Source organism: Homo sapiens, chromosome 16 (genome assembly GCF_000001405.40).
Source record: "Homo sapiens chromosome 16, GRCh38.p14 Primary Assembly".
Classification (NCBI taxonomy): domain Eukaryota; kingdom Metazoa; phylum Chordata; class Mammalia; order Primates; family Hominidae; genus Homo; species Homo sapiens.
The window spans coordinates 33,305,716-33,376,260 of record NC_000016.10 but is presented as its reverse complement, the minus strand read 5'-3'; the positions used below and the strand labels follow the sequence as shown (position 1 = coordinate 33,376,260).

The window sequence follows — 70,545 nt, the reverse complement described above, 5'->3', positions numbered from 1 at the left end:
AGAGGTGGGACTTTATGGTTGAGCTCCACCAGATCCGACCCATGCTAAAAAGTCCTGGCTCTGTGCCTGCTACAGCTCCATCTCCATCTACTCTCCAGGGAGATCTCCTTGCCAACTCACATGTCCATGGGGGTGTGGAGTTTCCTGCAGCCAGGATCCCAGTGGTCTGCAGCGAGAGTGAGCAGCCTCCCAGTCCCTTTACTCACTTCTTCCCCAGATGCCACTCAGGGCCAAAAAGCAGTCATAGCGTTCAGGCACCCCATAAGGGCACCCCAGCTTCCTTGCTCTTCAGTCTTAGAAAACGCACCTTTTCTCCATCCACACTATCCATTTTCTCTCCAAATATCTATTCAAACTATGTTGATGTAGTCAAAATTGTGGTCTTTCTCTTTGGGAGCAACACTTGCTGGCTGCATCCAGTAAGCCATCTTGGAAACTCTCTTAAAAGTACTAATGTGGCAATTTCTCCTAAAATTATCTATAAATGCAGTGCAATCCCAATCAAAAGCCCAATAACTTTTTTTAAATGGAAACAGAAACTAACATTCTAAAATTCAAGTGAAATCTCAAGGAACCAAGAATAGTCAAAACGATCGCAAAAAAAAGAGATAAAAATGTTCAGAGCTCTAATTTCATAATGAGAAATTTCCTAACGTCAAAAGTTACTCACAGTCATGTTACTCAAAACAGTGTGGTACTGGGATAGAGACTACAAACAAATGAAATAAAATAGTGTCTCTCAGAGGACACTATCAATAGAGTAACAGGACAACTCTGAATAATAGAACATACTCCATAACAATACTCTAATAATACATCTGGCAAGGTATTAATATAGGGAAAATACAAAGTAAAAAGGTTTGAAAATCTTCAACACTCCTCATGATAAAAACATTAAATAAACTGGAAATAGAAAAGATATTGTAAGACATCTATAAAAACCCCACAGCTAACATCATACTTGATGTTAAAAGACAAAATGCTTTCTACCTAAGATCAGAAATAAGACAAAGATGTCTGTTCTCACGACATCTATTCAACATGGTAAAAAAAAAGCTGTTAGCTAGGAAATTAGGCAAGAACATAAAAGTATTAGTGATTTTAAAGCAAATACACACATAGCACCCAGGCATAAATACAAAAGCAGACTTTTCACTGCACATAAAGGTGGATACACGCAGACAAAGACACGCAAGCTTGTTAACTGTCAGAGTTAGCAGCTGAAACACATAAATAAATGCTCAGAGAGACACCCAGTTTAGACCTCTGCTCTCTTTACCACACTCTCCTCCCACATTAGCAGTAACCACTATCTTACACATTGTTTATTTTACTTGTATTATATATTTATTTTTTCCTAGAATATCAGCTTCAAGTGGGCAGAATTATTTGTTTTGTTTTAGTCATTGCAGCACCTCCTAGAACATCTGCTACACAGGGCAAGATTAATACATAATAAATCACTGGGCTCAAATTCACACAACTATACACAGTGCTTTTCCATGAACCTCATCATAGGCCCATATAAACTTGATTTGCACAAAATGAGTTTTTCTTAACTCGATCTTATGTGGCAGGGTGGTGTCTTCTGAACTCCAAACAAATTCCTAAAGGTTAGCTTACTCAAATGAATTGAAAATGTAAGTCCACACAAAAACCTGCACAAAAAAGTTTACAGCAATATTAATTGTAGTTTTCACAAAACTTGGAAGCAACCAAGATCATGTATTCACCAAGGTCAGAGGTACAAAATTATTATACAAAAATCAATTCTACTTCTATACACTTGCAATGAAATATCTAATAATGCAGTTGAGGCAAAAACAAATCCATTTACAATAGCAATTAAATAATAAATCATAGAAATAAATTTTTAAAAATGTGAAAGGAACTTATAATCTGAAAACTACAAACCTTATCGAAAGAGGTTGAAGATCTAAATAAATGAGAAACCATTCCATGTTTATGAATCAGTAGGTTTAATACATTATGATGACAATAACTCCCCAAACAGTCTACATCCAGTACAATTAGATTCAGTACAATTAGAATTCAAGGTGACTACCATGTAAAAACTGAAGCATTGATGCTGAAATTCATATAAAATTAAAAGGGACTAAGAATATCTTTAAAAATCTTTAAAAAGATGCCAAATAAAAGGACTCACAAATTACAACTTCAAAATTTGCCTCAAAGCAACCTTAATCAAGATGGTGTAGTAACGACACAAGGAAAGTCATTTAGATCAATGAAATACAACTGAGAACCCAGAGAGAGTAAAATCAGCAAAATGTCAAGAATGTACAGCTCCAAACACCTGCTCCTCCACAGAAACAGGGAAAACCAAGCAGAACTGTCAGAAACGATGTTGTAAAACCTGTTGAAAACCATCAAGTTGTACAGCAACCATGTAACTACAAAATCAAGAAAAACAATGAAGAACAGGAGAAAAGCCTCGTGGACTTTTTACACGTCCTTGCCCAAATCCTTCCCTTACTTGATGGCAGTCTTAAAAACAACATCCTGAGTTGCCAGTATGGGCCTCTGCTCAGTGGTTCCAGAGGGAAAAGAGGAGGTCTTACTTGCAAAGTATTGTGTTGTTACATTAAAATCTGTATTAGGGCTATCCAGAGGTCTGAAACAAGGCTCTCTTTTTTCTCTAAGTCAGAAAAAAAAATCAGTTTAAAAAATTGGCACGAGTTACTTGGGAGTATTTTAAGGAAACTGAAAGCCAGCAGCCCCCTGGAGAACAGATTACAGACGACACATACAATAGGTCACATAAAGCCAAGAATAAAAAGCTAACGTGAGATTTTGTTTTGTTTTACAAATTAGGCTATTAAAAAGCACCCAGGTATGCTGGCAAATTGACAAAGCACTCTGTGCATAACCACGAAAAACACATTTTCTTAAAGACCCAAGAAGACCCTCATTTTCAGCACTGGCTGACCTTCAGGCTCAGCTCAGCAGAAAGTGAAGACTGAAGCAAAGTTTTCAACAGTCTGCACATGTGTTAAAGGAACGCCCCAGCCCAGAGCCATCCACAAAAACTGGAAGAATCCGTCAGTTTGTCTTTGTCTCAGTTTTGTCATATAGACCTTTGTGACACACAGATCTATATACAATGGAAACTACAAATTTCTAATGAAAGAGCCATGAAAGATCACAAAAGATCTTAATAAATAGAAAGACATTTAATGTGCATGATCATAAAATCTCAATATTGTCAAGATATAATTTCTCCCCAATTTGAGTTATAGGCAAGAGAGTCACATCATCTAGGTGATTGGCCAAACATATGTCACAATCCCTTCCATTGACAGCTCCCAAAAAAGGAGTTACATCACCTAGGTGCTCAGCTCTGAGATGTGTCACAACATTGCCCAATACAGGCAGGCCACAGGCGGGAGAGTCACATTTCCTGGGTGCTTGGCCCAGTGGTATGTCACATTTCCTTATGTAGGAAGGGCACACGTAGCAAGAGAGAGTCACATTACCTAGGTACTGTGCTAGAGCTATCAGTCTCTGTGTCGTTCAATGTGAGAGTTATGATCTCTTTAGACATCCATGTAACAGAGCCTCAACTCCTTCATCCTCAGATGTAAAGGCTAGTGAAGACCAAATAAGCCTTGAAAGGTAATTCCCCTAAAAAGGCAGAATGTCTTAGGCTTTGGCCTCTCCCCTTCAAGCACAATGAGATCATAACCTCTCTTTTGACTTCTCACTATGCCCAGCACTGGAACAAAGCTCCTGACTCCACACCCTCACCTTTCCACCCTTGTGCCTTCACTGGGCAGACAAGAGATGAGAAGACCTGAACTCTGGGACAGTCTGGGGAGAAAAGAATCCAAAAAGGGTTGAGGCGGCAAGGGCTGAGCTCCCACGGGTGCCCCGGCCCAAAGGTGCAGGTCCAGGCTGTTTTCCAGGTGGCATTCAGTGCAGGTTCTTCAATGCCACTGGAAGGCATGAAAAACCCACTGTAGCTGCTGCTGCTTCCTTTTCTTAAGCTGTGAAAATGCAAACACTTTTTCAAGGTTTTCAGATATGCCCAGGTACCCCCAACTGAAAAGGAGGATAATGGCATTGTTCATCATGGCTTATTGTCTTGCCCAGGCAGGAGCCAGCCCCTGACTCGCCAATCCAGCTGCCCCAGGCTGGAGGTGATCCTTTCGAGCCTCCTCCCTGCAACTCCACTCCTCTTTTTTCTCTTCCTCAACCACCGGCATACTTTTGGTCATCCTCCTTGTTGTCACAATGGGGGCGTGATGCCATAAAGACCTGGGAACCCCAATGATCTCAGGTCCCGCAGGGGTCAGGTGAGCATATAGGAAGTCCAGAAGGACAGTCATCTGCCACCTCCAGTTGAAAAAGAACAAAACCCTCGCACTCCAGAAATGAGTCAAGAACCCAGCGAAGGCCACAGGTCTAGCCCACAACCACCTAGGTATGTGGGGTCCTCCAAGGCTCACGCTTGTGTCCTGCAGGCTGGAGCCCATGCGAGGGTCTGCAGTCTTTGTTCCGGATGGGGAACTACTGCTTCAGCTGGTTACCCAGGTGTCCCCGATGGGGAAAGGAAGGAAATGGTGAGAATCTTCAGCACAACGGATCACATCACCCTGGCAGAGACCAGTCCGGCCTGTGCATGGCACCAGCAGCCGCAGGCTAGAGGCAGTCATGTCAGGCCTCCTCCATACAGCATCTCTCCTGCTTTTTTTTCAAACGGCCCTAATCACTTAATTTGGTCATCTTCCCTGTCACAATGGGGCACCTGGCGCTATAGACACTTGGGAAACACACAGATCTGGGGTCCTACAGTGTCCAGGTGAAGACGCCGGGAGTCAGAGAGGAAAGTCTTTTGAAGCCTCCAAAAGGAATGCACAGGACCCCACTTGAAGAGGTGGAGTGCCCAGTGGCGGATACAGGCCCCACACATCGCAGCAGTAAACAGGTAAGGCGCTCCCTGGCCCATGCCTGTTTCCTGGAAACTGAAGCCATGCCCAGGCTGGGAGTCACCATTCCAGAAACAGAATAAGCTGTTGGGCTGGCTACCTCACCCAGCACCCGGCCACGCCAGAGAGAATCTTGGATGCTGCTTTCCCACAGGCTGTAGTGCCTTCCAAGTTAGGCCACCCTAATAACAGTTCTCCCACAGGGACTCCACGGTGTCCAGCTCTCCAGCCTGGGGTTTCTCATCACCCAGTGATTCCAAAAGAAACGATCTACAATGGCATGACTAAGTTCCAGAAACAAATAAACAAAATACTGAGGGAAGCCCGTTGGTCACTTTGATTCTTCAAAGGTGACAATTGTCCCTCCCTGAAATCTTGTGAGTGCATGAACAGGCTATTCTAATGTAAATGAAATTCACACTAAAACTGATTGAAAGATGATTCTGTTTCCAAGGTACTTTGTATTCTCAAATTGCACCTGCTTACCCTGGCCCCCTCAAAATGGAAGAGTGATGACTATTTGTCTTCGTAGCACTGTGGGGACACAGAGCCTTAAATGGAAGAGTGTCAAAAGCAACATTCCATAAAGGGCTGTCACTTCCAATTTTCAAGCAAGGTTGGAAACCAACCATGATGTATGAAACACTGTTGGCCAAAGTGCACAATTAGTAATACAAAATGAATAATATAAACTATTGTAAATATGTGTGGACATCGTGGCAATTTGGACATCAAAAAACACTGCCAAATTCAGAAAGAGGAAGCTGTAAACTCATGGCTGTTAGGAAGCTTAACTTCTGTGTACTAGAACCTATCAAAATTAAATTTCTCCATGTCAATCCGTCCAAACAAACATTGAGATGTTTATTTCTATATAATTCCTATTGAATCCTACTGGGCAGGACCCTTCTGGCCCCATCCTCACAGCACTGGTGCAGTGAAACTGCACTTGCTCCTGCTTCCCCCTATATTGTTAGGAGTGGAAATATTTAGTAACAGGGTGGATTGGGAGGCTACTGAGGCCTCCTGCGTGGGTGGGTCAGGTCTCCTGCAGCCCAAACCTTTTTACAATAAATAAGTTATAGGTAAAATTAGAAAAAAATTAAAAAATGGAACTCATTCTGTTTCTTTGCTCACCACAAAGAGAAACACAGCATCTAGAGATGTCTGTTGGAGCCAGGCTTGTCCTGGGAAAGTAAGAAGTGCTGAGCAGGAGCCCTGGGGATGGAGGGCAGGTGAGATGGGGCTCCCAGGAAGATGCAGCCAAGCCTGGCTCACTCAGGCTGGCAGGGGCCCTCTGAAGTCCAGGAAAGTTGGTCCAGGACACTGAAACTCAAGTGACTCATCTGGGCCAAAGATCTGACCAGGTCGCACTGAATCTCATCAGCCCTGCCAACTGGAGGTCTGATCAGCCTTGAAGATCTTGCTCACTGGAGGCAGACAGCTGGTGGATGGGTCAGGAGAGCTGCCTACTGCCAATGTAGGAGTGCACTCAGTGTAGGCCCGCTGCCCCACTCAGTGGCCTGGATAACCTGCTGAGGCTGCAGCTTCTTCCAGTTTTTGAGCAATAGGGGCATGCACCATTTCCGAAGGTTTTCAGGCAATCCCTGGTGACCTCTGGCAGGGGGTGGTTATCTTGGCAATCTCCAGCAGGGCCTATGGACTTGCTCCCAGGCAAAACCCAGCAATCCCTGTGCCTACCCAGGCACTAAGCATTTGTGGTGGGGCTTTCTGGAAGCTCGCCTTCTCCTGCTGGCTCTTCGTTTTCCCCACCCCGGTACTTCTGGCCATTCTCCCTGTCATCATCACAATGAGACAGCTGGGTGCTGGAGACTCAGAAACTGCCATGCAGACCTTGAGTCCTTCCCAGGCCCAGCCAACAGGGCAGAGAATCCAGGAGAAAAGTCATTTTCACCTCCTGAAGGACCAGAGCTGACCAGGCACCTAGAAGCTGTGCCCCACTGCAGGCTGCCGGTGGAGCTCATGACAAGGCCGGAACAAGGCCGGAACGTGAAGCACTCCCTTGTCTGTCCTTTTTTCCTGAAGGCTGGGGCTTGCCCGGCCAATGTCACCCTTCAGGACAGGGAATCAGAGCTTTGCATGGCTGCCTTACCCCACCAGGGCAACGCCACAGAGAATCATGGCTGAGGCTTTCCTGTGGGCTGCAGTGCCTGACCCTTTAGGGTCCCCACAAAAACACCTTTCCTGCAAATAATCCACCGTGTCCTGCTTGCCAGCCTAGGCTTCCTCATCAGTTGGTGATTTCAATGAAAACAAACTACAGTGGAATGAACAAGTTCTAAATCAGGAACACACAAAGAATCTGTGGAAAGTCCATTTGTCATCTAGATTTTTAAAAGATACACATTTTCCCTTCTTGTTATATTCAGTAGTGCATGAAGCCAATATTATAATAGATGTGCAACTCACACTAAAGCTGACTAAAGGGTGAATTCTTATTCTAAGGTACTTTGTGGTCTCAAATTTATCTGTTCCCACCCCCAGGACCCCATTAAAACTGAATAATTGTCATTGAGAGCAGATGTAGAAAGAAACTAGCTAGGCAGATAGAGCAAAGAGTTCTCAACAGAACGTCCCTTCTAACAGAAAGCAACCCAGGAATTCACTTCTCTTTAACAAAGAGCAGCCTGGAAAATTGGGCTGCAATCATACAAAAGGAAGCTGGAAGCTTGTGTGGGCAGGGATGCCTGCAGCTGCATGGGTAGAAATGACCACCTTGGGCCAGACATATCCAACATGGGGGGCCCCACCCCTCTTTGTAGCATATGCACAGTAGAAAAGAGATAAGCAACTTGGAGTAGCTCAGGCTGAGAATCTGCCTGCATAATAAAAGGTTGGGGTGTGAGCTGCCAGAGATTCATGCTCTAAGCAGATGACACACCTGGTCCTAACCACTTTTTCATGCCCTATGTGGATAACATACCCCCTCCCACTAGCTCATCTATAAAAACACTTGTATTTCACTGCAGAATGGCAACTCTTTTTTTCTGGATCCCTCTCTGCAGCAGAGAGCTGTTCTCTTTTTCTCACCCATTAAACTTTTGCTCTAACCTCACCTTTGGCATATCTGTGTCCTTGGTTTCCTCGGTCCTGACACCAAGAAGTTCAGGTGTAACCCCAGAAGACACGGCCAGTTTATCATGACTTGTCTCATTGCCTCTTGGGACATAGAAACGTCAATGAAAATGTGTCCAAAAGGACATTTCATAAAGTGCTCTCTCTTCCAATCTTCAAGCAATGTGGGACTATCCATCATGTATAAAAAACTTGTGGCTGAAATGCACAATTTCTAATACAAAAATGAATGCTATAAATTACTCTATGTATGTGTATTATGGCCATTCAGACATCGTCACACATTGCCACATTTAGATAGAAGAACCTGTGAACTTGTGGCTGTTAGGAAGCTTAACTTGTGCATACTGTCACCTATGAAAGTTAGTTTTCCCTGCGTTTCTTGAAACCAACCTTGAAATGTCCATCTTGTACACAATTTCTATTTATCCCCAGTGAGGTTCACCCATCTGGCCCCGCCCTTACAGCCCTGGTACCAATGGAATTGCACTTGCTTATGCTTCTTCAAATTTTCTTGAGGTCATAAACATTTAGTGACAGAGTGGAATGAGAAGGTACTGAAGCAAGGGCTGATGCCTTCTGGGTAGATGGGTAGAGATCTCCTGCAGCCTGGACATCTTCAAAATAAGTAGGTTATAGGTCAATTTAGAGAAAAAAATAATACTCTTTCTTTGAACACCACAAAGAGAAAAGCGCTGGATCTAGATGTGTCTGTGAAGCCAGGCTTGTCCTGGGAAAGTGAGAAGAGCTGAGCAGGAGCCCTGGCAATGGAGGGTGGGTGAGATGTGGTCCCCACGGAGAGACCGCTAGGGTCAGGGCTTGGTACAGTGAGGCTGGCAGGGACCTTCGGAAGGCAAGGGAAGATGGCCAAGGACACAAGGCTGAAGCAACCCATCTGAGCCAAAGATCTGTTTAGGTCCTTCTGAATCTCAGCAGCCTTGCCAAGGAAGGCATGATTACCCATGGGTATCAGAGACACTGGAGGCTGGCAGCTGGCGGGTGGGCCAGGAGGCCTGACTACTGCACAGGTGTGATTTCACTGGCAGGCCAACTGCAGGGAGTGGATAAAGAGAGAGCTCTGTGTGGGAATCTCTCTCGGTGGATCATCGAAGAGGTGAAGTCTTCTTCATAGCCTCAAACCCAATTTGTGGGATAGCAATTCCAGTGAAGCTGGGACAAGCTGGCACTGCTCAACCAGGCCTCCCAAGATACCAGGTTTCTTTCCACCACAGCTGGGCCTGGATTGGGATGTGAACATCTATCCCAGAGTCCAGAGGATGGGACCCTGGTCAGTGATGGTGCTGGTGTGTGGTGTGAAGCCAGGTAGGGCAGACTCTTCAGGTGGGAGGAGAAGACAGCCTCTCCTGTGGGCTCCTGGGCAAGTCAACACCCTCTTTGGGCCTGTCTCCTCAACTGGAAAATGCAGAAAGCCTGTTGTGCAGGCCTCACAGGGTCATGATAAGGGGCAAAGGATGAAGGAAACTTCAGAATTCTTGTGCCCACCTCTTCCTGAGAGGGATGATGGTGAGAACAATGGTGATAGCCACATGCAACTGAGTCCTCAGGAGGTACTGTGAGGAAGGTGTTGTTCTCATCACACTTCCTAGATGAAAAAACAGTTTCAGGAAGGCCTGGCTGCATGCCCAAGGTTACACACACAGTGAGTGTTAAAGCTGGGAGTAAATCTAGAATCAGGACTCACTGGAGCTGGTGGGAGCATTACACCGGCTGACTCAGGCAGTTATCCAAGATCTGAGGTCGCTGGGGCTGGAGTGTAACTGTGAGACAGGCACAGTCTCACTGACCCTGTTTCTGACTCTACTAGGTAGGAACCTTTTTAAAGAGTCCAGATGGGGCTGCAGCAGCAGGTGAATTGGCCTATGGTAGGGAGGGGCTCCAGAGAGTCAAGGACAGGGCTCCTCCCTCCCAGCTGGAGTTCTCCACATCAAGAGACCTGGGTGTCTTCCTCCTCCAGCCCTGCCCTCCTGTGGCCACAATGCTTGGAATGCCTTCATTAGAGAGACTAGAGAAAGGGCCTGGGAGAGCTAGGCTCAGAGTAGATTAGACGAAGAGTGAGGGTGGGGACGATCTGACTTTGTGATTTATTAAAATCACACCATAGAGGTAACTAAGAAGTGCTTAGCGTCTTTGGAGGTCAGCTGTGGAAAGAGGAGGGAAAGATTTTGGGCAAGGAGGTGAAAGGTCCTTGGATGCTCTGAGTGAGAGACTTGGGTACGGGGGTCAAGGAGAAATAGGTTGGTGAGAGTTCAAAGGAGAGGTCTTGTGCAGTTAGCTGAGAATTGGTGCTCATCACTGCTACCACCTTGATAACACAGGCTGCTGTGCCCCCACTCCCCTCCCCCCCACCCCCCACCCCGGGCACACTTCTCAACAACCTGCAGATGCTGGAAATTGCCATAGAGGATTATAGAGATGTGAGTGAGACTGGGGCAGGCAGGCAGGGTGGGGACCAGGATCCTGAAGCTTGCGAGGACAGAGTCCTGGACTGAATCCTGAGACTGCAGCACTCAGCAAACCCCTTTCCTGAGAGCCTACCAGATGCCCCTGTAAATGGCAGTGTCAGTTCCGTCTTATCTATGAGTGACGGAGCCTCCAGCAAAGACACCATTTCCTGTTCCTTGAGTAGTAAAGCTGCAGAGCTAAGTCTCAGCCTCTGCCTTAGCTGGTACCCATTGCAGAAGAGAGAAATTGGGCCCCTCCTAAGACAGGCAGGTCCTAAATTGTTGAGTAACTTCTTTGTTTCCAAGGCCTTTGTCTCCCTATCATCACAGAGAATCAGGGAGAAAGGTCACTGAGCCTCAGTGTCCCTTCTGTGGAGCCCAGAACCTGATGCAGGTCTAAGTCCTGTTTTATGCACATGCTCTGACCCTGGTGGCCCTGGTGGTGGTGCAGCATAGGAAGTATAAGGGATGAGGTCTAGTCCTGTGTCAGGAAGCCTTTCTCATGAATCTTGGCTGTCTACCTCCTAAGAACATATAATCAACACTAATAAAGGAAGAAGGTGAGCAGCTGGCGCTGTCGCTTTGAGGGAGGGTGGGGATGTGAAAGTCAGACACCACCCTGAGGAAGACACTCCTTGGCTCCATCCTCTGCATCTTAGATTTATTGGGAAGGTTTGATACACAGAGAAGCAGGAGCCCCATCCCAATGGAGGGTTTGATTAGGGGAATAGAATCAATGATAAACTCCTAGAGGAGGGACTGTTTATATCCAACTCTTGAGAACAGGTTGGGGCTACATGGGATTGGAGGGGAGGGTAGGACCCCTTAAAAGAAAGGCCCTAGAAATTGTCCCTACCCCTTCACACCCCCACAAGTTCCCTTTGTCATCTTCCACCCAGGACCTGTCAGAATCCTGCCCTTCCTTCTGTCTCCAGATCAAAGTCCTCCAGGAAATGCAGCTGCTTCAGTGACAAGAGATAATCGTCATCTTCTGACTGAGGAGGAATTTGGGGTTTGGTTCCAGTGCATGAAGCTGCACAGTCAGAATAAAAGATGAGGGCCTAGCAGATTAGCAAAGACTAGGAGAAGACTCTATCTTGTGGCCAGCTTCAGAGAACCTGGGGCCATAGCTCCCTGGTCAACATTAGGCCTGCTGCATGGGGACCCTGGGCAGGCAGTGGGAAGCCTGAGGTGTGGCTCCTGGTAGCCTCACAGCTGCCACTATTTTCTGAAGCTCCTCCTACTTGTTTTGTCAGACGGGCCCCTATTCCAGCAGGCCAGCAACACCCTCAAGACCAAGAACAGGCCATGGTGAATCTCAGGGCCATTGAGTGCCTGGGCTGGCAGGGGCAGAGTGCCTCAGGGCTCAGTGACATTTGGCCTGAGTGTTGGCTTTGGGAGTCAGACAGCTGCACTGGGCTCCCAGCTTCACCATGACCAGTAATGTGTCTGGGGCCGGGGCCTCACTGCTCTAAAACTTGAGACACCATAGTGATAAATTTTACACACCCTTCTAACTGCTTTTTCTTTTTTATCTGTCTTTCTCTATAATCACCATGTACTACTGATCTCTGTTTATTTAAATTAATAAGCATGTTATACAGTGTGTATTATTCTTCCTCGTGACTTCTTTACTACATTGTATGATTCCACTCATATGAGGTACTTACAGTAGTTCCATTCATAGAAACTCAAAGTAGAAGAGTAGTTCCTAGAGGCCAAAAGGAAGGTAACGGGAACAGAGTTTGAGTTTTGCAAAATGAACAAATTTCCCTATGAATGTGGATGATGGTTGTAGAACAATGTGAGTATGATTAATTCCTCTGTCCTGCACTTTTAAAAATTGTTAAAATGGTTAATTTTATGTATATTTTACCACAATGTAAAAAAGGACTTTTTTAAATGAACAAACTGTAGATATCTGTAACAGCATAAATATCACAAATATAATATTGCATTAAAAAATTGATGTAAAAGTATCCATACTGTGTAATTTTTTATATTACACTCAAAAATCAAAACTGAGGTTCTGGCTTCCACTAATGATGAAGTAGCTAACTGAACTAACACTCTCACACAGAAAAATGATGAATCCTGGGTAAATTATTATATATCATTATAGAAACATTTCTATATACAATACATACATGAAATATGTGTATATAAAAACTGAATGCATATTTTGGCTATGACTTCCATAGGAGAGATAAGTATTGAAGATAGAATCCAGCCCATTTAACACCATCTTTTAAAAACAACACTCTTCACAGGGACAAAACAGAATCCAGTCTTTTTAATCCAGTCTTGTATACAGTCTCCAGGGCACAATTTCCAATTCAAGGGATGCGTGAAGACACGTGAAAATGTAATAAATACACAAGATAAAAAGCAGGCAGTAGCCATCTCCAAGATGTCCAAGATGTAAACGGCAGACAAGAATTTGAAGGCAGCTATTATAAACACGCTCATGAGGGCAAAGGAAAATATTCTCATAAATGAATAGATGTGAAACATCAGCAGAGAAAAAATAGCCATATAAAAAATGAGAAATAAAAATAATAATTTTGAGCTTTTCTATAGTTCAGAAACAGAGACATAGCAATATAATTTATCCAATCTGAGGAGAGGAAAAAAAAAAGAAGTTTAAAGAAAATGAACAGAGCCTTACAGACCTGTGGGATGACTGAGTCTGAGAAAAGGTGAGAGATAGAAAAAATCAAATGGAGTATAAAAGTAAATCAACAAAATTTAAAGAAAATAAACACAGCCTTAGAGACCCATGGAATTATTGAGCCTGAGGAGAGGAGAGAGACAGAAGAATTAGATGGGTTGGAAAAATAAATCAATAACTAACAGCTGCAAACTTGCAAAAATTGTTCAAAAACCTATTTTTTTTTTTTTAATCTAAAGATCCACGAATCCCCCACAAAAGTACAAATAAAACCATACCAAGGCCATATTGCAATTTAGGAAAGCAGCAGGCAGGACTTTCAATTGACTTGATATGATTTATCATTTTTACTATTTGTAAGAATGGAAATAAGTTCTTAGAGTTTTGGTCTTGGAGAAAGTCTGACGTTAAGGACAAACGACAGTTATTAAAGGCAGATGACTTTCCAGACTTGTCTTAAATGTTCCATTCTTCACCTTAGAACTTATTTAAATTTGTTTCTTCCAAATACTGCAGTAATATTGATGCTCCAGAGAGATGTCCCACGGAGATTCTGCTCTTGTGCGTCTGCCCTGCACGGAGCTGAGGCAGTGTCTATCAGTTTCAGAAGCGAGTAGTCGTGCAGTACTTAACCTGAAAAACTTAATGGAAACATGAATTAAGAGAATGATCACTGTTTAGTTCTATCAGAAAACTATTAAAAGTGGTCCAAGGGGGTATTTAAAAAGAGATATTAAAGTATTTTCCAAGGGAGCCCTATTCAGGGTAGAAGCGCAGACACTATCCCTGACCTCACCACACAAACTACCCTCATGTGTTGGGAGGGACCAAGGGGCGCTCTGGTCCTGCTGACCTGCATTAATCACGGCCCGGAGGTCCACACTAAGACCCTGAGGCCTGGGAAGCAGCCTGGGTGGGGTCAGAGAAGCGGTGGATGAGGCTCCACAGCAGCTCCCAGGGTCCCATCCCCGTAGCTGTTTCCTTAGTGGATGCAGCAGGGTCAGGCCCTTCCGCTGTGACGTTTTCTCCTCTTTATTACACTGGTGGGAAAGTCTCCGTGAGAGGCCCGACCTAGATATGGACCACGCAGCGAGCCCGGGGGTCCAAGCGGCGCTCCTGGGGTGCAGAGGATTTGTGACAGCCTAGAGAACAGAGGAAATGGTTTTGAAAAGGCAAATGGCAGGTGACTAGGGACACGATGTTTTCACTTCTGGCAGTCAAGTGACAGTTTCAGACACTCATGAACGGGCTTCTCGAGGGGATCCCAAGGAGCCTCCAGGTCGGCCGCCATTACCCTACACCTAGGGACGGGCTGCACTGCGCATTTCCGAAAGGGCAGGCCCCTTAGCCCCACCCCTAGGAATGGGTGCACTGCGCATGTGTGAAAGGGCAGGACTTTTATCCCGCCGCTAGGGACGGGCTACACTACCCATGTCTGAACGGGTGTGACAAGAGGGAGGAGCGAGAAGGGACGGGGCGGAGCGGGAGATGGGCAAGAATAGGGGCGCGGTGCGGCCAACGTCCGGCGGAGGATCGTTACCACGGCAACGCTGCTGTGGAGGCCATGAAAGGCGAACGGCCCTTTGTTGGCTGACAGGAAATCGAGACACTCGTGAGGGGGCTTCTTGAGGCGATCCCAAGAGGCCTGAGAACTGCCACATCCGCGGCCCTTAACCCAGCCCTAGGGACGGGCCGCACTGCGCATGTCTGAAAGGGAGTGACAAGAGGAGGAGCGAAGGAGGGTGGGGCTGAGGAGGAGGCGGGGTGAGAAAAGGGGCGGGTCGCGCCCCACCCTTGTCTGAGGAGCGTTACCTTGACAACCCTGCCGCGGAGGCAGTGAGAGGCCACCGGCCCTTTGTTGATCTGCAAGGTATCAAACTTCGAACATGACAAGCATAAAAGCCTGCAGCTCGAGGAGACAGGGTGTCACAATTACCAGGTGAAACTAGCCGCCCTAGCTCCAATGTCTCTTCAGCAGGAGAGATTTGGAAACAGCAAGGCTCCTCTCCGCAGGGCGAAACTGCTGGGCTGCGAAAGGCGGGACAGGGAGCGGAACCGTCTTCAACCGTTCCGGGAGTTCTGGTGTCTGGTCCGCTCCCGGCTGTTGGTCGCAGGGCAGAGGGTCTAGGATGCCAGCTGGCTGCGGGCTGGGAGATGCAGGGTGAGGCGCGCATCGCGGTGCATACTGGGAGTTGTAGTCTCTCCACCGTTCCCCACGGTGGATGGTGGGGCTACAGGAGGACAATCCCAGATTGAGACAGGAGCGGAGGCGGGGCGCGGCCGTGCAGGGAGGGGGAGGGCGGTGTAGGCGGCTTCGTTTACCAAGCTTGCTGGCCATTGATTTCATGCCAAACCCTCGCCAAGGGGATTAAATCAGGAGAGGAACTTGAAGGGCAGGCCTGGTCTCGCCAGTGAGGAGGATGTGTTGTTGGGAAGTGCACCCCGCCTTTGCCTAAATCGAGAGTGTCTGGTCCTCACTCACGCGACTTCGACTTCCAGCTGCTCAGCTCGATTTTCTTTCCCACTCGCACCCGAGTTCTTTCCAGAGCGTCCCACCTCCTCCAGCCCATGGAGCCGTCTGCTTTCATAAGTGGCTGTGGAAACTGGTCTGAGGTCCCAGACGCTGTCACTGTGCTGCTGCCCTCCGCTCTCTCCAAGCAAAGCACAAGCTGAGCCGCCTTGGAAAGACAACCACGGCCTGGCCTGGGAATGCGCAAGTTCAGAGCTTTGCAGGGAGTGACCATGGGCTGTGGCTTCGTGAAAATGTCACGTTCACCAGTACCCTTTTTGCGGATGTGGCCGTGGAGCCATGAGGGGGGTAATCACTGGGTTACAAAGGTGCTGCTAAGAGCGGAGGAGAAAAACCCAATTCCCAGCCATGTGTCTGGTATGACATTTCACCAACCCATTTAAGTGTGCAGGCCTCCAAATATCTACCTAAAGATTATGATAGATTAGGCATTTTACACTAAAAATCTGTGGCTTCGTGTCCACTAAAGCCTGACTGGCCAGTGCCTAAAAGAAACAGACGATAACCTGATCCCTCAGGAACAGATGGTGTTCTAGCTTTGTGGAAGTGAATTTCAAGGTATGGAGCACTTGAGGGGTCTTTGAAACCTGCCAGGTCTCACATCTCTGCTTTTGGTGAAAAGCTCATCAACTAACAGTAGTCAGGAATGTGCCTTTACTTCCTGGGGCTGGTCTGTTGAAATTTTGTGTGTGGACAATGGAAACATCCAGGAGCATTTCTGCTTTCCTATAGCCTCTTAATAATTGATGCCCTAAAGTCCTATATCCTTTGATTCCTGGATGGTACAGATTTCATGCTGTTAAATCTAATCTGCAAAAACCTGAGCGTTAATCTCCATGAATAGAAGAACTTGTTGTTTCTTATTTAAATGCTCTTTTTTCTCTTGTCTTAGATTCTGAGCAGGATTTCCAATACGGTGTTGAAAGAAGTAGTGAGAGTGGGCATCTTTTTCTTATAATAAATCTTAAAAACAATTCCAAAATTTCACCATTGACAATAATGTTAACCATGGGATTGTCCTATAGCTTATAAAGAACATATCTCTTTATTTTGAGGTATATTCTTTCTATACCTAATTTGTTATAGATTTTATTTGGAATGGATTTTAAATTTTGTCAAAATAATTTTAGGCATGCATAAAAAAGTCATGATTTTTAATCTTTTTGTTGTGTAAATAAGGAGTATGGCATTTATTGATTTCCACATATTAAAATATTATTGCATCCCAGGAATAAATCCAACTTGATCATAATAAATGATCCTTTTAAAGTGCTTTTGAATTTCATTTGCAACTACGTTGCGGATGATTTTTCATCTATGTTCATCAGGGATATTGGCCTGTAATTGTTTTTCTTGTAATGTCCATCTCTGGTTTTTGTATCAGTGTAATGCTGGCTTCATAAAATGAGTTTGGAAGTATTCCTCCTCCTTCAATTTTTTCAAAGATTTGGTTCTTTTTAAATGTTTAGTAAAATTCAGCAACAAAGTCATCAGATCTAAACTCCTTACCCATTACTGATCTATTCATATTTTCTATTTCTTTATGCTTCAGTCTTGGTGGGTGGTACTTGTCTAGAAATGTATTCATGTCTTCTCCCTTATCCCATTTGGTGGGATATCATTGTACATAGGAGTCTGTGTACATAGCAGTCTTATGACCTTTTTTTATTTCTGTTTTACCAGTTGTAATGTATTCCCTTTAATTCTGATTTTATTTATTTAAGCATTTATTTCTTAGTCTAGCTAAAGATATGCCAACTTCATGTTTTCATAAAACAAGCTCTTACAATTTTTCTACATTTTCTATTGTTTTTCTAATCTTCAGTGTATTCATTTCTGCTCCGATTTTTTTTACTAATTTTATTATCTGGGAACGTTGGGATAAGTTCTTCCTCCTCTAGTTTCTTGAGTTGTGTCATTATTTGTTTATTTGTGATCTGTTTTCTCTTTGGTTGAAGGTGTTTACTGCCACTCCATTTCACTGGGATTAGCACCCATATGCATTGTGGTCTTTTTGTTTGAGTTCATCAAACTTCTGATCCTAAGTCTGCACCTTTAGCATACTGGTAAGCAGCAGTGCTAAAAGCCTACACGATGAGTAGGGGATTTAGGATGAGAGAATTACCCAGTAAGTTTTGGGAGGGACTAATATTAAGTTATCTTTCTCTTTTTTATTTCTCATCAGTGCCTGAACCATAAGGCACAAGGAATGAGCCCCTCATCGTGAGAGTGCATGTGACAGGAGCAAAGGAAGCGGCAGCTCAGGAAACACAAGGTCACTGTTCTTGCTCCCATGACGGTAGCACTTGTTAGAGCAACTGAGTGACGTGCATAATTCTCTCCAAAGTAAAAGTCCTTTTTGTTTTTTGCAATTTTACAAAAAACCGTCCCTGGGCCTTTCCTGAGAGTGTGCAATAATAAGCAATGTTCATATGACTACCCGGGCATTTAGTAATGGTAAGCAGACCAGATGAAGTGACCACAGGGATATAGCCTGACTCTTGGTAATCAGGACTGAAGTACTCACTGATTAAGGTTCTGTGTTTTCACTGCCTTGAAAGGCAAGTGTCTTGCAAGCTGCATGCCAAACAAAGGCTAAATATGATGACACATCAGGCTGCAGCAGAGTCAACTGACCATATATGTCTAGGTGATGAGTGTGCTTTAATGTGGTCAGGGAAGGCAACTCATGATAAAGGCCACAAATGGCTATTTAGACCAAAGCAAAAGCCCACCAGAAACTGGTGGCTCTGACTGAGGTGACTTTTAATGTATCATGAAATCAGTAGGCCAAAAGCAGTTAAAGTTGAGCCGATGTCCTTAGTCATAGTTGGTTAATCCAGTTTGTATTGTGAATTGTTTGATTAGCCTCCCCTTTACCCCATTGGTGAGGGATAAATTACCACCCTTGTACTACTGGAACAGTTAAAACCATGGCACCAATCATTGGACAAATGAGATTGACAGCAGTTATTCGTTACATATAATCATGGAAGAAGGAAATTATATAAGGTATACAGACCCACACAGGGATTGCACTTGGGAGCAGAGAGAACAAACAGGGGGTGTTGGGGAAGGCTTTGTAGTATCAAGAGGGTGAGATGCACCTGGTTCCCACAGGAAGTTGTTATTGGTTGGTCTGGATAATTCTGTGACCTTGGGAGAAACTGAAACACATTATACTACCAATTGCTAAGACTACAATAACATACTATAATAGTGTAATGCTATAATGTACCATATACTGTAATACTAATGACAGTATGTTCTCCCTTTTTTGATAGATTCTCAGAAACTGTGACTTTAAGTAAAACAATGTACTATATAATAAAACCAATTTTACCATTGGCTAATTGATATAAACAAGAGTTAATTTTCCATGGCATATAGTATTTTGTTTCACTTAAAGTCAGTTTCCAGGGACCTATCAATGATGTTAAGTGAGCACTTACTGAACATGTATTTTAGTGATGTGTAATAGAAAGTAGCTATAAAAAATATACTATTCATGTACAAAACTACATGTGGCACACATTACAGTCATGAACCACATAACAATGTTTGAGAAATTGACAGACTATATATATGAGGGTGTTTTCTTGTGAGTATATATATATATATATAAACCTACCTTTAAAGGCCAAAGGAGCTGAGAGTTTGAAGAATGAGGCTGACAAATCAAGCTTCTCAGAAAGAAACATTTAAGAGGAACATTTATTAATAGAAGCTATGTCTCAGATAGCTGAAGATGGTGGAACCTCACACTGTGACCCCCTAAACCCAGACACTTATCACAGGAAAGGGAATGTGAAGGACAATTGAAATCACTATATAAATTTGCCTAAGGGTAGGATTTGTGCTAAGTACCTGTTCACAATAGCATCAGGGTTGTTTTGATTTAAGGGTAGGGCTTATAGAACTGTAGGTTTCAATATATGACATAGGTATTTGAAACCCTCACCAAAAAACATTAGAGGAAGTAACTCTGTCATCATTTTAAGTTTCTTTTTTTTTTTTTTAGTAATTTAAAATCTTAAAGTCTGGTTATGTTAAATTAAGTAATCTTAAGTTTCTCACTAAAAATTAGTATTGCTAAGCATTAAAAGAATAGTTTTAAGACAGTTTTTACCCCAGCACTAGTGATTGGATAATACGGCCCCAGGCCCCACCCCTTCAGGTTCTGAATGAGAGAAGATGTGAGCCAACTCGTAGCCAGATGACAACAGGGTAAAATGTTCCAAGCCGCAGCCTTTTTCAGGCAGGACTTCCTCCTTATGCTGAAGCCCGGCCTTCACTGTGGGATATTTGCATTTAACCTTGTATATAAGGTTATTTTTATTTATAAGTTGTATATATGTGGCCAGGCATAGTGGATCTCACCTTTAATACCAGCACTTTGGTAGGCTGAGGGGACAGAAGCTCTTGAATCCAGGCGTTTGGGACCAGCCTGGGCAACAGAATGTGAGGGCCCCACATCAAAACTTTTCTACAAAAAAATGAAAAAATTAGCCAGGCATGGTCACACGTGTCTGTGGTCCCAGCTACTTGGGAGGCAGAGGTGGGAGGGTCACTTAAGCCTGGGAGGTAGAGGCTGCAGTGAGCTGAGATCAGGCCACTGCACTGCAGCCTGGGTGACAGAACAAGATTCTCTCTTTCTTTCTCTGCCTTATTTGTGTGTGTGTGAAGGGGGAGGGGTGTGTGTGTGTATTATTCAAAATAGAAACAAAATAATAACAATTATTTTTATTTTTATTTACATTTTTTTGAGACAGAGTCTCACTCTGTCACCCAGGCTCGAGTACAGTGATGAGATATTGGCTCACTGCAACCTCCGCCTGCCAGGTTCAAGTGATTCTTCTGCCTCACCCTCCCAGGTAGCTGGGATACAGGCACCCACCATGTTGCCCAGCTAATTTTTGTAGTTTTAGTAGAGACATGGTTTCACCATGTTGACCAGGCTGGTTTCGAACCGAGGTCAAGTGATCCGCCTGCCTCGGCCTCCCAAAGTGCTAGCATAACAGGCATGAGCCACCATGCCCAACCAATTACAATTATTTTTAATTTTTAGATTTTACAATCTTTCTGGCCTCTTGGCTTTTGAGGCAAACTGAGCTTTGAAATTAGGCAATCCTCTATTGCACCAATGTGCAATAGAAGTAAAATGTGAGCCACATGTGACAATTAGAATTTGCTAGTAGCAGCATAAAGAAAAAGAAAAATGAGTGAAATTGATGTTAACAACATAGCTCAATATATCTGAAATATTTTAACATATAATCAGAATGAAATAATTAAAGAAACATATATATGTGTACATATATACGTACACACACATAGACATATGTTTCTTTAACCCAGCATTATATATTTTTATGCACATATGTATATGTAACTAAATATTTAAATATTTTCTTGTATTTCTCCCCAGCATATCTTAGTTCATGCTGGGCACAATACAGTTGTTCAGTAGCCCCTGTGCCCAGTGGCTGCCACATTGCAAGTGCATCTCTGAGGGCTCTGACTTTTCTGACCTTAGGGAGGTTAAAGGGCCTGAATCCTCCTTTTCTGCCAGATAGGAGTGAATGCCCCTTCTCTGCCAATATCACTCCTGTTTAAAGGATAAGAGAGGTGGTGCCCTGAGAGACAGTAGGGCCTACAAGAAACAAGTGTTCACAGGTAGAACACTGCTGTCCACTTTTGCTTGGTGTGGACTCATCAAACCTCCAGAGATCATACAGCAGTCCAAAAAGTGGGGCCCCAGAAGAGGGAAACCTCATGTTTTTAGATCTGTCCATAGGCTTGATCTGATGTGGAGAGACTAGATTAAAGGCAAACTTTTTATCTTGCAACTTGGCCTTGGCAAATTAAATAGAAATATGTCACTATAAAAATCAATTAAATAAAAAGGAAGGCAGTAAGAGCAGAAAAGAGGAGAAAATACCTACAAGAAACAAATAGAACTATTAACAAAATGGAAGTAGTCCATTCTTTTCACAATTAAAATGAATATATACATAGAGTAAAATTTCCAACAGAAATGTGTAAATTGGCTAAAGAGATTGAAAGAAAAAACGATTTGTTTTCTGCTGTCTATAAGAAACTCACTTTAGATCTAAGCACACAGATAGGCTAAAAGTGCAAGTATGAAAAATATCTTCTAGGAAGATTGCAATCAAATGAGAGCAAGAGGGGTCATAATTATGCAAAATACACATTAAGTCAAAACTGAATTAAAGGACAAATAAAGATAGTATATAATGATACAAGTGTTGATTCACTGGGGAAGCTGTGTTAATAATAAATATATGTACACTTCACATCGGGGTTTCCAAATGTATAAAGCTAAGATCGACCCAGATGAAGAAAGAAATAGCTATGCAAAAATAGTAAGAGACATAATTATCCGACTATCAGTAGCAAACTCTGTAAACCGAACAGACATATAGAAAACACTCATCACAGTGAATAGATTCAGGAAGCTGAAGGCCCATGGGACATGACCAACTCAGCATTCCACTGGAGGCTATATGATCAAACAGCAAACTCTTTATCATGAATGCAGGATGTGGGCAAACTCACACTGCCCTGCCACCAAAAGGTTTGCTGAGGGCCTCATTCCCTGGCACCAGGCTCCTTGAAGTTATCTACTGAGAAATCCAGTGCCTATTGTTCTAAGAATGCAGTCTCTCGAGTCAGCTGTGAATCAAGCTGCTGGTGGAAAACCACCCCCGCCTTCTCACTATCTCTTTTACCTAATAAATATGGAGGGCTGTGTAAAGCTCAGGTACCTTGTCCACTAGAGGCAAGGTGCCCCTGACCCCTTTTTCCAAATATACCCCTTTGTCTCTTGTCTTTTATTCCTGCATTCACCCTGCTTTGTTCAGTCCAATAGGTCTGTGTAGGCTACAAATAGAAGTGAAAAAAAAGAAAAAAAAAAACACTTCACACAACAATATCAGAATACACACTTTTTCCAATAGGTCATGAAACATTCTCCTGAGTAGATAACCTACTAGGACACAAAACAAGTTTTACCAAATTTTAAAATGTTAAAATATGGGCTAGGCATTGTGGCTCATTCTTATAATTCCAGCATTTTGGGAGGCTGAGGTGGGAGGATTAGTGAGTTTAGGAGTTCGGCGCCAGCCTGGGCAACATAAAGAGACCCTCTCTTTAGAAAATATAAAATTTAAAAATTAGCTGGGCATAATGGCACATGCCTGTGCGTCCAGCTACTCAGGAGGCTGACGGGGGAGGATTGCTTGAGCCTGGGAGATCGAGGCTCTGGTTAGCCATGATTGAGCCGCTGTGCTCCAGCCTGAGCAACAGAGCAAAACTCTGTTTCAAAAAAAAGATTAAAATATTACAATCATTTTTTATTACAAGGGAATAAAATTAGAAATCAATAGCAGAAGAAATATGGAAAATCTACAAATATGTGGAAATTAAACAACGCACTCTTCTGCATGCTCTCGTTCAAGGGTTGGAAGACAATATTGTGAAGATGTCCACACTACCCAAAATGATCTACAGATTCAATGAGATCTCTATCAAATTTTAACTGTCATTTCACTTGGCAGAAATACAAAAAACATTTCTAAAACTTATATGGAATCTAAAGTGACTCTCAGGAGCCAAACAACCTTCAAAAAAAGAAATAATATTGGAGGCATCACACTCCTTGACTTTATAATGTATTACAAAATTACAGTAACCAAACTATTTAGTACTGACATAAAGGCAGACACACAGACAAATGGAACAGAATAGAGCACAGAAATAAACTGTCATATATATGGCCAAATGAAGAGTTATTTGTATATCCATATTCATTGCACAACATTATTCACAACAGCTGATAGGTGGAAGCAACCCAAATGTCCCTCAATGAATCAGTGAATAAAGACAAATTGGAATATACAAATAATGGAATATTATCCAGTTTTTTAAAAGCAGGAGATCTGATTATTTTTACACTAAGGATAAATCTGGAGGACATTATGTAAATAAAATAAATGAGTCATAAAAGGACACTGTGTGATTCCAGTTAAATATCTAAAATAGTTAAACTCTTAGAAACAGAAAGTAGAATAGTATCAGTCAGAGCCTCAGGGGAGGAGATAAAAGGGTAGTTGTTGTTTCATGGCTATTGAATTTTAGTTTTGCAACATAAAAACATTCTAGAGATATGTTGCATAACAATGTGAATATATTTAATATTATTTAACTATGTACTTAAAATATTTAAGATGGTAAATTTTATGTGGTTTTGACTACATTAATAGTGAAAAACTTTCTAAAGAGATACATATTTATCAATCTTTTCAAAAATTACCTTCAAATCCTAAAAATATCAGAAAAACAATAAAGAGGCCAGGTGCAGTGGCTCATCCATGTAATTGAAACACATCAGGAGGCTGAGGAGGGAGAATAGCTTAAGCCCAAAAGTTGGAGACCAGCATGGGCAGCGTAAAAAGACCTCAGCTGCAAATCACAAGCAGAAGGAAACTGGCAAATGAAAAAATATGTGAAACTTAAAACAGAACACTCTTGACTTCTTGTTCAAGGGTCAGAAAATTTAATATTATTAAGATGTCAATACTACTCACAGTGAAGCACAAATTCAAAGTATTTTCTATCAAAATCCCAATGTTACATTTTTTTCAGAAATATTAAGTCTTAAAATTCATATGGAATCTCAAGGGACAATGAGTAGCCAAAGTAGCTGTGGAGAAGAACAAAGTTAGAGGTATCACACTTCCTGATTCCAAAATATATTATAAAGCTATAGCAATACAAACAGAAAGACAAATAGATGATGGAATAGAATAGAGAACCCAGAAATAAACCTTTATGAATATCATCAAATAATCTTCAATCAGGCTGCCATGACCGAACAACAGGGAAGAACAGAATAGTGTTCTAAAATTGAGTATCAAAATGGAAGAAAATAAAATTGGACTTTTCACTTGCACCATATAGAAAACTATCTTAAACACTTAAATGTAAGTAAGATCGCTATAAAAGTCTTAAAATATAAGGTAAAAATCATGACATTTGTCTTGATAATTTTTTTAACATGACATTAAAAGCAGAAGTAACAAGAAAAAAGCAGGAAAATGGGACTACCTCAAATGTAGTAAGCTTTCTGATAAAGAGAAAACAGCTGGGCCTGGGGGACCACTACCACCAAGACGCAGAGACCAGTAGTGGCCCCGAATGGCTGGGCACGCTGATATTTATTGCATACAAGACAAGGGGGCAGGGTAAGGAGGGTGAGTCGTCCAGGTGATTGATAAAGTCAAGCAAGTCATGTGATCATGGGACAGGAGGCCCTTCCCTTTTAGGCAGCCAAAGCAGAGAGGGAAGGCAGCATACATCAGTGTTTTCTTCTATGCATTTATAAGAAAGATCAAAGACTTTAAGACTTTCACTATTCCTTCTACCGCTATCTACTAAGAACTTCAAAGAGGAACCAGGAGAATGGGAGGAACGTGAAAGTGGACAAGGAGCGTGACCACTGAAACACAGCACCACAAGGAGGGGTTTATGCCTCCGGATGACTACGGGCAGGCCTGGATAATATCCAGCCTCCCACAAGAAGCTGGTGGAGCAGAGTGTTCCCTGACTTCTCCAAGGAAAGGAGACTCCCTTTCATGGTCTGCTAAGTAACAGGTGCCTTCCCAGGCACTGGCATTACCGCTCGACCAAGGAGCCCTCAAGCGGCCCTTATGTGAGTGTGACAGAGGGCTCACCTCTTGCCTTCTAGGTCACTTCTCACAATGTCCCTTCAGCACCTGACCCTATACCCACCAGTTATTCCTTGGTTATATGAGTAATACAACAAAGAGTAATATTAAAAGCTAGTGATTAATAATGTTTATACTAATGATGGATAATGTCCATGATCATCTCTATATCTAATTTGTGTTATAACTATTCTTTATTCTAACTGTTTTCTTTATTATACTGCAACAGTTTTTACCTTCAGTCTCTTGCCTCGGCACCTAGGTAATCCTTCACACCCACATGTTTCTACAAAGGAGATATACAAACGGCCAAGAGGAATTTTAAAAGATGCTGCAAATCATGAATCTTTAGAGAAATGAAAAGCAAAACCCCAGTGAGATATTACCTCACATTCATTAGGATGGCCACTATCAAATAAGAGAAAATAACAAGTGTTTTCAAGGATGTAGAGAAATTGGTATATTTGTGCACTGGGTGGTGGAAAAAATAATCATGCAGCCATTATGAAAAATAGTACAGAGTTTCCTCAGATTATTAAAATTGGAATTATGATGTGGTCTGGCAATACCATTTCTAGATATCTATCTAAATGTGCAAAGCGGGACCTGAAAGAAACATTTACATACCCACGTTTATGACAGAATTATTCTAAAAATCCAAAAGGTAGAAGCTACTTGAATGTCCCTTGACAGATAAATAAGTAAATATGATATATACATACAATGAAATATGATTTTAAAAGGAAATCTTATCACATGCTGCAATGACAATAAACCTTTAGGGCATGATGTTAAGTGAAATGTGCCAGGAAACAAAGTGACAGTGATTGTGTGATTCCACTTATGAGATATCTTAAGTAGTCCAACTCACAGAAATGGAAAGTAAAATGTTAAGGGCTCAGGAGAGGGTAAAATGGGCAGTTGACGTATATGGGTATTGAGTTTTAGTTTTGCAATGGAAAAGCTCTAGAAGCCTGTTGCATAACAATGTGGATATATGTACCACTAATAAATTATGCAATTACAAATGTATAGACTGGTAAATTTTGTTGTGTTTTATTACAGTTAAAATATTGTAAAGTGATACATAAAAGAGATACCGAGTTACAAACTTTTTGGAAAATTACCTTCAAATTATAAATGTGTTTTCCTCACACAAAGAAAATATAGATTTGTTCAATAAATACGTGGGTAAGTTAAGACTACTTATATGACTACTGTCCTGAACAAGATAAAACAACTTTTGACACCAGCCAAGAAGAGAAATATGCAAGATAATTAAGAAGAAATAGACTATATTTATAGAGGCAAACAAACACACGATTTTATTGGTGGTAGATATGGCTGATTCATATTTTGATTAAACATCACATTGACTTAACATGTATATAGAGTTGCAGATTTACATCCAAAATCATAATACGTAGGTAAAACCAAACTCACAAAACACGAATGTCAAGGAACTTACCAAAAAAAAAAAAAATAGTAATATGAAATTTCAAAAAAGAATGAGAGAAACAACGAAAAAACTCCTATATAAAACATAGATTTACAACTAAGAAAGAATCCTCCTAGATAACTACAATCTTCAGCTGTGACTGTGCATCCGTGGTGAGCAGGGATTTTGAATCAAGACTGCGTTAGGAAGAGGCTCAAGGGGGCAGACAGTGCCACCTCCAGAGAAGCCACTGCTCCTACTCCTGCCTCTCCTGCTACTGCCGCCACGGTCCTCTGCTCCTGCAGCCCCCACTGGGCGCCGGATTCCTTCTTGGAGTGCGGAGGTCCTGTTCCTTCAGGAACGACAGACAGCTTTTCTCCCCGTCTCCTCGTTTGCTCAGCCGGCAGGTGCAGGACTGGAGATCTGAGGTGGTCCTGCGTCTCGAGGAGCCGGGCGCCCGACTGTGAGAAGGAGGAGGCAAGCTATGGGGAGAGGGGGCGACAGGAATGCCAGGCTCATGAGGCCGGCGGCCGCGGCCCAGGCAGGGCTGGCTGCTGCCTGGGCCGGATGGTAAGAGATACTGTGGAAAGAAAATAAAATAAAATAAAATAAGTAATAATAAAGTTTAAAATAATAAACCTAACATAGGTAATAGTTAACATTCAGCATAGGTTACTTAGAAGTTATACATAGGCTAAGAAATTTCAGCAGTCCATTCCAGCATTGCTAACAAGTTGCAGCTGCGAGCTTATCTCAATCTTCCAAGCTTATTGCCTGCCTCCAGACCCCCGCATATTCCTGTAATTCGTGTTTTCCCTTACCCCAGCTCTGTTCAGCTTCAAAGTTGACTGGACAAAATAACTAAATTGTAAGTTCTCTCCGAATTGTCACGGGTTGGATAATTTACTGTCTTTGTCTGAAACCTGTAACCTGCCTTGTTTTCCCGCCTCAAACGGCACTTAAGCAAGCCTGCTTTCTTTGCAGGGGTCGGCAGCCATTTTGGGCATGAGCCTGCTGTTGGCTCAGGTGCCTGAATTAAATAAAGTTCTCTTTGGTCTCCAAAGGTCTCTTCGTGTTCCTTGGCTGGAGTTTTACTACAACAGTATCAGATGTCGCCACCATCCCCATCCTTGGCTCCCTAGCCGTCATTCATACATCCTGTGTTCAACAAACAGAAGTGGCAGCGGGAGCTGCTGCTCCGGGAGGGGGAGTGGCCTGGCAGGGGGCACACAGCTGCTACCTGCTGCGAGGCGAGTTGGTCTGCAGCCTGGGCCTTTGTGCAGGACACATCGCCGCCCTTGTCCCGCTTGCTCCCCCGCCTGCCACGCAACATGCTCAGGTGCCAGATCTCGGGCATTCCTGGCAAGCGTACTGTGGCGGGGAGGCAGCAGGGAGGAGGGGTTTGCCAGGAGCCCTGAACAGAGGTTCTTGGCATGGAGAAGAGACAGAGGTGGCTGACTGGTTCCAGTTTTAGGTGGGTGGGGGGAGGGGGTGGCAAACCCCATGGGACTTTGTTTTTTTCAAGGAGACTTCAGTTCACTTCTTATCTGTTCTCCACCCGCTTAAGCCTCTGAGAACAGAGGAGATGGGGCTCTTTTAAATTGGCCTGGCCGTAACGGTCTGGACCCTTGCCGCAGGGCAGATCTCATTTGGGGGCTCTTTGAAGCCTGGAGGCTCACGCCTGTCCATCCCAGGTGTCTTCAATATAGGGTCAAGTTAGGCCTGGCTGGCAATGATGCTGGAATGCAGGACGATCTGGCCAGATCTTCGCCTGTTACAGGATATTTTAGCCTTCAGCACCCTGCACCATTTCCCTCACCTGCAGAAGCCCCCGTGAGCCTCAGTGTTGCTAGGGCCCAGACCCTGGATGCCTCTCTATTAGAGTCCCACTTTACCCCACCTAAATGCACCAGGCCCTTACTCTGCCTTTCCCCTTTTCCCAGAACATGCCCCATTCAACTCCAACAGGACATGTCTGGACCACGTGCACCCCTCTTCAGTGTTAAAACAGAGAAAATAATGTATTTTTCACTGAACATGTAACTGATTTAACATATAAGGAGATCAGCTTTATGTGTAGATATGCATGTAAATATACACAAAATTTCTAACGTTGTGGGAAAATTAACATCTTTACACTTTGTTCAGTGATTTTATAGTTTTCTCTCTCTTACTCACTTGCTTCTTTTTTTTTTTTTTTTGAGACAGAGTCTTGCTCTGTTGCCCAAGCTGGAGTACAGTGGCAAAATATCAACACACTGCAGCCTCTGCCTCCTGGGTTCAGAAGATTCTCAGGCTTCAGCCACCCGAATATCTGGAATTACCAGCATGAGTAACCATGCCCAGCTGTTTTTTGTGTTTTTAGTGGAGACGGGGTTTTGACATGTTGCCCAGGCTGGTCTCGAACTCCTGGCCTCAACTGATTTGCCCACCTTGGTCTCACAAAATGCTGGGATTACTGGCGTGAGCCTCTATGCCTGGCCTACTTGTCACTATCTCTATGTTTATTTGTTCAATAGGAAAATTCTCAGTGAAGACTCCTCAGCATGATGAAGATAAGCTTGCACAATCAGTCATTGATAGATGCTTAGTGGAAAAACTTCCAATTCCCATTTGCAGCTCTCAGAGCTAGGATTAAAAACTCCTGGTCATAACCTCATGTGATGAGAAGTTATAGCATGCCCTCATTTTCTACATATCCACCTGCATTTACAATTAGCTTTCAAACTTGCTAGAAGGGAAAGAAGTGGGAATGTGTCCCCCTTAGAGCTACTTTCCTCCCCTTGCTGGGTTTCCAGTTTGTGCATTGTCCAGATGGCCCAGGAGCTTATGATCAAAGTGAAGAGGTCCTGTTTGTCATGAGAATGCTGCTTTGCTGCATCAGGATTCAGTGAAACTGTTCACCGCCTGGAGCCCATGTGGACTCCAGAGGCAGGATGAAGCTCAGAAACCGTCACTGAGGTTAGGAAGTGAGCACCAAAGTTGAGGGCTGCCCACAGGAGAGGGCCAAAATGCTCCCTTTGGATTTCCAAGTGGTTGCTTCTTGCATCAGTCTTGCTTCTGACCACACTGTGTTCCTGGTCCCGTCTTCCTGGCATTTTGCTGTTTGTGTCCAAGGGAAAGAGTCCTGGATGGCAGTGCTGAGAAGGATGCCTGCCTGCTAAAGCTGATCCCCTGGTGAGCTCTGCAGCCTGTTAAGCAGAGCCTGAAATTCTTTCTCACTGAGTGGTGATTCAGACCACGGAGGGCCCTCCTCTTGTGGATCTGCATTCCGAAAAGATTGTGCCTTTTCCTGAAACTCTGGGACTTGTAGAAGATCATGCAGATGACTGGTGTGGTTGCTCCAGCAGATAGATGGCTCTTTCATGGCTTGTGCCTGTTTCTGCCACAGGTAGACCTATGTGCATGGGCTACTAAGGTGCTCCTGCTCCAGGTTGCCATTGAATCATGGCATCCTGGGACCCGTTGCCTAAGCTCCACCACTTCTGAAGGTGGGATGTGTCCTGTTGACCCAGACTCTAAAATTGTGGCTAAGGATGACCAGGCTGTGGCTGTCCCTTTAAGGCAGAACTTCCAGGCCAGTGTCTTATTTTTCTTGTCATCCTAAAGTTTTCCTTTCGACTGAGGCCAGAAACAAGTCTGTGTATGGGAGAGCCTCCCTCCTAGAGTTGGTACCATTGACATATGACTCCTAAGTGCCAGAAGAGGTTGAGAGAACTCTCCCATCTGCACAGCCAGGGTGCTATGTGCATCGTGACCCTTGGTGCCTGGCTCACACAGCCTGCAGAGGGATCCAAAAAATCACAGGTTGTGGGAGGTGAAGGAAGAGCTGGTACAAATGACAGGTGGCTGCTGACAGAATAGGAGGCAGGAAGAAGATGAGACCTGCCTGGGGTAGTGCACATGTTTTGTTCCAGCCAAACAGTCAGATGAGGTCTTGGTCTTGGACCCGCTGCCAGGGAATTCACAAGCCCGCTTCTGCTGTGGCCTGGGAGCTGAGGTCTTTGGTTCTGAAACCAAATGTAAATTTTGGACTCTGAAATGCCTGTCTGTTTAGCCAGTTTCTCTATAATGGTGATTCCAGGAAAGGAATTCTCTTGGAAAATGTTGAGGGTCCTTCTCAAAGGCTTTAATGAGTACACTGGTGTGTGATTGAGTGATGGATGTCCTTTCCTCCTGCCTTCTTATTTGACTTGCACAATAAATATTAACTATGGCAGTTACGGTCATATCTTTCTTTACAACATAAGAAACTTCAAGTCATTCATTGATGACACCAAAGCCTCATTCTCCTACATTAAACATTCTCCTACATTAAACTTCTTGAATCTTCTGTGCCAACTGTCTAGAAAACCTAAACACATGAAATACTACAAATTAGAAATAAATACCTCAATAGGCACCAATTATAAAAGCAAATCCAAGAAGGAACAGAATATATGAATACACATATAACAAGTAAAGAGATTCAATTAATTAAAAATCTTCACAAAAAGAGAAGCCCAGAGCCACATGGCTTAACTGGTAAATTCTACTAAACATTTAATGAAGAATTAATGCCAACTCTTTACAAGACCTTCCAGAAAATATGGGACAGTTATTGGGAACACTTCCCAATTTGTTCTGTGAGGCCAGTATTACCCTGATACTAAAGGCAGACAAAAGCATCAGAAGTAAATATGTGTATGGATGAATTTCCCTGATGAATACACACAGAGAAATTCTCAAAAAAGCGAAATGAATCAAGAATATATCAAAATGAATGTACACCATGACCAAATGGAATTATTTTACAGATGCAATATTGATCTATCCGATAATCAATCAGTGCCTTACACAAAGTAATAGGATAAAGGAAATTAACAGAAAGAGCCTTTCAACAGACACAGGGAGCATTTGACCAATCCAATATTCATTCACAATCTCCCTGGAAAGGAAGGGTACAAGCAAACTTCCTAAATCTGCTAAAGAGCATCAGTGAAAAACTTACACCTAACGCCATAATAGTAAAATACTGGTTGTTGTGTCTTGACATTTTAGAACAAGGCAAAAATGTTAACATCCAAAGAAATTACATGAGAGAAAAAAACAAAATCATCAATGTGGGAAAATAAGATGTTAGAATTGTCTATCATTGCAGAGGACATAAGTGAATATAAAAGTTTATAAAAAACTCATTAAAACCCACTAAAACCAATACATGAGTTCAGCAAGGTCACAAGATACAAAATCAATATGCAAAGTTCAATTGTACTTTTATGTACTAACAATGATCAACCTGAAAATAAAATTAAAAAAACAATCCATTTGTGTATGTATGAAAAAGAAAGAAATATTTAGGAGTAGATTTAATGAAGTGCAATTTTACCGTAAAAAGAAATCTTTGTTAAAAAATTTTAAAACACTGAAAAAAATAGGCATCAATGTTTATTTAGTTAATGTTATTCCATTATCCAGTGTATCCATTTAAACTCCACACAATAAAACAAAATATATTTTAGCATTATTTTAGTGTAATAAATACAGGTTTGTAGAAAACCCATGAAAGGAACTAATTCTACATGTCCAGAATAGCCCATCCTAATTTTTCTATTTTACATCTACTGTAAATCAAACCGATTTTGTTCCATATTTTATAGCGGAACGTAAGATAAAATCCAAATTGTTAAATATGTGAGATTGATTATAAGCCCACCAAGGAGGTTTTTACTCAGTGTGGGAATTCAGAGAGCATGAAGTTGCAAAGACAGAAGCAAATGTTTTTGAATGAATTATGAGGGACAATACTCACAGGAGTGCTTCACACTTTTATCAACTGACTCATGTCATCTCACTTTAGGAGAAACTGCCTCTAATTTTAGATATTGGTTCGTAGCAAATGCTAAATGAACCAGCACCAAGTTTATATCCAGGAGAACTGCTTACTCTAGAGGATTTTGTCTCTTGGATAATGACATGATTCTGTCTTTCATAGGCTACTCCAAAACTTCTATAATGATGGTAGAGTTTAGTGAAGTGGAGCATCGGCATGCCATCCCCATGCTCCTGACAAGCAGCAGCAGCTAACCTAAGCACAGTCACATAGGGCATGCCATTGACACCCACCTTGCTGTTGTTCACCTCCACATACTAAGTTGCCATACACTTTGCAGTGGAATTTCACCTTACTGCATCTGGTTGGTCAGCAGTCCTGCAGGTAGAAAGAGTTGGTCAGGAGGGCACATTGAGAGAATAGATGGGAGCTCAGAGGCTGCCTAGCTCCCTGCACCCTGCCCACAGGCCACAGTCCTCACCCAGCTGTCCAGCATGCATGACTGCTGAAGGCTGCTGCACTTGTTCTTCATCACAGAGGTGGGATGAAAGCAGTCTGAGGGCACCACACTCCATGATCAGGGTCTACTTCTGGTGCCATAGCTCCAGGTGGAAGGACAGGTAAGCAAAAGACAGGTCCCACCTTCCACATCCAGCCCACACTCCCACCAACTTCCAGGCCCACCTCAATATCCTGATGTGATGCTCTCCTTAGACCTCTTGTGGTTCTTCAGCCAGGAGATGGAGAGAGTGGGGTTGCTAGGAGCCAGGCAGTGAAAGTTGGTTGTGGTGGCCAGCATGGCTGGCAGTTTCCTGTCCATCCACTGGGGCAAAGTCCAGGAAGGGGTCTCTGCTGGTGGAAGCACACATGAAGGCCATAGCTGAGGCGAGGAACAGAGACCCATCTGACCAGACCCCCGATTCAAGATCACCCTGCCCACTCCGAGTCTCATGTTTTTCTCCTGTGTAGGGAGAGTGTTGACATGTCAAGGACATCTACTTGGGCTGAATGAGGCTCCCAGGAGCTTCAACACAATGTCCCCACCCAGTCATGCTCAGAGCTGGCAATGTGTGCCTTTCTATTCCCTCTGCTTCCCCCAAGTGGCTGCTCCTGCTGAGAGGCTGGGGTTCTTCATCCTGGCCTGAAAGCCTCAAAGAATAATGGAGTCTCGAGGGGATACCCCACCTGCACAGGGAGGCACATGGGGAGGGCCCACCAGGAAGGAGGCCCAGCAGGTAGCCCAGCTAAGTGAGTGAGTCAGGACAGGCATTGGGAGCAGTTTACCAGGAGAAGAAACCCAGCCCCTTGCAGAGCTGGGAGCCTCAGAAGCAGCTGAGAAGCCTTGGTCCACAAGCCTCTGAGCCCATAAGCCACCCCCTGCAGAGCTTCAGGGCCCGGTGGGCACTGGTGAGGATGGCGGCCTGGAGGCTTCGTCTCTTTTTTATCCTGACTTCCAGGGCTGTCACCATTCCCCCTCTCACACCTCAGCTAGTTTTTCTAATTTCTGGGTGCTGGGGTGGGGCTGCCTTCCTGCCTGGACTTGTGGGTAGGCTCAACTGCCTTACCCCCAGGAGAGAGGCACCAGGGGCCCAGGAAAGAGAAAGGAGGCAGCCGCTTCCCCACAGTGACCTCCTTGCCATTCACATGCAGCGGCAGGCCCACCTTTCGGTGGAGGATGCTGAAGCACAGCCGGGAGCTGTGTAGAGAGACGCTGGGAAGAGGCACCAATCACAACTCTGAGCTGTCCTCTGGGATTCCAGGGGTGGGAGATGGGGACCCACTGGTGATTAAGACAGCTCAGCAAACTGTGGCACAGGATGTTCCCAGGACTGGGAGACAACAGTGACTCAATGCTGCTCACTTCTAGACTGTGCCTTCTTAAAGTGGCTCTTCAGTTACCCCCAGAGCTTGAGCCCACACCATCCTGGGATGGCTGGGTAGGCAGAGGTGAGCAGGGGCTCAGGGGGAGTGCACAAGGGTGTGTGGGCAGGGGCAGAGGCTGCTGAGGCAGGTGAGGGGAAATTTTCATCCTTTCCTGTCTGCTCCTCCCGGGGTCTACTTTCCTCTCTTCCCTCTGCCTCTGGCTCCCTGGCTGGCTCCTCCTCACTTTCTTTCCTGCTCACTCCAGAGGTCTCAGGGGCTCAGCCCACCACCAGTGGTCCCCAAGTTGCAGCTGCCTCTCCCATGCCTATCCCATGAGGACCCTCATCTGCCTGAGCACATCTCTGGGCTCCTCTGAAACCAGAAGCCCCATCTTCCTGACAGACCCCTCCACAACTGGGCAGAGTTCACCTGCCACTGTTCCAGGCCAGAATGACGGAATTGTTCCGCTGCTGCTGTTTCACACCCACAGCCAATCCCCCACAAATGCTGTTGGCATCACTTTTACAACCCTCATGGCCACCCTGCCCTCCTGCTGGGCTGTAGCTTTTGTCCCCTCCATCCATCTGCCCCTTGGCAGCCACCTGAGCCCCCAAGCACTGCTGTGCTCACACCTACAGTAGCCACCTCACCCAGAGCCAACATCAAAGTCCCCACAGGCCAATCCTGGCCTCCTCACTGCTCCTGGAACCCCAGGACCCTGTGCCCCAGTCTCCCCATCTGCAGCATGTGTGTCTCCTCTGACCCCCAGCCTGCCCCACAGAGCCCAAGACATCCAGAGCCATCTAATAGATATGTAATACATATCAATTACATAATAATTCATGATACATCATATTATATACAAAGTACGATGTCATAATGTACTGTGATGCCATAATACATATGAAGTATAATGTCATAATATATTGTGATGTCATAACACATACTGATGATGGTGTCACAATATACTGTGACGTGATAATGTCTATGAATTTTGATGTCATAATACATGTGCATTATGATGTCATGATATATTGTGATGTTGTAGTATAAATTATGATGCCATAATATATTATGATGTCATGTTGTGTGTGCATTATGATGTCATAATATATTGTGATGTCATAATACATATGAATTATGATATCATAATATGTTGTAATGTCATAATATATTTATTTATCACATTAATGGTATAATAACATAAACTTTGTCAGGTAATTTTACAAGAAAATTCAGTGAAATTTTGTAACAATATTAACATCTAAAGTAGCTTATAATCATGATGAAAAATGAAAGAGCTGCAGGAATCTCACATGGTAGGAGTTGAAACAGGAAAGATCAGGGAGGGGTATGCTTCACTTTTAAACCACCACATCTCGTGAGTACTCACTATGACAAGGACAGCACAGAGCCATGAGAAATCTATCCCCATGATTCAACCATCTACCACCATGCCCCACCTGTAACATTAGGGATTAAAATTCAATATGAGATTTGGAGGAGACATCTAAACTATATTATATGACCATTAGTGTGGGCGAAAGGTCACCAAGGTGCCAAGGCAAGAGACTGAAACAAACTGTTTCAGTATAATAAAGAAAATTGTTAGAATAGAATAGTCATAATACAAATTAGATATAGAGATGATCATGGGCAAGCCTGCCAGCCAACCAAGCCAGCCAAGCCAGCAAAGCCACCCAGCCAAAGCCAGCCAGCCAGCCATGCCAGCCAGCCAGCAAGGCCAGCCAAGCCACCCAGCCAGCAAGGCCAGCCAAGCCCGCCAAGCCACCCAGCCAGCCAAGGCAGCCAAGCCTCCCAGCCAAAGCCAGCCAGCCTAGCCAGCCAGCGAGCCAAGCCAGCCAAGCCAGCCAAGCCACCCAGCCAGCCAAGCCAGTGAAGCCAGCCAGCCAACCTAGCCAGCCAAGCCATCCAGCCAGCCAAGCCAGCCAAGCCAGCCAGCCAGCCAAGCCACACAGTCAGCCAGCCAGCCAAGCCAGCCAAGCCAGCACAGCCGGCCAAGCCAGCCAAGCCATCCAAGCCAGCCAAGCCACCCAGCCAGCCAAGCCAGCCAAGCCACCCAGCCAAAGCCAGCCATCCAGCCAAGCCAGCCAACCAGCCAAGCCAGCCAATCCAGCCAGGCAGCCAGCCAAGCCAGCCAAGCCAGCCAAGCCACCCAGTCAAGCCACCCAGCCAAAGCCAGCCAGCCAGCCAAGCCAGCCAAGTGACCCAGCCAACCAAGCCACCCAGCCAAGCCAGCCAGCCAGCCAAGCCAGCCAAGCCAGCCAAGCCACATAGCCAGCCAAGCCAGCCAAGCCACATAGCCAGCCAAGCCAGCCAAGCCAGCCATCCAGCCAAGCCTGCCAATCCAGCCAGACAGCCAGCCAAGCCAGCCAAGCCAGCCAGCCAGCCAGCCAAGCCAGCCAAGCCAGCCATCCAGCCAAGCCTGCCAATCCAGCCAGACAGCCAGCCAAGCCAGCCAAGCCAGCCAGCCAGCCAGCCAAGCCAGCAAAGCCAGCCAAGCCAGCCAAGCCATCCATCCAGCCAAGCCAGCCAAGCCACCCAGCCGGCCAAGCCATCCAAGCCAGCCAACCAACCCAGCCAGGCAAGCCAGCCAAGCCACCCAGTCAAAGCCAGCCAGCCAGCCAAGCCAGCCAAGCCAGCCAGCCAGCCAAGCCAGCCAAGCGGCCCAGCCAGCCAAGCCAGCCAGCCAGCCAGCCAAGCCAGCCAAGCCATCCATCCAGCCAAGCCAGCAAAGACAGCCAAGCTACCCAGCCGGCCAAGCCATCTAAGCCAGCCAACCAACCCAGCCAGGCAAGCCAGCCAAGCCACCCAGTCAAAGCCAGCCAGCCAGCCAGCCGGCCAAGCCACCCAAGCCAGCCAGCCAGCCAGACAAGCCAGCCAGCCAGCCAAGCCAGCCAAGACAGCCAAGCCACAGAGCCAGCCAAGCCAGCCAGCCAGGCAGCCAAGCCAGCCAGCCAAGCCAGCCAAGCCACCCAGCCAGCCAAGCCAGCCAAGCCACCCAGCCAAAGCCAGCCATCCAGCCAAGCCAGCCAACCAGCCAAGCCAGCCAATCCAGCCAGGCAGCCAGCCAAGCCAGCCAAGCCAGCCAAGCCACCCAGCCAAGCCACCCAGCCAAAGCCAGCCAGCCAGCCAAGCCAGCCAAGTGACCCAGCCAACCAAGCCACCCAGCCAAGCCAGCCAGCCAGCCAAGCCAGCCAAGCCAGCCAAGCCACATAGCCAGCCAAGCCAGCCAAGCCACATAGCCAGCCAAGCCAGCCAAGCCAGCCATCCAGCCAAGCCTGTCAATCCAGCCAGACAGCCAGCCAAGCCAGGCAAGCCAGCCAGCCAGCCAGCCAAGCCAGCCAAGCCAGCCAAGCCATCCATCCAGCCAAGCCAGCCAAGCCACCCAGCCGGCCAAGCCATCCAAGCCAGCCAACCAACCCAGCCAGGCAAGCCAGCCAAGCCACCCAGTCAAAGCCAGCCAGCCAGCCAAGCCAGCCAAGCCAGCCAGCCAGCCAAGCCAGCCAAGCGGCCCAGCCAGCCAAGCCACCCAGCCAAGCCAGCCAGCCAGCCAAGCCACCCAAGCCAGCCAGCCAGCCAGACAAGCCAGCCAGCCAGCCAAGCCAGCCAAGACAGCCAAGCCACACAGCCAGCCAAGCCGGCCAGCCAGGCAGCCAAGACAGCCATCCAAGCCAGCCAAGCCAGCACAGCCGGCCAAGCCAGCCAAGCCATCCAAGCCAGCCAAGCCACCCAGCCAGCCAAGCCAGCCAAGCCAGCCAGCCAAAGCCGGCCAGCCAGCCAAGCCAGCCAAGTGACCCAGCCAGCCAAGCCACCCAGCCAAGCCAGCCAGCCAGCCAAGCCAGCCAAGCCAGCCAAGCCAGCCAAGCCACAGAGCCAGCCAAGCCAGCCAAGCCACATAGCCAGCCAAGCCAGCCAAGCCAGCCATCCAGCCAAGCCTGCCAATCCAGCCAGACAGCCAGCCAAGCCAGCCAAGCCAGCCAGCCAGCCAGCCAAGCCAGCCAAGCCATCCATCCAGCCAAGCCAGCAAAGACAGCCAAGCTACCCAGCCGGCCAAGCCATCCAAGCCAGCCAACCAACCCAGCCAGGCAAGCCAGCCAAGCCACCCAGTCAAAGCCAGCCAGCCAGCCAGCGAGCCAAGCCACCCAAGCCAGCCAGCCAGCCAGACAAGCCAGCCAGCCAGCCAAGCCAGCCAAGACAGCCAAGCCACAGAGCCAGCCAAGCCAGCCAGCCAGGCAGCCAAGCCAGCCAGCCAAGCCAGCCAAGCCACCCAGCCAGCCAAGCCAGCCAAGCCACATAGCCAGCCAAGCCAGCCAAGCCACATAGCCAGCCAAGCCAGCCAAGCCAGCCATCCAGCCAAGCCTGCCAATCCAGCCAGACAGCCAGCCAAGCCAGCCAAGCCAGCCAGCCAGCCAGCCAAGCCAGCAAAGCCAGCCAAGCCAGCCAAGCCATCCATCCAGCCAAGCCAGCCAAGCCACCCAGCCGGCCAAGCCATCCAAGCCAGCCAACCAACCCAGCCAGGCAAGCCAGCCAAGCCACCCAGTCAAAGCCAGCCAGCCAGCCAAGCCAGCCAAGCCAGCCAGCCAGCCAAGCCAGCCAAGCGGCCCAGCCAGCCAAGCCACCCAGCCAAGCCAGCCAGCCAGGCAAGCCACCCAAGCCAGCCAGCCAGCCAGACAAGCCAGCCGGCCAGCCAAGCCAGCCAAGACAGCCAAGCCACACAGCCAGCCAAGCCGGCCAGCCAGGCAGCCAAGACAGCCATCCAAGCCAGCCAAGCCACCCAGCCAGCCAAGCCAACCAAGCCAGCCAAGCCACCCAGCCAGCCAAGCCAGTGAAGCCAGCCAGCCAGCCAAGCCAGCCAAGCCATCCAGCCAGCCAAGCCAGCCAAGCCAGCCAGCCAGCCAAGCCACCCAGTCAGCCAGCCAGCCAAGCCAGCCAAGCCAGCACAGCCGGCCAAGCCAGCCAAGCCATCCAAGCCAGCCAAGCCACCCAGCCAGCCAAGCCAGCCAAGCCAGCCAGCCAGCCAGCCAAGCCAGCCAAGCCATCCATCCAGCCAAGCCAGCCAAGCCAGCCAGCCGGCCAAGCCATCCAAGCCAGCCAACCAACCCAGCCAGGCAAGCCAGCCAAGCCACCCAGTCAAAGCCAGCCAGCCAGCCAAGCCAGCCAAGCCAGCCAGCCAGCCAGCCAGCCAAGCCACCCAAGCCAGCCAGCCAGCCAGACAAGCCAGCCAGCCAGCCAAGCCAGCCAAGACAGCCAAGCCACACAGCCAGCCAAGCCAGCCAGCCAGGCAGCCAAGCCAGCCAGCCAAGCCAGCCAAGCCACCCAGCCAGCCAAGCCAGCCAAGCCACCCAGCCACAGCCAGCCATCCAGCCAAGCCAGCCAACCAGCCAAGCCAGCCAAGCCAGCCAGGCAGCCAGCCAAGCCAGCCAGCCAGCCAAGCCAGCCAAGCCACACAGCCAACCAAGCCAGCCAAGCCAGCCAGCCAGCCAGCCAGCCAAGCCAGCCAAGCCACACAGCCAACCAAGCCAGCCAAGCCAGCCAGCCAGCCAAGCCTGCCAGCCAACCAAGCCAGCCAAGCCACCCAGCCAAAGCCAGCCAGCCAGCCAAGCCAGCCAAGCCACACAGCCAACCAAGCCAGCCAAGCCAGCCAGCCAGCCAAGCCTGCCAGCCAACCAAGCCAGCCAAGCCAGCCAAGCCACCCAGCCAAAACCAGCCAGCCAGCCATGCCAGCCAGCCAGCCAGGCCATAATTTCATCATTCCACTTCATCATTCCACTTCATCATTTCATTTCATTTCATTTCATCATTTCATTTCATTTCATCCTTTCATTTCATCTCATCATTTCATCCTTTCATTTCATCATTTCATCTCATCATTTCATCTCATCATTTCACTTCATCTCATCATTTCATCATTTTATCTCATGATTTCATTTCATCTCATGATTTCATTTCATCTCATCATTTCATCTTTTCATCTCATCATTTCATTTAATCATTTTATTTCATTTTATCTTTTCATCTCATCATTTCATCATTTCATTTCATCGATTCATCATTTCATCATTTCATTTCATTATTTCATCATTTCATCATTTCACTTCATCTCATCATTTCATCATTTTATATCATTTCATTTCATCATTTCATCTTTTCATCATTTCATTTCATTTCATGATTTCACTTCATTTCTTCATTTCATTTCCTCATTTCATTGCACCATTTCATCACTTCATCATTTCATCATTTCATTTCATCATTCCATTTCATCATTTCATCATTTCATTTCATCTCATCATTTCATCATTTCATTTCCTCATTTCACCATTACATTTCATCTCATCATTTTATTTTATCATTTCATTTCATCATTTCATTTATTCATTTCTTCATTTCGTTTCATCATTTCATCATTTCCTTTCATTTCATCATTTCATCTCATCATTTCATCTCATCATTTCATCTCATCATTTCATCTCATCATTTCATCTCATTTCATTTCATTCATTTCATCATTTCATCTCATGATTTCATTTCATCTCATCATTTCACTTCATCTCATCATTACACCATTTCATCTCATGATTTCATCTAGTCATTTCATTTCATCTCATCATTTCATTTCATCTTTTCATCTCTTCATTTCATTTCACCGTTTCATCTTTTCATCTCGTCATTTCACTTCATTTCATCATTTCATCAATTCATCATTTCATCATTTCATTTCATTATTTCATCATTTCATCATTTCACTTCATTTCATCATTTCATATAATTTCATCATTTCATTTTATCATTTCTTTTAATTTCATTTCATCATTTCACTTTATTTCATCATTTCATATCATTTCATTTCATCATTTCATCTTTTCATGTCATTTCATCATTTCATCATTTCATTTCATTCATTTCATCATTGCATTTCATCATTTCATCATTTCATCTCATGATTTCATTTCATCTCATCATTTCACTTCATCTCATCATTTCATCTCATGATTTCATCTCATCATTTCATTACATCCCATCATTTCATGTTTTCATCTCGTCATTTCATCATTTCATTTCATTTTGTCTTTTCATCTCGTCATTTCATTTCATCATCATTTCAGTTCATTTATTTCATCATTTCATTTCATCATTTAATTTCATCATTTCACTTCATTTCATCATTTCATTTCATTTCATATCATTTCATCATTTCCTCTTTTAATTTCATTTCATAATTTCATCATTCCACTTCATCATTTCGTTTCATCATTTCATTTCCTCATTTCATCATTTCATTTCATCCTTTCATTTCATCTCATCATTTCATCCTTTCATTTCATTCTTTCATTTCATTATTTCATCTCATCATTTCATCTCATCATTTCATCATTTCACTTCATCTCATCATTTCATCATTTTATCTCATGATTTCATCTCATCATTTCATTTCATATCATTTCATTTCATCTTTTCATCTCGTCATTTCACTTAATCATTTTATTTCATTTTATCTTTTCATCTCATCATTTCATTTCATCATTTCATCATTTCATTTCACTTCATTTCATTTCATCATTTCGTATCATTTCTTCATTTCATCTTTTCATTTCATTTCATCATTTCATCATTTCATTTCATTTCATCATTTCACTTCATCATTTCATTTCTTCATTTCATTTCCTCATTTCATTGCACCATTTCATCACTTCATCATTTCATCATTTCATCATTCCATTTCATCATTTCATCATTTCATTTCATTTCATCTCATCATTTCATTTCATTTCCTCATTTCACCATTACATTTCATCTCATTTCATCATTTTATCATTTCCTTTCATCATTTCATTTCTTCATTTCATTTTGTTTCATCATTTCATCATTTCCTTTCATTTCATCATTTCATCTCATCATTTCATCTCATCATTTCATCTCATTTCATTTCATTCATTTCATCATTTCATCATTTCATCTCATGATTTCATTTCATCTCATCATTTCACTTCATCTCATCATTACACCATTTCATCTCATGATTTCATCTAGTCATTTCATTTCATCTCATCATTTCATCTTTTCATCTCGTCATTTCATTTCATCATTTCATTTCATCTTTTCATCTCGTCATTTCATTTCATTTCATTTTATCAATTCATCAATTTATCATTTCATTTCATTTCATTATTTCATCATTTCATCATTTCATCATTTCACTTCATCATTTCATTATTTCATATAATTTCATCATTTCATTTTATCATTTCTTTTAATTTCATTTCATCATTTCATCATTTCACTTTATTTCATCATTTCATATCATTTCATCATTTCATTTCATCATTTCATCTTTTCATTTAGTTTCATTATTTCATCATTTCACTTCATCATTTCATTTCATTTCCTCATTTCATCATTTCATTTCATTTCCTTTCATCATTTCATCTCATCATTTCATCCTTTCATTATTTCATTTCATCATTTCATGTCATCATTTCACTTCATCATTTCATCATTTCATTTCATCATTTCACTTCATCTCCTCACTTCATCATTTCATCTCATCATTTCATCTCATCATTTCGTTTCATCTTTCCATCTCATCATTTCATTTAATCATTTCATTTCATCTTTTCATCTCATCATTTCATTTCATTTCATCATTTCATTTCATCAATTCATCATTTCATTTCATTTTATTATTTCATCATTTCATCATTTCACTTCATTTCCTCATTTCATTTCATCATTTCATATTTCTTCATCATTTCATCTTTTCATTTCATTTCATCATTTTATCATTTCATTTCATTTCATCATTTCACTTCGTCATTTCATTTCATTTCCTCATCTCATTTCACCATTTCATCATTTCATCATTCCATTTCATCATTTCATCATTTCATTTCATCATTTCATCATTTCATCATTTCATTTCATCATTTCATCATTTAATTTCATCATTTCACCATTTCACTTCATCTCATCATTTCATCATTTTATCATTTCATTTCATCAGTTCATTCCTTCATTTCATCATTTCCTTTCATTTCATTATTTCATTTCACCATTTCATCATTTCATTTCATTTCAGTGATACATATATTTAAGTGCTAATGTGATGCCCAGGAGACATCCTACTTCCCTTTGTAAAATACCTCCTTCAACAAAAGGCAACCTCTCATGGCTGGCTAAGTCTACAGGGATACCAGGCTCTCCTCAACCACCCAATTTGATTTAGAACCTCAAACAGCACCTCAGTTTCATGAAAACCTAACACATAAACACAACACTTGGTTGTAAGTGAGCCAACAGCTTCTTGTCTCTTTCTCTGCTCAAGGCTTAAGGCCGTGTCTCCCCAACTACGTTCAGTGGAAGAAAAGATCCCCTGGACAAATAAGTTTGAGGACTGTCATTGCAGGACTTCTCAGAACCTTTAAAACACAAATCCTCATCCGCAGGGATCTTCAGGAGGGAGACGGCTGATGCAGCACAACTTTCTTTCACAGGAGCATCTTGCAGAATACAGTATGAGATACAGAAAGGCTGCACTGAGTCTTTTTAAGGGTCTGGGCCTTGGTGGGGGTGGGGTAGGAGCTCTCCAGATAGCATCTAATGAGTAGGAACATTCAGGTTGCTTTTTTTTTCCCTTATTGGCAAAACTGTGTGTGCACCATGAATGAAGCTGGTCTCCCTTATCCACATCAAAACTAAACCCAAATTAATTGGCTAAATTGGGACTCAACACCACCAGGAGCCACGTGGAAGACAGCCCTACCACACTTTAAAGTAGCTTACCTCATCATGTTTGAGGAAAGCAAAACGCTTATGACCAGTATGCTGCTAATACAAGTCTACAGATAATGCTGTAGGAAAAATTATTTTTCCCAATCATAGCTGGCATAGTCCACATTTTGCATTACAATTTCCCCTTTTTTAAAATTTAAACACAGGTCTTTTTCTCTTCTTTTTAAACATTTTAATTTAATTTTACAAGACGGAGTCTCAGTATGTTGCCCAGGCTGGTCTTCAACTCCTGAGCTCAAGTGATACATCCCTCTCTGCCTCCCAAAGTGCTGGGATTACAGGCCTGAGACACTGTGCCCGGCCTTCAACATAAAGTTTAATTCATTCTTACAATTATCCTGAAGTTAGAAAAATGGAAGGGGAAGAAAAATGGCAAGCAGGTAGGCTGACTTCGACTTCATTATTTGGAAGGACAGTTTGCTCGGTTAAAACACTCTACTGCCCAAAAGGCCAAGACAACAGAAAAATACAGACTTACATAAATAGATTTTATATGTGACAGCAGTTTGAATGGAGACTTTTTCAATGCAAATGACAAACAGCTGTGCTTGGGAATAAATGACAAAGAATTTTTTATCTCAACAGCTGTCCTGAGAGCACGTCTCTACATCTATACCTGCATTCTGGAATCAGGGAGAAAGCCAAAACGGATGACAAGACACTAGGTCAGCCGCGTCCAACCCTTTGACTACAAGGACTTTTCCACCTATCTGTGGTGGTGGGTATCATGAAAATTATGCACAAACCTTTTTTTTTTTTAAGCTCATCAGCTATCGTTAGCATTAGTGTATTTTATATGTGGCCCAGGAGCATTCTTCTTCCAATGTGACCCTGAGAAGCCAAAAGACACCTGTGCACTAGATCAAAAGGCTACTCCTTCTGGAAGCAATTGTAAAGAATTTCTGACATTATCTTCACATGACAACCAATGGGTAGTGGGACAGAATGCAAAAATCTTCAAGTATTTTTCTTGTTGGTTTTTTTTTTTTTTTTTTTGAGTCAGGGTCTTGCTCTGTGGCCCAGGCTGGAGTACACTGCTGAGATCACAGCTCAGTGCAGGCTCAAGTGCTCCTCCCACCTCAGCCACAGTAGTAGCTGGGACTACAGATGTGCACAACCACCACTGGCTAATATTTTATTTTTTGTAGAGACAGGGTCTCACTATATTGTCCAGGTTAGTCTCAAACTCCTTGACTCAAGGGATCCAGGACAGGATAACAGGTGTGAGCCACCACATCTGGCCATGTGCATGAACTTTTAAGACAAACACAAGGCCCCACAAAAGTTAAAGTTTTCCCACCTAATTTCCAGGGGATCTTTTGGTGCAAGGATGAGAAGCCCTTAAAAGTACCCAGACAACTCCAAAGATTCAAGACAGTTCATTGGGGCTGAGCCAGCCCACTGGGCAGACTGACCTTCAAAAAAGGCCCACCCATGATATACACCAGATGGCTCTCCAAGAATCTCTCCAGTCCTCAGGGTCCCTAAGGTACTGGACAGAGCTAGGAAAGCAAACCCATGTGCTTCTTCCTTCAGGCAACCCCTTGAGGTCAAGACCCCACAATCAGATGAGGATGGAGTGGCTCACCCTCAGTCAACAGGCCAGACTCAAGGTGGTATTATGTCTTAACCAAGGGTGTGGGCCTCCAGGTCTCACTCCCAACTCAGTGCTCCTTTAATAACCACACTTTGTTAATTCTCCTTAACAGGGGTTCCAGGCAAGTCAGTTCTCCCTCAGGCCTTCGGTTTCCTCACCCACAAGATGAGAGGGCTGGACCAGATGGAAATTCAGGGGGTAAGGGGATGTCCGCTCGCAGCCCACCTCGCCCATGGGCCCCTCAAGCCTCCCTGCCAGTTCCCACGACGCACCCGCCCCACAGATCCTGCCCAAGGTGAGGGCTGGTCCCGGGTCCTCCGGCTGCCGCATCAGCGAGTGCAGGAGGGAGGGGAAGCCTCCAACGGGGCGACTCGGGCTCAAGGATGCAACTCGGCCAGGAGTGAACTCGGGCACGGAGGGAGGTGTCTGGGCCGCTCCTCGAGCCCAGCCTGGGTCCACGACCCCCTTACCTCCAGGGTCCGTATCTCCTGCTGGGTGAGGTCCTTGGACACAGCGCACTTGTTGCGCAACCGGCTCAGGCTGCCAATGGAGATGCGGATAAGCTTCTGGAGCTGCCCACAAGCTTCTGGAGCTGCCCACACTGCTGCAGCGTCTGGCTGGCTGCGGCCCCTGCGCCTCCCAAAGAGGCCGCCGCATCACCCCCGCCACCGCCCTCCTTCTTCTCTCCCCTGGCCGCTACGCGCAGCGCCGCTCTATGCAGGCCGCAGCGGCCAAGGCGGGGAGCTCGGGGCGCGGGCGCCTAGGCAAGGAACCCCCGAGCCGGGAGAGCTGGACCAGGAGCGCCCCTCGGCTCCGCCCGAACAAGGACGCCGGTAGAGCCGGCAGCCGAGTGTGCCGCTCCCGCCCTCAGAGCCGCGTCGGTGGTGGCAAAAAGCGGCGGCGGTGGGGGCAAAAAGCTGGGGCGGCGGGGACAAAAAGCCTCGGTGGCGGGGGTAAAAAGCCACGGCGGCAAAAACCGGCGGCGGCGGGGGCAAAATGCCGCAGGGGCAAAAAGCCGCAAAAAGCCGCGGCGGCGGGGGCAAGAAGCCGCGGTGGCGGGAGCAAAAAACTGCGGCGGCAAAAAGGGGCGGCGGCGGGGGCAAAAAGCCGCAAAAAGCCTCGGCGTAGGGGGCAAAAAGCCGTGGCGTCGGGGGCAAGAATCCGCGGCGGCGGGGGCAAAAAAAATATATATATAATTATATTATAAATATATATATTTCTATATAAAATATTATAAATATATATTATATTTATATATAATTATATATATTTATAATATAAAATATATTTATATATTATATATATTAATTATATATATATTATAAATATATGTAATAAATCTTGATTCTAAGAATGTTTTCATTATTATCACTAAAACTTATGATAAATGTTTTATTCATTCGTTTGTGACTATATTGCATGATAAAAATTTAAAGATTTATTATGTTTGAATCAAACCCCACGATTTGTGTCATTTCCCCCTGTAATGTGGAAGTCTGAGTTTTTAGTTCACAAATTTGGCAGAACAATAAACAGAGCGGCACAGCTCAAAGCACTAACTCCTCCGGAAGCAGCAGGTCAAAGTACATGCCAGACATTAAGCAGCAGAGCAACTTAGCAAGAGAAGACAGATCCTCAGGTTGGTGGGCAATGTCTGAACAGTCTGCTCATGGCACCAATTGTTAGTCACTTGCAAAGATGTGGCTTTAAGAGGGTAAGAAATTACTACTCACATAAATTACATTTGTGAGGTAAGTAGGAAGGCCTTTCAAGGTGATCTGACATGGCTTGAATGTGCAAGAAAAGGAGCCAGGCCTGGATTTTTATTGAGGGTAGGTGGCATGCTAGGGTGAGAATTTATTCCCATGGACAGGGGTTTGAATGGTTTCAATCTGCTGCTGGTACCAGAAAAGGGACCACCCAGGTTTCCTCTTACTGTATTATTTTATACACACACACACACACACACACACACACACACACACACACACGGTTTAGGATTAAAAATAGAGACAACCATCAAAAAATGAAGATAGTTCCTTTTGGTCAGCCTGGCAAGTAAGGACGTAGAAGGTGACATTCGCATCAGCGAAAGTAAAAAGGGAAACATAGGCCAGCAATTCTCCTAACATCTATCAGAAAAATAAGTTCACAGGGCAAATCACCATCCCAAATTGGACAGAAGGACACACACATCCAGAGAATTATAACTTACTTGGTTAGTAAACCACAAGAAACCCCTATGGGAACAAATACAGTTGTAAGAAAACAAACCATTATTGATGAATGGCTAAAAGTTTGAGAATTAACATTTTCAGGGTATACAAATTTATGAACTTTACTTTCAGAAACATGACATGGCTTTTACAGGGAAGATGATAGAAAAAATGCTTCTTGATTCCAGTAGGAGGAAGGGAAATGTAGCCATTTTTAACTATTCCCAGAAAATTTTCTTTTTAACATTCCTATCTTCAATATAAACTATGTATCAAAAGCCTAACCAACTGAGATTTTACCAGAGCCAGACTTCCTGGAGTAAGAGAAATGCCCAATTCCATCCCCCTCTAACCTTCTTGATCCAGTTAAGAGAGGTAAAGAGTGAGAAGTCCTCATGAAATTCACAGCCTAGGGATACACTGTTTTGTTTTGATTTGTTTTAATGAGGCTAATGCATAAGTCAATAGAGTGCTTTGCCTAAGCTCTCACATAACCACTACATCAACAGCAGAATAAATACATGGTAGCAGAATACAACTGAAAGAACTGTATGCCTCAGATCTTGTTAAATAAGTCTCTAAGAGACCACAAGGAAATTGAATAATGTTGATAAAGTCGACACATGTATATGTAGAAATACACAATGTACTGACACTGAGTCATGAACAAATAGAAAATCTGAACAGACCTATAGTTGCAGATTGATGCAAAAATCACCCCTCCAGAAAAAAAAGTACAAAACTGTTATGCTGCTGAATCTATCAAACATTTTAAGAATTAATTACCAATTATCCTCAAACTCTTGCAAAAACCTGAAGATGCAGAAACACTTCCAAATTTATTCTATGAGGTAGGCCAAAATTACAGTGACATAAAAAATGAACAAAAGCACTACAAGAAAGAAAGTTGAAGAAAAATGTTCTTTATAAATAATATAAAATCTATAAAATAAATATTAGCAAAATATATTTAGCAGAATAATAAGAGGGTTATCTACCAAGACTAATTGAGAGTTATTACTGAAGTGCAAAGATGCTTTAACATATAAATATCAATAAATGTAGCCAGGCACAGTGGCTTGTGCCTGTAATCCCAGTTACCCAGGATGCTAAGGTGATAGGTTCACTTCAGTCCAGGAGTTCAAGAGCAGTCTAAACAACATCATAATATCCTGTCTCTAAAAATAAATAAATAATAAATAAATAAACAAATAATCATAATATACCGCATTAGTACTGTTAAACACCACAATATCTCAATTTACACAGAAAAAGCATTCTACAAGATATTACTCATTCATGGTACAAACACACAACATAATCAACAGTGAAATACAAAAAATGTTTTCCCTTAATATCAGGAACTAAAAATAGTTCCTCTTTTTTACCACTTCCACTCAACAGAGTATATAAAACTTTAGCTTAAGCAATAACAAAAATAAAATAAAGACAAAAATGCATATGTTAAAAAGAATAAAATAGAAATATCTCTGTTCACAGTAATCATGTATGCACACAATTCTGAAGATTGTACAAACAGAAAAACACCTCAAAACAGTTTAAACAAATTAAGTAATGTTGCAGGATACAAAATTAACTTACAAAACTCAGTTGCATTGATGCACACCAATAATGATTAATCTGAAAAGGAAATTAAGAAAACAATACCATGAACAACAGTATTAAAAAGAATAAAATGCTCTGGAATCAATTTAACCAGGATGACAAACTATTTGTACAATAAAAACTTTCAAAATGCTGCTGTAAGAAATCAAAGGTACAAATAAATGGAACAGTATCTTCTGTTCATAGGTGAAAAGACTTTTTAAAAAATTTCAACTTTTATTTTAGATTCAGGGGTTACAGGCACAGATTTGTTATGTAGGAATATTGTATAATGCTCAGGTTTGGAGCACATAGGTAGTGAGCACAGCAACCAATATGTAGTATATTAACTTGCCCTCCCCTCTGCACACTTTAGTAGTCCACCGTGTTTACTGTTCCCATATTTATGTCCATATATGCTCAATGTTTAGCTCTTATAAGTAAGAACATGCAGTATTTGGCTTTCTGTTTCTGCATTAATTTGCTTGAAATTATGGCCTCTGGTTCCACCTATGTTCATACCAAGGACATGATTTCATTATATTTCACAGCTGTGTAGTATTCCATGGTGTATACATACCAGGTTTTCTTTATCCAATATACCATTGATGGGCATCTGGATTGATCCCACATCTTTGCTATTGTGAATAGCACAGTGATGCATTCAAGTGCATATGTCTTTTTGGTAGAATGATTTATTTTCTTTTGGGTATATACCCAGTTGTAGGATTGCTGGGTAAATTGGTAGTTCTGTTTTAAGTTCTTTCAGAAATCTCGAGACTGCTCTCCACGATTGCTGAACTAATTTACAATCCTGCCAGTGACGTAAAGTGTTTCCTTTTCTGCACAGCCTTGCCAACATGTTATTTATTGACTTTTTAGTAATAGCCATTCTGACTAACATGAGATGGTACCTCATTGTGGTTCTGATTTGCATTTATCTGATAATTACTGATGCTGAGCAATTTTTCATGTTTGTTGGCCACTTGTATATCTTCTGTTCAGGCATATCTGTTCATCTCATTTGCCCATTTTTTATTTTTTAATGGTTTTTTTTTTTTGGCTTGTTGATTTGAGTTCCCTATGGAGTCTGGATATTAGGCTTTTGTTAGACTCATAGTTTGTGAATATCTCCTCCCATTCTGGAGGATGCCTCTTTCCCCTGTTGATAGTTTATTTTGCTGTGCAGAAGCTATTTAGTCAAATTAAGTCCTACTTGTCTATTTTTGTTTTGGTTGCAATTGCTTTTGGGGACTTAGCCAAAAACGACTTGCCAAGGCTGATGTCAAAAAAATATTTCCTAGGTTATCTTCCAGAATTTTTATAGTTTGAGGTCTTACACTTAAATTTTTAATCCATTTAAATTTAATTTTGGGGCATGTTGCAAGGTAAAGGTCTAGGTTCAATCTTCTGCCTATGGCAAGCCAGTTATCCCAGAATGTATTGACTAGGGAGTCCTTTCCCCATTGCTTGTTCTTGCCAGCCTTGTCAAATATCATATGGTTGTAGGTGTGTGACTTTCAGCAGTGTTTTGTAGTTCTCCTTGAAGAGATCTTTCATTTCCTTGGTTATCTGTATTCCTAGGTATTTCTCTTTTTTGTGGCTATTTTAAGTGGAATTGTGTTCTTGATTTCACTCTTGGCCTGGACATTGTTGGTGTATGGAAATGCTACTTATTTCACCATAATCAGTACTGTTTACACTGATTTTGTATCCTGAGACTATACTAAAGTTATTAATTCTAGGAGCCTTCTGGCAGAATCTCTAGGATTTTCTAGGCATAGGATCATATTTTCAGCGAAGAGAGATAGTTTGACTTCTTTTCCTGTTTCGTTACTTTTTCTTTCTCTTGCCTGATTGCTCTGCATAGGACTTCCAGTACTAAGCTGAATAGGAGTGCTGTGAGTGAGCATCCTTGTCTTGTTTCAGTTCTCATAGAAATAGTTTTAAGTTTTTAACCTATTGAGTATGATGTTGACTGTGGGTTTCCCATAGATGACTCTTATTATTTTAAGGTATGTTCCTTGGATGCCTAGTCTATTGAGGATTTTTACCATGAAGTAGTGTTGGATTTTATTAAGAAGACCTTTGTGTATCTGTTTAGAAAATCATATGGTTTTTACTTTTGATTCTATTTAGCTGGTGAATCACATTTATTGGTTTGCATATGTTGAACCAGCTTGCATCCCAGGAATAAAGCCTACTTGACCATGGTGTATTACCTTTCTGATGTGGTGCTGAATTTGGTTTGCTAGTATTTTGTTGAGGATTTTTACATTTTCTGTTCATGAGGGATCTTGGTCTGAAGTTTTGTTTTTTCACAGTGTCTCTGCCAGATTTTCATATCATGCTACTGCTGGTTTCAAAGAATGAGTTAGGAAGGAGCCCCACCGCCTCGATATTTTGAAATAATTTTAGTAGGATTGATATCATTTCTTCTTAGTATGTCTGGTAAAACTCAGCAGCCAATCTACCTGTTTCAGGCCTTTTTGTTGTTGTTGTTGTTGTTGGTAGGTTCTTTAGTACTGACTCAATGTCAGAAGTTGATATTAGTCTACTTAGAGTTTTGATCTCTTTCTGATTCCATCTTGGGAGACTGTGTGCTTCCTGGAATTTATTCATTTTCTCCAGATTTTCTAATTTGCGTGCAGAGCTGTTCATAGTACTCGCTGAGGATCTTTTGTATCTCTATCTGATCCATTTTAATATAACCTGTCATTTTTATTGCGCTTATTTGGATCTTCTCTTTCTTTTTTATATTTGTTAATTTGGCTAGGAGCTTATCAATTTTTTTTGAAGAACCAATTTTTTGTTTTCTTGGACTGTTGTATACATTTTTGCATCTCAACTTCATTAAATTCTTCTCTAATTGCTGTTATGTCTTCTCTCATGCTAGCTTTGGGGTTGGTTGGTTCTTTTTTTCAAGTTCCTTTAGGTGCAAAGTTACATCGTTAATTTGAGACATTTCTAACTTCTTGATAAAGGCATTTAGGGCTATAAAGTTTCCTCTTAACACTGCTTTGGCTGCATCTTAGAAATTTTGGTAAGTTGTGTTCCTATTTCTATCAATTTCAAGTAATTTTTATATTTCTGCCTTACTTTGATGTTTACAAAGGATTTATTCAGGAGTAAGTTGTTTAATTTTCATGTATTTCTGTAGTTTTGAGAGATCTTGGTATGCATTTGTATTTTTTATTGTACTGTGCTCCAACAGTGTGCTTGGTGAGATTTCATTTTTCCTTAATCTATTCAGGCTTTATTTATCACTGAGCACGTGGTTGAACTTAGAATTTTTTTTTGTGCAGATGAGAAAAATGTACATTCTGTGGTTGTTCGATGGAGTTTTCAATAGATGTCTATTAGGTCCAATTGGTCAAGTGTGGAGTTTAACTCCAGAGTTTTCCTGTTAGTTTTTTTTTTTTTTGGCCTCAGTGATATGTCTAATGCTGTAAGTAGGGTGTTGAAGTCTCTTACTACTATTGTGATGTTGTCTAAGCCTTTTTGTGGGGAAAGAAAAAGTCATTTTGTAAATCTGGGTGCTCCAATATTAAGTGTATATATATTTAAGATATTTAAGGCTTCTCACAGGATTTTATCCTTTATCAATATGCCCTTGTTATTCTTCTTTTCATTGGTAGGCAAAGAAGAAGTCATTTTATGAATTTGGATGCTCCAGTGGTAATCACATATATATTTAAGATAGTTAAGGCTTCTTGTTAGATTGCACCCTTTATCAAAATGCTCTTCTTGTCCCTCTTAGTGTTTTTTTTTTTTTTTTTGGTTTAAATTTGTTTTATCTAATATAAGAATAGTGACTGCTGCTTGTTTTTGTTTCGTTTGCATGGTAGAATACACTCCACCCTTTTACTCTGAGGCAAAGGGTGTGTCTTGAAAGCAACAGATGGATGGGTACTGTCTTTTTATCCAGGATGCCACTTTGTGTCTTTTAACTGTGGTGTTTAGCTTACTTACATGTTAGGTGAGTATTGATATGTGTGATTTTGAATTCACCATCATGTTGTTAGCTGGTTGTTATGTAGAGTTGATTGCATTATTGCTTTATAGTGCCTGTGGGCTATGTGCTTAAGTGAGCTTTTTTGGTAGCAGATATCATTCACTTGAATCCATGTTTAGCACTACCTTAAAGACCTCTTGTAAGGCTGGTCTAGTTTAAATGTATCACGTCAGCATTTGCTTGTCAAAGGAATTTTTTTTTTCCTCTTTCACCTATGAAGCTTAGTTTAGAGGGATATAAAATTATTGGTTAATTTTTTTTCCTTTAAAAACTCTGCAGATAGGCCCCTAACCTCTTCTGGTTGCAAGGAGTCTGCTGAGAGGTCTGCTGCTAGTCTGATGGAATTCACTCTGTGAGTAACCTGCCCTTTCTCTCTAACTGATCTTAAATTTTTTTTTGCACTGACTTTGGTGAATCTGATGACTATGTGACATGGAAATAGCAATATGGTTTGGATCTGTGATTCTGCCCCAATCACATGTGGAACTGTAATCTTCAATGTTGGAGGTGGGGCCTGCTGAGAGGTGATTGGATAATGGGGATAGATCCTTGTGAATGGTTTAACACCAGCCCCTTGTGCTGTCTTGCGATAACGTTCTCATGAGATCTGGCTGTTTAAGAATGGGTAGCACCTCCCCGCTCTCTGTGTTGCTCCTGTTCTTCCATGTAAGATGCCTTGCTCCCCCTCTTCCTTCTTCCATGGTTGTTAGTTTCCTGAGGGCTCCCCATAAGCCAAGCTGATGCTGCCATGCTTCCGCTGCAGCCTGCAGAATTGTGAGCCAACCAAACTTCTTTTCATTATAAATTACCCAGTATCAAGTATTTCTTTATAGCAATGTGAGAACTGACTAATACAGACTGTCATATATTATTGTATCTGACTAGGGGCTGACTGGGGTTCTCTTGGATTTGAATGGCAACCTCGCTAGTGAGATTAGAGGTACTTTCATGAACTATATCTTCATACATATTTTCCAACTTGCCTATTCTCTTTCCTTCTCTCTCAGAAATGTTGATAAATTGTAGATTTGTTCTCTAAGTAATCTCATATTTCTCAATGGGGATGTTGATTTTTCTTAATTCTTTTATCTTTATTTTTGTCTGACTATGTTGATTCAATAAAACAGTGTTTGAGCTCTGAGATTCTTTTCTCAGTTTAGTCTATTCTGCTGGAAATACTTCTGATTTTATTATAAAATCCTCACAGTAAATCTTTCAGCTCAAGAATTTTTTTAGTTTAGATATTTCTTAAGATTGCTATTTTATCTTTCAGGTTTTGAATCATTTAACCGGATTGCTTGGCTTCCTTGGGTTAAGTTTCAACTTTCTTCTCAATCTAAATGAGTTTCCCTGCTCTTTTTTCCATGTCTGTCATTTTAGACAATTCAGACTGTTAAAAACCATCACTGGGGCACTAGTGGGCTCTCTTGAAGGAGACACTCTGGCTTTTTGCATTGCCAGAGATTTTGAGCCAATTCTTTCTCATCTGAGAGAACTGGTATACCTCTAATTGGGGTATAAATTGAGTATAGTCTATTGGCTTTCTTTTTTTGAAGGTTTTCAGAGGACTAGGACTCTGTACAGTGTCTTTGTTGTTGAATTCTTGCTCTTGGTTTCACAGGGGAAGAATTAGTAAAGTGATTTTTGGTGGTGTAATCTCTACTGCGATCCAGTAGATAGCACTTGAGAGCAGTGGGATGTAGATAGGTTCTTTACCATGCAGTTCCTTTGTGTATCTTCTTTATTTGCAACTATGTTCTGTGGTACAGGTCTGTTCATGAGTCTTGAGAGACTCACTTCCAATCACTGGCACTATGCCCATTATTATTACTATCATTATCTCCTTTTTTTTTTTTTTTTTTTTTTTTTTTTTTGAGACAGAGTCTTGCTCTGTCGCCCAGAGACTGGAGTGCAGTGGCAGGATCTCAGCTCACTGCAAGCTCTGCCTCCTGGGTTCATGCCATTCTCCTGTCTCAGCCTCCCGGCTAGCTGGGACTACAGGCGCCCGCCACCACGCCTGACTATTTTTTTGTATTTTTAGTAGAGACAGGGTTTCACCGTGTTATCCAGGATGGTCTCGATCTCCTGACCTCGTGATCCACCCGCCTCCGCTTACCAAAGTGCTGGGATTACAGGCGTCAGCCACCGCGCCCGGCCTATTACTATCATTATCATTATTGTCATTGTTGTTAGGTGTTTCAAGCTGTGGGGCTTCCTCAGGGAGATGTCTTCTAGAAAAATACCCTGCATCTTTACCATAACAGCCCTGTGGAAGGAGGTGTGCCTAGGGCCCACGCCAGCCTGTGAACCTGTGTGAATCTGGCCTCTCAGTTTCTGAAGAGTGTGGGTTCCTCCCCCATTCAACTGCCCAGCACAGATCCCAGCTTGACACTCCTGAACCACAGGCCACAGCACTGGAGTGCCACGACTTGCTTATGACTCCCTCTTCCTGATGCTTAGGGCCAGGTTCCAAGTGTGGTGAGGGATCTGAGGGATTTCTGGGCTGCCAGAATGCATTCAGGTGGAGCCAAGCATCCAGGTTGGGTAGCAGAAACTACAATGTATACATGCTTCTCCCAGGAAGCCAGGCAGGGGCCATGTAAGAGGCTGGTGGACAGGCATGCCTACAGGATAGACATGTCCCAGTCCTGCGGGTAAGCAGGCCTTGCTTTCTCCCTGCAGTTTAGCTGGGGCCAAAGCCTCTGAGAGAGATAGGCAGCTGCAGAGGTGGGACTTTATGGTTGAGCTCCACCAGATCCGACCCATGCTAAAAAGTCCTGGCTCTGTGCCTGCTACAGCTCCATCTCCATCTACTCTCCAGGGAGATCTCCTTGCCAACTCACATGTCCATGGGGGTGTGGAGTTTCCTGCAGCCAGGATCCCAGTGGTCTGCAGCGAGAGTGAGCAGCCTCCCAGTCCCTTTACTCACTTCTTCCCCAGATGCCACTCAGGGCCAAAAAGCAGTCATAGCGTTCAGGCACCCCATAAGGGCACCCCAGCTTCCTTGCTCTTCAGTCTTAGAAAACGCACCTTTTCTCCATCCACACTATCCATTTTCTCTCCAAATATCTATTCAAACTATGTTGATGTAGTCAAAATTGTGGTCTTTCTCTTTGGGAGCAACACTTGCTGGCTGCATCCAGTAAGCCATCTTGGAAACTCTCTTAAAAGTACTAATGTGGCAATTTCTCCTAAAATTATCTATAAATGCAGTGCAATCCCAATCAAAAGCCCAATAACTTTTTTTAAATGGAAACAGAAACTAACATTCTAAAATTCAAGTGAAATCTCAAGGAACCAAGAATAGTCAAAACGATCGCAAAAAAAAGAGATAAAAATGTTCAGAGCTCTAATTTCATAATGAGAAATTTCCTAACGTCAAAAGTTACTCACAGTCATGTTACTCAAAACAGTGTGGTACTGGGATAGAGACTACAAACAAATGAAATAAAATAGTGTCTCTCAGAGGACACTATCAATAGAGTAACAGGACAACTCTGAATAATAGAACATACTCCATAACAATACTCTAATAATACATCTGGCAAGGTATTAATATAGGGAAAATACAAAGTAAAAAGGTTTGAAAATCTTCAACACTCCTCATGATAAAAACATTAAATAAACTGGAAATAGAAAAGATATTGTAAGACATCTATAAAAACCCCACAGCTAACATCATACTTGATGTTAAAAGACAAAATGCTTTCTACCTAAGATCAGAAATAAGACAAAGATGTCTGTTCTCACGACATCTATTCAACATGGTAAAAAAAAAGCTGTTAGCTAGGAAATTAGGCAAGAACATAAAAGTATTAGTGATTTTAAAGCAAATACACACATAGCACCCAGGCATAAATACAAAAGCAGACTTTTCACTGCACATAAAGGTGGATACACGCAGACAAAGACACGCAAGCTTGTTAACTGTCAGAGTTAGCAGCTGAAACACATAAATAAATGCTCAGAGAGACACCCAGTTTAGACCTCTGCTCTCTTTACCACACTCTCCTCCCACATTAGCAGTAACCACTATCTTACACATTGTTTATTTTACTTGTATTATATATTTATTTTTTCCTAGAATATCAGCTTCAAGTGGGCAGAATTATTTGTTTTGTTTTAGTCATTGCAGCACCTCCTAGAACATCTGCTACACAGGGCAAGATTAATACATAATAAATCACTGGGCTCAAATTCACACAACTATACACAGTGCTTTTCCATGAACCTCATCATAGGCCCATATAAACTTGATTTGCACAAAATGAGTTTTTCTTAACTCGATCTTATGTGGCAGGGTGGTGTCTTCTGAACTCCAAACAAATTCCTAAAGGTTAGCTTACTCAAATGAATTGAAAATGTAAGTCCACACAAAAACCTGCACAAAAAAGTTTACAGCAATATTAATTGTAGTTTTCACAAAACTTGGAAGCAACCAAGATCATGTATTCACCAAGGTCAGAGGTACAAAATTATTATACAAAAATCAATTCTACTTCTATACACTTGCAATGAAATATCTAATAATGCAGTTGAGGCAAAAACAAATCCATTTACAATAGCAATTAAATAATAAATCATAGAAATAAATTTTTAAAAATGTGAAAGGAACTTATAATCTGAAAACTACAAACCTTATCGAAAGAGGTTGAAGATCTAAATAAATGAGAAACCATTCCATGTTTATGAATCAGTAGGTTTAATACATTATGATGACAATAACTCCCCAAACAGTCTACATCCAGTACAATTAGATTCAGTACAATTAGAATTCAAGGTGACTACCATGTAAAAACTGAAGCATTGATGCTGAAATTCATATAAAATTAAAAGGGACTAAGAATATCTTTAAAAATCTTTAAAAAGATGCCAAATAAAAGGACTCACAAATTACAACTTCAAAATTTGCCTCAAAGCAACCTTAATCAAGATGGTGTAGTAACGACACAAGGAAAGTCATTTAGATCAATGAAATACAACTGAGAACCCAGAGAGAGTAAAATCAGCAAAATGTCAAGAATGTACAGCTCCAAACACCTGCTCCTCCACAGAAACAGGGAAAACCAAGCAGAACTGTCAGAAACGATGTTGTAAAACCTGTTGAAAACCATCAAGTTGTACAGCAACCATGTAACTACAAAATCAAGAAAAACAATGAAGAACAGGAGAAAAGCCTCGTGGACTTTTTACACGTCCTTGCCCAAATCCTTCCCTTACTTGATGGCAGTCTTAAAAACAACATCCTGAGTTGCCAGTATGGGCCTCTGCTCAGTGGTTCCAGAGGGAAAAGAGGAGGTCTTACTTGCAAAGTATTGTGTTGTTACATTAAAATCTGTATTAGGGCTATCCAGAGGTCTGAAACAAGGCTCTCTTTTTTCTCTAAGTCAGAAAAAAAAATCAGTTTAAAAAATTGGCACGAGTTACTTGGGAGTATTTTAAGGAAACTGAAAGCCAGCAGCCCCCTGGAGAACAGATTACAGACGACACATACAATAGGTCACATAAAGCCAAGAATAAAAAGCTAACGTGAGATTTTGTTTTGTTTTACAAATTAGGCTATTAAAAAGCACCCAGGTATGCTGGCAAATTGACAAAGCACTCTGTGCATAACCACGAAAAACACATTTTCTTAAAGACCCAAGAAGACCCTCATTTTCAGCACTGGCTGACCTTCAGGCTCAGCTCAGCAGAAAGTGAAGACTGAAGCAAAGTTTTCAACAGTCTGCACATGTGTTAAAGGAACGCCCCAGCCCAGAGCCATCCACAAAAACTGGAAGAATCCGTCAGTTTGTCTTTGTCTCAGTTTTGTCATATAGACCTTTGTGACACACAGATCTATATACAATGGAAACTACAAATTTCTAATGAAAGAGCCATGAAAGATCACAAAAGATCTTAATAAATAGAAAGACATTTAATGTGCATGATCATAAAATCTCAATATTGTCAAGATATAATTTCTCCCCAATTTGAGTTATAGGCAAGAGAGTCACATCATCTAGGTGATTGGCCAAACATATGTCACAATCCCTTCCATTGACAGCTCCCAAAAAAGGAGTTACATCACCTAGGTGCTCAGCTCTGAGATGTGTCACAACATTGCCCAATACAGGCAGGCCACAGGCGGGAGAGTCACATTTCCTGGGTGCTTGGCCCAGTGGTATGTCACATTTCCTTATGTAGGAAGGGCACACGTAGCAAGAGAGAGTCACATTACCTAGGTACTGTGCTAGAGCTATCAGTCTCTGTGTCGTTCAATGTGAGAGTTATGATCTCTTTAGACATCCATGTAACAGAGCCTCAACTCCTTCATCCTCAGATGTAAAGGCTAGTGAAGACCAAATAAGCCTTGAAAGGTAATTCCCCTAAAAAGGCAGAATGTCTTAGGCTTTGGCCTCTCCCCTTCAAGCACAATGAGATCATAACCTCTCTTTTGACTTCTCACTATGCCCAGCACTGGAACAAAGCTCCTGACTCCACACCCTCACCTTTCCACCCTTGTGCCTTCACTGGGCAGACAAGAGATGAGAAGACCTGAACTCTGGGACAGTCTGGGGAGAAAAGAATCCAAAAAGGGTTGAGGCGGCAAGGGCTGAGCTCCCACGGGTGCCCCGGCCCAAAGGTGCAGGTCCAGGCTGTTTTCCAGGTGGCATTCAGTGCAGGTTCTTCAATGCCACTGGAAGGCATGAAAAACCCACTGTAGCTGCTGCTGCTTCCTTTTCTTAAGCTGTGAAAATGCAAACACTTTTTCAAGGTTTTCAGATATGCCCAGGTACCCCCAACTGAAAAGGAGGATAATGGCATTGTTCATCATGGCTTATTGTCTTGCCCAGGCAGGAGCCAGCCCCTGACTCGCCAATCCAGCTGCCCCAGGCTGGAGGTGATCCTTTCGAGCCTCCTCCCTGCAACTCCACTCCTCTTTTTTCTCTTCCTCAACCACCGGCATACTTTTGGTCATCCTCCTTGTTGTCACAATGGGGGCGTGATGCCATAAAGACCTGGGAACCCCAATGATCTCAGGTCCCGCAGGGGTCAGGTGAGCATATAGGAAGTCCAGAAGGACAGTCATCTGCCACCTCCAGTTGAAAAAGAACAAAACCCTCGCACTCCAGAAATGAGTCAAGAACCCAGCGAAGGCCACAGGTCTAGCCCACAACCACCTAGGTATGTGGGGTCCTCCAAGGCTCACGCTTGTGTCCTGCAGGCTGGAGCCCATGCGAGGGTCTGCAGTCTTTGTTCCGGATGGGGAACTACTGCTTCAGCTGGTTACCCAGGTGTCCCCGATGGGGAAAGGAAGGAAATGGTGAGAATCTTCAGCACAACGGATCACATCACCCTGGCAGAGACCAGTCCGGCCTGCGCATGGCACCAGCAGCCGCAGGCTAGAGGCAGTCATGTCAGGCCTCCTCCATACAGCATCTCTCCTGCTTTTTTTTCAAACGGCCCTAATCACTTAATTTGGTCATCTTCCCTGTCACAATGGGGCACCTGGCGCTATAGACACTTGGGAAACACACAGATCTGGGGTCCTACAGTGTCCAGGTGAAGACGCCGGGAGTCAGAGAGGAAAGTCTTTTGAAGCCTCCAAAAGGAATGCACAGGACCCCACTTGAAGAGGTGGAGTGCCCAGTGGCGGATACAGGCCCCACACATCGCAGCAGTAAACAGGTAAGGCGCTCCCTGGCCCATGCCTGTTTCCTGGAAACTGAAGCCATGCCCAGGCTGGGAGTCACCATTCCAGAAACAGAATAAGCTGTTGGGCTGGCTACCTCACCCAGCACCCGGCCACGCCAGAGAGAATCTTGGATGCTGCTTTCCCACAGGCTGTAGTGCCTTCCAAGTTAGGCCACCCTAATAACAGTTCTCCCACAGGGACTCCACGGTGTCCAGCTCTCCAGCCTGGGGTTTCTCATCACCCAGTGATTCCAAAAGAAACGATCTACAATGGCATGACTAAGTTCCAGAAACAAATAAACAAAATACTGAGGGAAGCCCGTTGGTCACTTTGATTCTTCAAAGGTGACAATTGTCCCTCCCTGAAATCTTGTGAGTGCATGAACAGGCTATTCTAATGTAAATGAAATTCACACTAAAACTGATTGAAAGATGATTCTGTTTCCAAGGTACTTTGTATTCTCAAATTGCACCTGCTTACCCTGGCCCCCTCAAAATGGAAGAGTGATGACTATTTGTCTTCGTAGCACTGTGGGGACACAGAGCCTTAAATGGAAGAGTGTCAAAAGCAACATTCCATAAAGGGCTGTCACTTCCAATTTTCAAGCAAGGTTGGAAACCAACCATGATGTATGAAACACTGTTGGCCAAAGTGCACAATTAGTAATACAAAATGAATAATATAAACTATTGTAAATATGTGTGGACATCGTGGCAATTTGGACATCAAAAAACACTGCCAAATTCAGAAAGAGGAAGCTGTAAACTCATGGCTGTTAGGAAGCTTAACTTCTGTGTACTAGAACCTATCAAAATTAAATTTCTCCATGTCAATCCGTCCAAACAAACATTGAGATGTTTATTTCTATATAATTCCTATTGAATCCTACTGGGCAGGACCCTTCTGGCCCCATCCTCACAGCACTGGTGCAGTGAAACTGCACTTGCTCCTGCTTCCCCCTATATTGTTAGGAGTGGAAATATTTAGTAACAGGGTGGATTGGGAGGCTACTGAGGCCTCCTGCGTGGGTGGGTCAGGTCTCCTGCAGCCCAAACCTTTTTACAATAAATAAGTTATAGGTAAAATTAGAAAAAAATTAAAAAATGGAACTCATTCTGTTTCTTTGCTCACCACAAAGAGAAACACAGCATCTAGAGATGTCTGTTGGAGCCAGGCTTGTCCTGGGAAAGTAAGAAGTGCTGAGCAGGAGCCCTGGGGATGGAGGGCAGGTGAGATGGGGCTCCCAGGAAGATGCAGCCAAGCCTGGCTCACTCAGGCTGGCAGGGGCCCTCTGAAGTCCAGGAAAGTTGGTCCAGGACACTGAAACTCAAGTGACTCATCTGGGCCAAAGATCTGACCAGGTCGCACTGAATCTCATCAGCCCTGCCAACTGGAGGTCTGATCAGCCTTGAAGATCTTGCTCACTGGAGGCAGACAGCTGGTGGATGGGTCAGGAGAGCTGCCTACTGCCAATGTAGGAGTGCACTCAGTGTAGGCCCGCTGCCCCACTCAGTGGCCTGGATAACCTGCTGAGGCTGCAGCTTCTTCCAGTTTTTGAGCAATAGGGGCATGCACCATTTCCGAAGGTTTTCAGGCAATCCCTGGTGACCTCTGGCAGGGGGTGGTTATCTTGGCAATCTCCAGCAGGGCCTATGGACTTGCTCCCAGGCAAAACCCAGCAATCCCTGTGCCTACCCAGGCACTAAGCATTTGTGGTGGGGCTTTCTGGAAGCTCGCCTTCTCCTGCTGGCTCTTCGTTTTCCCCACCCCGGTACTTCTGGCCATTCTCCCTGTCATCATCACAATGAGACAGCTGGGTGCTGGAGACTCAGAAACTGCCATGCAGACCTTGAGTCCTTCCCAGGCCCAGCCAACAGGGCAGAGAATCCAGGAGAAAAGTCATTTTCACCTCCTGAAGGACCAGAGCTGACCAGGCACCTAGAAGCTGTGCCCCACTGCAGGCTGCCGGTGGAGCTCATGACAAGGCCGGAACAAGGCCGGAACGTGAAGCACTCCCTTGTCTGTCCTTTTTTCCTGAAGGCTGGGGCTTGCCCGGCCAATGTCACCCTTCAGGACAGGGAATCAGAGCTTTGCATGGCTGCCTTACCCCACCAGGGCAACGCCACAGAGAATCATGGCTGAGGCTTTCCTGTGGGCTGCAGTGCCTGACCCTTTAGGGTCCCCACAAAAACACCTTTCCTGCAAATAATCCACCGTGTCCTGCTTGCCAGCCTAGGCTTCCTCATCAGTTGGTGATTTCAATGAAAACAAACTACAGTGGAATGAACAAGTTCTAAATCAGGAACACACAAAGAATCTGTGGAAAGTCCATTTGTCATCTAGATTTTTAAAAGATACACATTTTCCCTTCTTGTTATATTCAGTAGTGCATGAAGCCAATATTATAATAGATGTGCAACTCACACTAAAGCTGACTAAAGGGTGAATTCTTATTCTAAGGTACTTTGTGGTCTCAAATTTATCTGTTCCCACCCCCAGGACCCCATTAAAACTGAATAATTGTCATTGAGAGCAGATGTAGAAAGAAACTAGCTAGGCAGATAGAGCAAAGAGTTCTCAACAGAACGTCCCTTCTAACAGAAAGCAACCCAGGAATTCACTTCTCTTTAACAAAGAGCAGCCTGGAAAATTGGGCTGCAATCATACAAAAGGAAGCTGGAAGCTTGTGTGGGCAGGGATGCCTGCAGCTGCATGGGTAGAAATGACCACCTTGGGCCAGACATATCCAACATGGGGGGCCCCACCCCTCTTTGTAGCATATGCACAGTAGAAAAGAGATAAGCAACTTGGAGTAGCTCAGGCTGAGAATCTGCCTGCATAATAAAAGGTTGGGGTGTGAGCTGCCAGAGATTCATGCTCTAAGCAGATGACACACCTGGTCCTAACCACTTTTTCATGCCCTATGTGGATAACATACCCCCTCCCACTAGCTCATCTATAAAAACACTTGTATTTCACTGCAGAATGGCAACTCTTTTTTTCTGGATCCCTCTCTGCAGCAGAGAGCTGTTCTCTTTTTCTCACCCATTAAACTTTTGCTCTAACCTCACCTTTGGCATATCTGTGTCCTTGGTTTCCTCGGTCCTGACACCAAGAAGTTCAGGTGTAACCCCAGAAGACACGGCCAGTTTATCATGACTTGTCTCATTGCCTCTTGGGACATAGAAACGTCAATGAAAATGTGTCCAAAAGGACATTTCATAAAGTGCTCTCTCTTCCAATCTTCAAGCAATGTGGGACTATCCATCATGTATAAAAAACTTGTGGCTGAAATGCACAATTTCTAATACAAAAATGAATGCTATAAATTACTCTATGTATGTGTATTATGGCCATTCAGACATCGTCACACATTGCCACATTTAGATAGAAGAACCTGTGAACTTGTGGCTGTTAGGAAGCTTAACTTGTGCATACTGTCACCTATGAAAGTTAGTTTTCCCTGCGTTTCTTGAAACCAACCTTGAAATGTCCATCTTGTACACAATTTCTATTTATCCCCAGTGAGGTTCACCCATCTGGCCCCGCCCTTACAGCCCTGGTACCAATGGAATTGCACTTGCTTATGCTTCTTCAAATTTTCTTGAGGTCATAAACATTTAGTGACAGAGTGGAATGAGAAGGTACTGAAGCAAGGGCTGATGCCTTCTGGGTAGATGGGTAGAGATCTCCTGCAGCCTGGACATCTTCAAAATAAGTAGGTTATAGGTCAATTTAGAGAAAAAAATAATACTCTTTCTTTGAACACCACAAAGAGAAAAGCGCTGGATCTAGATGTGTCTGTGAAGCCAGGCTTGTCCTGGGAAAGTGAGAAGAGCTGAGCAGGAGCCCTGGCAATGGAGGGTGGGTGAGATGTGGTCCCCACGGAGAGACCGCTAGGGTCAGGGCTTGGTACAGTGAGGCTGGCAGGGACCTTCGGAAGGCAAGGGAAGATGGCCAAGGACACAAGGCTGAAGCAACCCATCTGAGCCAAAGATCTGTTTAGGTCCTTCTGAATCTCAGCAGCCTTGCCAAGGAAGGCATGATTACCCATGGGTATCAGAGACACTGGAGGCTGGCAGCTGGCGGGTGGGCCAGGAGGCCTGACTACTGCACAGGTGTGATTTCACTGGCAGGCCAACTGCAGGGAGTGGATAAAGAGAGAGCTCTGTGTGGGAATCTCTCTCGGTGGATCATCGAAGAGGTGAAGTCTTCTTCATAGCCTCAAACCCAATTTGTGGGATAGCAATTCCAGTGAAGCTGGGACAAGCTGGCACTGCTCAACCAGGCCTCCCAAGATACCAGGTTTCTTTCCACCACAGCTGGGCCTGGATTGGGATGTGAACATCTATCCCAGAGTCCAGAGGATGGGACCCTGGTCAGTGATGGTGCTGGTGTGTGGTGTGAAGCCAGGTAGGGCAGACTCTTCAGGTGGGAGGAGAAGACAGCCTCTCCTGTGGGCTCCTGGGCAAGTCAACACCCTCTTTGGGCCTGTCTCCTCAACTGGAAAATGCAGAAAGCCTGTTGTGCAGGCCTCACAGGGTCATGATAAGGGGCAAAGGATGAAGGAAACTTCAGAATTCTTGTGCCCACCTCTTCCTGAGAGGGATGATGGTGAGAACAATGGTGATAGCCACATGCAACTGAGTCCTCAGGAGGTACTGTGAGGAAGGTGTTGTTCTCATCACACTTCCTAGATGAAAAAACAGTTTCAGGAAGGCCTGGCTGCATGCCCAAGGTTACACACACAGTGAGTGTTAAAGCTGGGAGTAAATCTAGAATCAGGACTCACTGGAGCTGGTGGGAGCATTACACCGGCTGACTCAGGCAGTTATCCAAGATCTGAGGTCGCTGGGGCTGGAGTGTAACTGTGAGACAGGCACAGTCTCACTGACCCTGTTTCTGACTCTACTAGGTAGGAACCTTTTTAAAGAGTCCAGATGGGGCTGCAGCAGCAGGTGAATTGGCCTATGGTAGGGAGGGGCTCCAGAGAGTCAAGGACAGGGCTCCTCCCTCCCAGCTGGAGTTCTCCACATCAAGAGACCTGGGTGTCTTCCTCCTCCAGCCCTGCCCTCCTGTGGCCACAATGCTTGGAATGCCTTCATTAGAGAGACTAGAGAAAGGGCCTGGGAGAGCTAGGCTCAGAGTAGATTAGACGAAGAGTGAGGGTGGGGACGATCTGACTTTGTGATTTATTAAAATCACACCATAGAGGTAACTAAGAAGTGCTTAGCGTCTTTGGAGGTCAGCTGTGGAAAGAGGAGGGAAAGATTTTGGGCAAGGAGGTGAAAGGTCCTTGGATGCTCTGAGTGAGAGACTTGGGTACGGGGGTCAAGGAGAAATAGGTTGGTGAGAGTTCAAAGGAGAGGTCTTGTGCAGTTAGCTGAGAATTGGTGCTCATCACTGCTACCACCTTGATAACACAGGCTGCTGTGCCCCCACTCCCCTCCCCCCCCACCCCCCACCCCGGGCACACTTCTCAACAACCTGCAGATGCTGGAAATTGCCATAGAGGATTATAGAGATGTGAGTGAGACTGGGGCAGGCAGGCAGGGTGGGGACCAGGATCCTGAAGCTTGCGAGGACAGAGTCCTGGACTGAATCCTGAGACTGCAGCACTCAGCAAACCCCTTTCCTGAGAGCCTACCAGATGCCCCTGTAAATGGCAGTGTCAGTTCCGTCTTATCTATGAGTGACGGAGCCTCCAGCAAAGACACCATTTCCTGTTCCTTGAGTAGTAAAGCTGCAGAGCTAAGTCTCAGCCTCTGCCTTAGCTGGTACCCATTGCAGAAGAGAGAAATTGGGCCCCTCCTAAGACAGGCAGGTCCTAAATTGTTGAGTAACTTCTTTGTTTCCAAGGCCTTTGTCTCCCTATCATCACAGAGAATCAGGGAGAAAGGTCACTGAGCCTCAGTGTCCCTTCTGTGGAGCCCAGAACCTGATGCAGGTCTAAGTCCTGTTTTATGCACATGCTCTGACCCTGGTGGCCCTGGTGGTGGTGCAGCATAGGAAGTATAAGGGATGAGGTCTAGTCCTGTGTCAGGAAGCCTTTCTCATGAATCTTGGCTGTCTACCTCCTAAGAACATATAATCAACACTAATAAAGGAAGAAGGTGAGCAGCTGGCGCTGTCGCTTTGAGGGAGGGTGGGGATGTGAAAGTCAGACACCACCCTGAGGAAGACACTCCTTGGCTCCATCCTCTGCATCTTAGATTTATTGGGAAGGTTTGATACACAGAGAAGCAGGAGCCCCATCCCAATGGAGGGTTTGATTAGGGGAATAGAATCAATGATAAACTCCTAGAGGAGGGACTGTTTATATCCAACTCTTGAGAACAGGTTGGGGCTACATGGGATTGGAGGGGAGGGTAGGACCCCTTAAAAGAAAGGCCCTAGAAATTGTCCCTACCCCTTCACACCCCCACAAGTTCCCTTTGTCATCTTCCACCCAGGACCTGTCAGAATCCTGCCCTTCCTTCTGTCTCCAGATCAAAGTCCTCCAGGAAATGCAGCTGCTTCAGTGACAAGAGATAATCGTCATCTTCTGACTGAGGAGGAATTTGGGGTTTGGTTCCAGTGCATGAAGCTGCACAGTCAGAATAAAAGATGAGGGCCTAGCAGATTAGCAAAGACTAGGAGAAGACTCTATCTTGTGGCCAGCTTCAGAGAACCTGGGGCCATAGCTCCCTGGTCAACATTAGGCCTGCTGCATGGGGACCCTGGGCAGGCAGTGGGAAGCCTGAGGTGTGGCTCCTGGTAGCCTCACAGCTGCCACTATTTTCTGAAGCTCCTCCTACTTGTTTTGTCAGACGGGCCCCTATTCCAGCAGGCCAGCAACACCCTCAAGACCAAGAACAGGCCATGGTGAATCTCAGGGCCATTGAGTGCCTGGGCTGGCAGGGGCAGAGTGCCTCAGGGCTCAGTGACATTTGGCCTGAGTGTTGGCTTTGGGAGTCAGACAGCTGCACTGGGCTCCCAGCTTCACCATGACCAGTAATGTGTCTGGGGCCGGGGCCTCACTGCTCTAAAACTTGAGACACCATAGTGATAAATTTTACACACCCTTCTAACTGCTTTTTCTTTTTTATCTGTCTTTCTCTATAATCACCATGTACTACTGATCTCTGTTTATTTAAATTAATAAGCATGTTATACAGTGTGTATTATTCTTCCTCGTGACTTCTTTACTACATTGTATGATTCCACTCATATGAGGTACTTACAGTAGTTCCATTCATAGAAACTCAAAGTAGAAGAGTAGTTCCTAGAGGCCAAAAGGAAGGTAACGGGAACAGAGTTTGAGTTTTGCAAAATGAACAAATTTCCCTATGAATGTGGATGATGGTTGTAGAACAATGTGAGTATGATTAATTCCTCTGTCCTGCACTTTTAAAAATTGTTAAAATGGTTAATTTTATGTATATTTTACCACAATGTAAAAAAGGACTTTTTTAAATGAACAAACTGTAGATATCTGTAACAGCATAAATATCACAAATATAATATTGCATTAAAAAATTGATGTAAAAGTATCCATACTGTGTAATTTTTTATATTACACTCAAAAATCAAAACTGAGGTTCTGGCTTCCACTAATGATGAAGTAGCTAACTGAACTAACACTCTCACACAGAAAAATGATGAATCCTGGGTAAATTATTATATATCATTATAGAAACATTTCTATATACAATACATACATGAAATATGTGTATATAAAAACTGAATGCATATTTTGGCTATGACTTCCATAGGAGAGATAAGTATTGAAGATAGAATCCAGCCCATTTAACACCATCTTTTAAAAACAACACTCTTCACAGGGACAAAACAGAATCCAGTCTTTTTAATCCAGTCTTGTATACAGTCTCCAGGGCACAATTTCCAATTCAAGGGATGCGTGAAGACACGTGAAAATGTAATAAATACACAAGATAAAAAGCAGGCAGTAGCCATCTCCAAGATGTCCAAGATGTAAACGGCAGACAAGAATTTGAAGGCAGCTATTATAAACACGCTCATGAGGGCAAAGGAAAATATTCTCATAAATGAATAGATGTGAAACATCAGCAGAGAAAAAATAGCCATATAAAAAATGAGAAATAAAAATAATAATTTTGAGCTTTTCTATAGTTCAGAAACAGAGACATAGCAATATAATTTATCCAATCTGAGGAGAGGAAAAAAAAAAGAAGTTTAAAGAAAATGAACAGAGCCTTACAGACCTGTGGGATGACTGAGTCTGAGAAAAGGTGAGAGATAGAAAAAATCAAATGGAGTATAAAAGTAAATCAACAAAATTTAAAGAAAATAAACACAGCCTTAGAGACCCATGGAATTATTGAGCCTGAGGAGAGAGACAGAAGAATTAGATGGGTTGGAAAAATAAATCAATAACTAACAGCTGCAAACTTGCAAAAATTGTTCAAAAACCTATTTTTTTTTTTTTAATCTAAAGATCCACGAATCCCCCACAAAAGTACAAATAAAACCATACCAAGGCCATATTGCAATTTAGGAAAGCAGCAGGCAGGACTTTCAATTGACTTGATATGATTTATCATTTTTACTATTTGTAAGAATGGAAATAAGTTCTTAGAGTTTTGGTCTTGGAGAAAGTCTGACGTTAAGGACAAACGACAGTTATTAAAGGCAGATGACTTTCCAGACTTGTCTTAAATGTTCCATTCTTCACCTTAGAACTTATTTAAATTTGTTTCTTCCAAATACTGCAGTAATATTGATGCTCCAGAGAGATGTCCCACGGAGATTCTGCTCTTGTGCGTCTGCCCTGCACGGAGCTGAGGCAGTGTCTATCAGTTTCAGAAGCGAGTAGTCGTGCAGTACTTAACCTGAAAAACTTAATGGAAACATGAATTAAGAGAATGATCACTGTTTAGTTCTATCAGAAAACTATTAAAAGTGGTCCAAGGGGGTATTTAAAAAGAGATATTAAAGTATTTTCCAAGGGAGCCCTATTCAGGGTAGAAGCGCAGACACTATCCCTGACCTCACCACACAAACTACCCTCATGTGTTGGGAGGGACCAAG

General features: G+C 43.7%; 2 protein-coding genes and 1 long non-coding RNA gene across 12 annotated transcripts in view, besides 6 other annotated features; 1 reads left to right on the top strand and 2 right to left on the bottom strand.

The window, feature by feature from the left end:
* Positions 1–12,782: 12,782 nt before the first annotated feature.
* On the bottom strand, positions 12,783–15,420 carry TP53TG3B (TP53 target 3B). 5 transcript variants are annotated; one of them, NR_110897.2, is made up of 4 exons: positions 14,991–15,420; positions 14,719–14,885; positions 14,032–14,320; positions 12,783–13,819 (listed from the first exon to the last, which is right to left on the bottom strand). NR_110897.2 is itself a non-coding variant. In XM_011545933.2 (3 exons), exons 1-2 carry the CDS (start codon positions 15,350–15,352, stop codon positions 14,849–14,851), a joined length of 399 nt encoding a protein of 132 aa, XP_011544235.1. In that variant the 5' UTR covers positions 15,353–15,420; the 3' UTR covers positions 12,783–13,811; positions 14,719–14,848. The 5 variants fall into 5 exon arrangements, 2 of the variants coding, with proteins under 2 accessions (XP_011544235.1, NP_001093157.1); NR_110911.2 differs by lacking the exon at positions 14,719–14,885; NR_158181.2 differs by lacking the exon at positions 14,719–14,885 and having other exon boundaries at positions 12,783–13,811.
* Positions 35,961–36,516: an enhancer, noted in NCBI's record as "H3K4me1 hESC enhancer chr16:33240986-33241541 (GRCh37/hg19 assembly coordinates)". NCBI's record gives its function as "activates a minimal SCP1, AML or CMV promoter by ChIP-STARR-seq in naive H9 embryonic stem cells {active_cell/tissue: H9 hESC(naive)}" and the evidence as "EXISTENCE:reporter gene assay evidence [ECO:0000049][PMID:30033119]".
* Positions 36,517–37,073: an enhancer, noted in NCBI's record as "OCT4-H3K4me1 hESC enhancer chr16:33240429-33240985 (GRCh37/hg19 assembly coordinates)". NCBI's record gives its function as "activates a minimal SCP1, AML or CMV promoter by ChIP-STARR-seq in naive and primed H9 embryonic stem cells {active_cell/tissue: H9 hESC(naive and primed)}" and the evidence as "EXISTENCE:reporter gene assay evidence [ECO:0000049][PMID:30033119]".
* Positions 37,074–37,629: an enhancer, noted in NCBI's record as "OCT4-H3K4me1 hESC enhancer chr16:33239873-33240428 (GRCh37/hg19 assembly coordinates)". NCBI's record gives its function as "activates a minimal SCP1, AML or CMV promoter by ChIP-STARR-seq in naive and primed H9 embryonic stem cells {active_cell/tissue: H9 hESC(naive and primed)}" and the evidence as "EXISTENCE:reporter gene assay evidence [ECO:0000049][PMID:30033119]".
* Positions 37,630–38,187: an enhancer, noted in NCBI's record as "H3K4me1 hESC enhancer chr16:33239315-33239872 (GRCh37/hg19 assembly coordinates)". NCBI's record gives its function as "activates a minimal SCP1, AML or CMV promoter by ChIP-STARR-seq in naive and primed H9 embryonic stem cells {active_cell/tissue: H9 hESC(naive and primed)}" and the evidence as "EXISTENCE:reporter gene assay evidence [ECO:0000049][PMID:30033119]".
* Positions 38,188–38,743: an enhancer, noted in NCBI's record as "H3K27ac-H3K4me1 hESC enhancer chr16:33238759-33239314 (GRCh37/hg19 assembly coordinates)". NCBI's record gives its function as "activates a minimal SCP1, AML or CMV promoter by ChIP-STARR-seq in naive H9 embryonic stem cells {active_cell/tissue: H9 hESC(naive)}" and the evidence as "EXISTENCE:reporter gene assay evidence [ECO:0000049][PMID:30033119]".
* Positions 38,744–39,301: an enhancer, noted in NCBI's record as "H3K27ac-H3K4me1 hESC enhancer chr16:33238201-33238758 (GRCh37/hg19 assembly coordinates)". NCBI's record gives its function as "activates a minimal SCP1, AML or CMV promoter by ChIP-STARR-seq in naive H9 embryonic stem cells {active_cell/tissue: H9 hESC(naive)}" and the evidence as "EXISTENCE:reporter gene assay evidence [ECO:0000049][PMID:30033119]".
* Positions 45,093–62,341, top strand: LOC105369266 (uncharacterized). The gene is made up of 6 exons (NR_158162.1): positions 45,093–45,101; positions 45,920–45,996; positions 46,093–46,178; positions 59,375–60,175; positions 61,024–61,487; positions 61,692–62,341. It is a non-coding gene; the product is annotated as an uncharacterized LOC105369266 (long non-coding RNA).
* A 6,974-nt stretch (positions 62,342–69,315) lies between these two features.
* Positions 69,316–70,545, bottom strand: part of TP53TG3E (TP53 target 3 family member E) — a 4,356-nt gene continuing 3,126 nt past the window's right edge. For 3 of the 6 annotated variants that reach the window (NR_158195.2, NR_158196.2, NM_001330061.2), the window contains one exon: positions 69,316–70,354. Coding sequence is in view for 1 of the 6 variants with exons in the window: in NM_001330061.2 (NP_001316990.1) it covers positions 70,342–70,354 (13 nt within the window). In the remaining 5 variants the exon portion in view is untranslated. The remainder of the gene's footprint in view (positions 70,355–70,545) is intronic. The other 3 variants (NR_158197.2, XM_011546032.2, XM_017023951.2) reach the window with 1 other exon arrangement.

What these genes read in the sequence shown, in the direction of transcription:
- TP53TG3B (XM_011545933.2), bottom strand. Translation starts at nt 15,352, where the DNA reads ATGCGCGCCTCACCCTGCATCTCCCAGCCCGCAGCCAGCTGGCATCCT. An exon ending in TCCGCGGCAGGGTTGTCAAG is followed by an intron (nt 14,886 to 14,990) that starts GTAACGCTCCTC and finishes ACTCCCTTTCAG; the next exon opens with ACATGCGCAGTGCGGCCCGT.